Source organism: Mya arenaria, chromosome 11 (assembly GCF_026914265.1).
Source record: "Mya arenaria isolate MELC-2E11 chromosome 11, ASM2691426v1".
In the NCBI taxonomy this organism is placed as follows: domain Eukaryota; kingdom Metazoa; phylum Mollusca; class Bivalvia; order Myida; family Myidae; genus Mya; species Mya arenaria.
Genome location: NC_069132.1, coordinates 17,741,035 through 17,801,982, shown reverse-complemented (window position 1 = coordinate 17,801,982; position 60,948 = coordinate 17,741,035). Strand labels below are relative to the sequence as shown.

The window sequence follows — 60,948 nt, the reverse complement described above, 5'->3', positions numbered from 1 at the left end:
GTTGTTAAAAAAAATATTTGTGTTTCAATAAGTAGTTTAAAACCTTTAAACAGAAGATTACTTTACCACAATTGTCTTATGATGGTAATTCTTACATAGATCCTAATAGAAATTTAAAAGCCTACCTCCCCTGCCTGTTTTTGAAAAAGATGTAACCCTAACCAAACCATTTTTTTATTGGCCTAAAATATATTTTGTATTGAAATGATACACAATTAAGATGAACTCTGAAAAGCTTTCATAGCACAATCAAATATACAGTTTTAAATCTGCTGTATACATGTGATTTAGGACCATTTACCATACCTGGGCCCAAGATTAGTAACAGTCTCAAGTCGGTCTAGACTCTGACTCAGAAAAGCACTTCCATAAAATTGCAAAGAATAATTTTTTATTTTGGTTTTACAAGAAAAAATGTAAATAATTGTACAATTTCAAACAGTCAGTGTATTTCTACATCAATACTGAGCTGAACTGAAGATTTGCAGTTTTGCCATTTGAGTCTGAACTCGAGACAAGAACCTCTGTCCCAATGGCCAATGCACCAACTGCTTGGCTATTGATCATTGAATGTATCAGTTCCAATTTAAATTCCTGTACAAAGAACAGTCACCTGTTTCACATTATTGTACTGGCTTACTAGTATGTATTCATTACAGGAGCTTTGCACTGAGGCAAAACAGTCTCAACAGTGTATCGGTACTAAAAACCCCTACTGGACTGGTTCTAGTTTTAAAATGAATCATTGAAATTGACTCTTGAATAGGCAATCATCATCATAGTAGCTAATTAAGTTAAAAGGATTCAGTATCCGGTAAATTGTACCACAATTCTAGCTTGAAAAAAGTGTTCTCCATTTCATAAAAGTATTTTTTTCTATAACTAACACATAATTGCATAATATTCAAATAATATTTATTACTATAGAACAAATATCCAAAAGTTGAACACGTCATCTTTTTTACACACTCTCATACAAATTTTGTAGCAATTGACAAAATTTTAGTAAAGTCTCCTTCCTTTCCCCTAAGACATGACGGTATTGGCACTCTGATCCTTGTTCCTGTTGGTAAACCAGTGTCCTCCACAAGCACCACATTGTTTGTGTCAAACCTCGGAACATTAGCCTTCTGTTTTTGGACACAGCCAACAATGTAGCCCTTTTTCTTCTCCCCACAAACACTAACAAGCACCTTGTCCCCGAGCCGGCCCAACTGCGGCCCATTGTACACCTGGATGATTCGGGGTTGTCTTCCCTTCAGCAGAGAGTCTCGGCCAAGCACGCTGTTGTCCACAATTTTCACCCTCGCCATCTTGCGAAGCTCGTGCAGACAGCATGACGTCCTGAAATGTGGAGGTGAGATAGGTTAGTCAAAAATGAAATTATTTGCGGTATAACAAGCTTCATAAGAAATCTGCTTTTTGACTGGTAATAATTTGACTAAATAAGAATCAGTCACAACATTTGGCACAAAAACTGGCAAGCAATAGTAACTTCATCCACTATCAGAATCATTGAAAGTTTTAATTACATGGGCCGTTGGTCAGGTAATTGTTTTGTACCACATTGTCACTTTAATACTAGCAATAAGTACATGTAGAGTGTGAACATCTGAAAATGATTGAAATCCATTTGCACGCTATTTTTTTCACCTCTTAGTCTATACTAACCAATGTAATATTATAGATAATGCATAAACAATTTATTTATTTCATTTTGATAGTGAACAGGTATTCCAAAGTTTGAAAGAGATAGCTTCTATAGTTTGCATTTAAGTGACCCAAGCACAAATCTGACTAGCTAAAAATTACAAAGTCCAAAAAAACTCAAATATCGCCGATCCTCCACCTACCCTTCCAAATGAGTGACTCAAAAATCTGTTTCATATATTGAAGTGCATTTTCTATTTATTGGCTGTGAAAAAATTATAGAAGCCAAGTCCAATTCTCGAAATCCATCAAAATTATGTTTTTTACCCCAAAAAACAGGTGAGACTCAGCATCTTTATGGTAAGAAGGTTATTCAATAAACAAGTTCGCTAAGTTCCAAAGTAATAGCTTTGATAGTTTCCATGTAAGTGACCTAAACTCAAAACATTGCTCGTCATTTTTTTCAAAAATTAGATGAGTTAAAAGTTATGAAATCCCCATGAAATACATGAATGTTACAGTTTTAACAATCAGTGTCATGTTAATTGTGTATTTCACTAATTTTTATTTTTCTTTCCATGCATAGAATAAAAAAATATGTGGATAATCTGTTCCATCCAGTCTCTGTAAATATGAAAGAACTGTCCATACCGAAATGTTCTTGAATGCAAAGCAGACATCAAGGGAACAAGTTCTGAAGTCTGCCGAATTATCATCGTGGCCTGAGTCATCTGAAAGAGTTTAAACATGTGAAGGAAAAAAAGGAAGGAACTGGTTAAATATTGGTTAACAAAATAATGGTGATGAAGTTTGATGATGATTAATGCTTTTCATCCACCTAAATAGCAATTGATTTTGATGAGATACTATTAAAAAGATTATATTGTTTCAAGTCAAAGACATTTGCTGGTAAAATATTTGATATACAACTATAATTTGTTTAAACTGTTTCATTGATCTGATAAATAGAGATAAAGCGATGATCAAGTATTGTTGAAAAATCGAGTGATTGACCCAAAGTTCGGGATAATCAATTATGTATTGATATCATATATCAGAATCTTTATTGCAATTACTTAATAAAATTTACTTATGAGAATTATCAAAATAAAGTTTTTAACACATTAGAGCTTCCTCAATGATTTTGATTACCAATGACAGTCATTGACTTAATTGGCATTGTGCTAAATCTGTCAGTGCCTAAAAGTCGGACACTAACAAAAAAGTAAATACAGTAGAAATGTTTCACGGTTACGGTAGTATCATTACTATATATAAGTGAAAGTGATATTTCTGAATGGCTGGATGATATTTTCTAACACTGGTGAATATCAGCCAGGAAATTATTTAGTAACTGCTCATTCTCAAGCACGTCTTCAATTTTAATTTTATGAAATCAATGATTGATCATATTATTCACTCTGATTACTTCCAATTATTGATTTTGGCCACGACAAATTGATCATTTGATCTATGGAATTTGCAAAAAAAAAGTGGGAGCAAACAAGCAACAAAAAAATAAAAATACTTTTTTTTAAATTTAAGGCAAATCAGAGGTGAGCGCAAAGAGAAATTAAAAAAATAAATAAAAAAATGTATATTTCTTACCAAATTTATCATACAATTATGTCAAGACATGCTTTTTAATTGCAAAATAGGTTCACAGTTATAAATAAAGGTTTTCATTGTATCACATGAAAATCTGTCTCAATATTTAAAGGGACTGTACACCAGATTGGCACCAAAAAAAGTTTTTTTCTGTAACGAATCTCAGGACAATTATTTAATAGAATGTGTTACACTTTGATATCATTATTGTAAAAAAAGGACCAAAATGTAAAAAAAAATTGTGTCAGCGACCGGGTTCGAACCCGTGTCGCCAAAATTGCAGTCCAGCGTCGTAACCACTGAGCTCCGACGGCTTACTCTAATCGAGTGACATAGTAAGCTACATGTATACACCTAACTCGGTAATATCACGTGATAACACTGACTAGCCAAACACACATAAGGAATGAATTCTACTACCGGTAGGTAGACATACCCAGTAATCTTTTTTAATGGAAAAATATGAAATAACTGCTAAACTTAAATAAATTGTAAACTATGTGGTACTTCACTTAGTAAGTTTCAATGCATTGTACACATAAATACAAAGTTCATGACAGTTTTCGACAATTTTCTTATTTCTTGCAAATTGATCATCTGGTGCAGTTGCTTTAACAAATGGCAATAGGATCAAGTGCTTTACTAATCTATACTCTCATTGCATCAGCAATTTAAACATGGATATATTTTAACAACAGCATTCCAAAAGGTAACGTGCAATTATTCGAAGACCAAAACAAACAACAACTGTATTCATTCCATACTAATTTAACTTACTATCACATTTTTTTTTTTGACTAGTAAGGGTAATTCACCAATTGAGCATTTCCAAATATTGGGTCAGGTCTAAATTTGGACCTCCTGAAGCACATGATAAAAATTGTAGTGACTTTGACATGGTTGAAGATCGAAAACTGTAAATAACACAGAGAACATTTCTAAAATAAAGACACTGTGGATTGAATTGTGGGACAATATAATTGAAGCAGTATCAAAAAATCTACAAAAAATGTTGCACTGATCATTATATTAAGTGCAGGTGGTGGATTAAAGATGTTTCGGTTTCAATATTTCGCCTTGACCATGAACCTATGGTTTATAGGTCTGTGCCTTGAAAAAGAATAACAATTAACATGACAGCCTCCATGGCTTCAATGCCTGTAAGAAACAGACCACTTTTATAACAGGCCACTTTATTACTAATCGATCAAAGAAATTAAGTGCAATAAGAACAAAGAATTGAGAAATTTAAAACAGTCATTTTACTTTCAGTTTTATTTTCTGATTTTACTGATGTTATTATATACTGTATGATTGTGTAAATACAGACAACTTTTTCTAAAACATTTACAAGTCCTACAATTCTATCTGTTTAAAACACTTATTAGTCCACCTAAATGAGCGTCAACGAGTCTTTTGACGAATTTTTTTTACTATGGCAGACTTGAGCTGTTCACCATCCCAGCAAAAAGTAGCGAACGGTCCTTGCGCATAGAATCCTCGCGGCCACAATTTTGAAATTATCTCCGTTATAAATTCAAATTTCTACAAAAATATTATTGCCTACTAATACACACATATTTATTTATGTCATTTTGCCAAAAAAAAACATGTTTAGATATAACACTCTTACATGTGTCGATTGTTTATCAATTATCCCGATATCTGTAAAGGACTTAATCTGGAACAAATCTGACAGGTTTTGTACATGTATAAAATGGTATTCGTGACCCAGAATATATTTATGTGAAAATAACGACTCTAATGACAAATTCAATCCAGTTTAGATCACTGTCGTATACATATTGAACCATTTTGTCATTATTATTCAACATTGATGCATAATATTACTTTATATTTTTTCGCCCGGTGTTAAATGGTAGAGTCGTAGCGTTACAGGGATACATAAGAATGTCAAAATAATATAAAAAGTATCCCTGATCGCTCATTATCGCTAAACACTTATGACTCATGTGTAAGAAAACTGAGAAATGCATTTTAGAATTTAAAAAAATAACTCAAGAAAACATGTTCAATGGTTGTAAGTCAAGTGTCCATGAATTTGAATATAAGTTTTGCACTGAAAATCTGATCTAGTTATTTTTAGCACTAAATTTACAAAACGTACTAAACAATGAATTACTTAAAACACACATTTAATTGTTTCTTTTGATGCTGTGAAACTGCTGTTGTTTACTGAAGACTATAACATATTGACTATGACACTGATATTCACTAAAAACATGTATTTTACATTACGAAAACTAAAAGTCAACTGAAAATTAATACCGAAATAAATAACAATGGTGGGTCCTGCAAAATATTCTGGACAAAAACGACTGTCAACAAATATCAACTGTTTTGCAGTTACCCAGACCTGATTTGGTCCTAACACGAGGAACGTTTGCTCGCTAACAATATAAATCCTTCAAAAAAGTTGAAGTCGACGTGGCAGGTTTATATTCTAAGACAAAGAAATTCAGAAAATAGGGGAAATTCAGAAGTCAACAAAAAATAATCCGCCAGCCAAATTCGGCGGGCACAATTTTTTTTTTTTTTTCGTTTTTTGAATTTTAGGTGAGGCAAATGTGACGAACAAATGGTCAATTTGTTGTGGCCTTAAGGTTTTTTTGTTTGATTTTCAATCCGTACTGAAAGTATTTCTTGCACAGTTTTTCACTTGAATCTGAAGTGTCAGTTCCAAAGGTGCATCCTTCTCACAATGGTGTGAGGATTGATGTGCACTTTGAGGTCTGAATGGTGTAGTATGTGGGTTAGAACCAGCCGCCCGGTTAGCTCAGTTGGTTAGAGCGCCATGCTAGTGTTTCGGCAGTCGTGGGTTTGAGCCCCACACAGGGCGCACTTTTCCTCCTAGGTTAACTTTACTGGTGGCAGCGGTAAACAGAAGGAGTGCATCTGTCGGGCTTAAAGGTTAATGGGGGAGGAGTGAAGTGTGTGTGTGTTTGAACCAGCCGCCCGGTTAGCTCAGATGGTTAGAGCGCCGTGCTAGTGTTCTGGCAGTCGTGGATTCGAGCCCCACACAGGGCGCACTTTTCCTCCTAGGTTAACTTTAATGGTACCTTAGATGTGAACCTAAAACCCTATTTATTAATACAATACACATTGCATACGTGGGCCAGGTATTTCAATGATACAGGGCTTTTTCTGCCCAATTTGGGAAAAAGACCCTAGACATTTTGGGAAATTTTGCGTCGTGAAAATGCCGAAATTGGGAAATTTTACAGTTATAAGAAAAAGCTGTCTAGTCTACTGCAAATTAGGAAATGATTTTATATTAGTTTATTTCCCTTTAAAAGACCCAAAATGGCTGAAATATCAATCCTTGGGTGTAAATATCTATTGCAATAAATCGATCATGACAGATAATATTTCATACATATATCTGAATGTGATGAAAATCAATGATTTCCGAGTTCAATTACCAAAAAAACATCACTTTTTAAATAGGATTGTTGAAAATGAACCAGTACATGTGAAAAGACTTTCTAAAAAAAATTATTTTTGATTGGGATTTTTTTCTGAAGATTGGGAAAAATACCTTATATTTTGCTTTGGGAATGAGTCCAATAGTCAGACCAGTGGGTACTCACAGATCCTCGCCAGTAATTTTAACTATGCACACCGGCCAGACCCGGCATGCGCTTTTCAACTTTACGCGCGAACATGAACCGGGGATATGTTTACCTCACGACTGGTACCCTGGCCTCCTCCGACAAAGCTTTGAGATAAACCTCGTTGCATAATCGTAACAACTCGGCCATGGCCGAAATGTTCCGAGCAATTTAAAACTGTGCCCTGAAGCCTTGCAGGTGCCCTTCATGTATATATCGTTATGTTTTGACAGAATGAAATGAAGAAAAGCCGTCAAACTCATAATTATAAGTTGGATATTTATTTTTTGTGTACAGAACTAATATAAAATAACATTGTCTGGTAATATTTCTTGTTTTTATGATATTTTATAGACGCTATATGCTTTAACCCGGAATCCTGATCGGAACAACTACCCACTTTTGATACTAAACAATTTGTAAGTGAAGGATTTGCCATATCAAAAATTTAAAAAAATCCGTCTACGTACAATTATTTGGACTACATGCAAGAGTGCATTGCAATAATCACGGAGTGACATGATGAGAGAATTTACTAATGATTTTGAAGCATCTGTAAGATATTTCCTGATGTGGCCTATTTGACATAATTGTCCATATTCTAATATGCAAACTGAGTTAATATGATGTTCCATGCTCATTTTTTAGTCTAGAAAAGCATCAAGCTTCGTCACACATTCAGATGTTTAATGTCCGCTTAAAATACTTAAATAATATTGATAAAGTTTTTGTTAGTGACTTGTTATACAACCATTATTGTAACTTTTTCTATAGGAATCATTAAATTTAAAAGAAAACATTAAAATGTACAAACCCGTAACCTTACAATTATGAGCGAATCCTACGACAGAACATTTTATTGTAATACCGGTAAAATGTTACATGTTTAAAACGCGCATGATCCGGTAACCATCACAAACAAATGAATTGAACCAACACAGTGACCTCCCCTTTTGCTTAATACAAATCGATGTTTTTATTTGTTCAATTCTATATTGTGCTCACAGGCTGGGCATGAAGGATCGTAGAAAACATATACAGCGCAGACCTATAATTGTCAATTTCACTGAATTCTGCGATGTGGAAATCATTATGAAAAATGTGACGTTGCTGAAAAATACCGGGTTTTCGATTGACTATGATTTCCCGAAGGAAATACAAGAAGCCCGATCCCGTTTGTATCCCCGCATGAAAGATCTTAAAAGACAGAACCCCCAGGCTAAGATCGTAATGGTATACCCGGCTAAACTCCTCATGGACGGTAAACTTATGGGCGACGAGTTATCCGAGTGGAATTCCTACATCAGGGCCAATCGTCTGGACCCTGTGGGTGGTGCTTATGCTCAAAGTGCTATGTATGGTAATATTCCCATGCAGACTGGTGAACATGCGATGACGCAATCTGGAAACATGCAACATGCAGTGACAAACTTACTAGGCTACGGGGTACAGGCTCCTGTGGGTAACTCTCCCTCAAGTAATCCATACGGCACGGTTAATCCCCAGTATTATATCCAACAGAATCCAAACACTTGTATAGGATATACTAACTCCAGTCCGAATCCTGCACCTTCACACAACATATTAAATCCTATGTCCAATACGCAATCCCCGCTACCGTACCAGCACCCTACAATTGTTCCACCAAACTATGTCCCTGTGTGCGATGGCAATAACTCTGTTCAATCATACAGACAGACTGGGCCTGATTCCGAAATGTCCCCTCATCAACACACCCTTAGTACTGATACCACGGGCAACCCAGTAGTTCCTACACAACTACACCCTACAGTGCACCAATCCACTCATGTCATTCAGACTAACTCTATACAGTCAGAATCCATGCCGAATCCTAAGCCAACGAATATGCACGAGTCCCTTAGTTTGTCCTCTAACTCAAACCATTATTCCCAAAATATCCATGAAACCCATGTCAAATGCCTTCACAGTGAGTCTGTACATGAAACACTTCCAAAAACATTGAGTGTCAAGAAAGTGAACCAGGCATCTGAATCTATACAGACTGATTATACACAACGGCAGAGTCGTGGGCATGCACGTAATCCACGTGCTGCGTCTAAAGTAAGAGCGCATTCAGCTGTACCATATAGACGACAGAGTGATTAATGATTTTTCTAATATTATTGACGGGGTTGCGTCCCCTTTGTTTAAAAAGGATATTAAACATACATTAAACGCTGATAGCGATACTTCAGCCACTCATATTGTTGATTGTAAATGGTATACGCAAGAATGTTTTGAACTTAGAACTATTTTTCACAAAATGTTAAATGTCTATCGAAATAATAGATCTGATTTTAATAGACAAAATATGGTTCATGCACGTACGAAATATAAATCATGTATACGCAAATGTAAAATAGATTATGACCGCAATGAAACGGCAAAATTAACCGAAGCAAAACATAAAAACGTTAAGTTGTGTTGGAAAATGCTTAAAACTTGTGCTGGTGTTAAACAGTCTAATATTCAAATTGATGTATTTAAGAAATATTTTGAGTCTGTGAATAACCCAGACGATCACTTTTTTAGGCCTGATGAAGATGTTTTGTATTTTATAGAGAGGTATGAACAAAATGATTTTAATATAATGTTTCATGAATTGAATGTCCCTATTACTGAACAGTACTTACTAAAAGCAATTCGTCAACTACAGACAAATAGAAGTAGTGGTCCGGATAAATACCTTAACGTATTCTTTATTAATGGTAAACATGTTTTAATGCCATTTTTGTTAAACCTGTTTAACAAATTTTTTGAAGTAGGATACTTCCTAGAAAGTTGGTCTGAAGGATTTGTAATACCCCTACATAAAAAATGCAATATCAATGATGAAAACAATTATAGAGGAATTACATTATTGAGTACATTAGGTAAATTATTTTCACGTGTTTTAAATAATAGACTGGTAGAATGGGCAGAAAATTATGGTGTATATATTGAGGCCCAGTCAGGCTTCAGGCAAAAAATGGGCACGGTAGATAATATATTTGTTTTGCATGGTTTGATTTCTCATATGATTAATAACGGTAAAAAATTATATTGCGCTTTTATTGATTTTAGCAAAGCCTTTGATTATGTTGTTAGAGACAACTTGTGGACAATACACATTTATATACAAATTTGTTCCATTTTATTAGATAACTGCAGTCAATTATGTTAATAATTATATTGTAACTATGTCAATACATTGTTAAAGGTATAGTGCGGCGGATGTTACATAACTCGATATACAGGTCGAGTGATAAGACCATAGCAATTATCTCCCGTGCACAATCAAATCAAATTTGTTAAATAAATTCTTTAAATATTACTATTGTCGAAAATGGTGTATGCAGTATGTAAAAATGTATGTAAAATTCACACTTTCGTTATCAATGTAATTTAAATTCAATATTCAAATGAGAAAGGTTTTAATTTGTCAAATTATCTACAGCACTAGTGATAGGTCTAATCTAATACTAACAGTATGTAAAGTCAGTACAACTGGATTTTTGTCACACTTCTTTATTCTTTTAAGTCTTATGTTGCACATATACTTTTGACACATACGACGAAAATGTGAATTATTATAAACATGTACATCATATAAGTGTAAAAGGTGCTACCGTAATGCATGTATGAGATCATGTCAACTTAATATTGATGCACGTTTGCCATATCATATATTTTGCAAATTGTACCACATGGGTCTATGACCTTCTGGGAAAAGAGAAATAAACTTGTAATAAACTTGTATATTGTATTTGACATTATCCTTCACCAACCACTCTAGGCGTACGTAATGGGTCGGTATAAAACGCAGCGATTAACGCAATCAATATATAAACATACTGGTAGGGAAAACGCAGCGGTTACACAGCCAATATAGACATATTGAGAAAAGGTGTTAATGGCCCTATTACGGGGTTCAAGTGTCATTTATTAAACAAACAAACAAACCTTTGAATTCATTTATCAAATGTTATTCTTAACAAAAATAACATAATGACAGAGATTTTTGAGAAATGTAAACTATTTATTGTAAAAAAATATATAAACAAATGACGGAGGTATTTTTGAAGTTGCAAAATTAATTAAACAAACTAACTTTGGATTCTATTATGAAGTAACCCATAACAGAACACTTTTATTTAGAATCTAAATGGAAACGATCCAGATCTGTCTATCAATAAGAAGATACTTCGTTTACCCTTCGTTTTACTTGCGTTACTAGCTATTGTTTAGTAATAACTTACAGAAATTAGTATGAACATTGAAGAACGAGCATGTAATAACAATATATAACAGTATTAACAAAGTATGGTAAAAACATTATATTTCAAGAGTTTTATGTTTTAAATAACAAGTATAGTAACACAAATATCAAAACATATAAGTGTTATACAACTAGTTATATACCTGGTATATTAATATCTCACATATCGAAAAATTTGTTTGCCAAAAATGCAGATATATAAAGGTAATGCTACAAATTGACATTATATTTATAAACAGATGAAATAATGAATATGAAAAAAAATGTACTGAAAAATATGATACACAACAAAGTAAACTTTATTACCGTATATGAAAGGCGTGATACACATGGCGCAATTACGAAATAATCACGGTGGGATAAAGAATTCACTCGGGGATTTTATGTACCGTATAAATAATTATTGAAATAATAAATAACGTATATCAGTTTATATTTAATCAAGTCTATTTAACTCATTTCTGTTAAATTTATTTACAAAGACCAACATTTACTCGGCATTTGCTAGCGAAACGTCGAATGGTGCATTTACACAATATTTGTGGTACCATCTGTTGAAGTCGTCGCATTGGTTCATATTATCAAAAGGAAATTCGGCTACACATTCATTTTCTAAATATTATTAATTATTATAAGGTTATGCACCGAATAACCATGCAGTGCAGCACGAACAACAATGAATACGTCGAAATATACTGATTGCCGGTCTTGTATACAAAAACACTTATCTACAATATTTTGCGGATATTTTTCAAACTAACATAAAGTATTTTGAGTAATATGAGAAAGTCCATTTTCACTTATATTATCGGTTTACAAAGCCATACCTCGGTGCATTCTCTGTCATAGGTACCAGTCATTACAACCATCACCTGCAATTGAATCAAAATGTGGATTTCTGAATTATCGACACTACGTAAATTTGTACATGATTTTTTTTGTGAAACAGTCATTTTATTGATAACGTTGCCCTGTAAGTAATAATACATTGTTAAAAAAAACCTACAAAATATTTTATTATTTTCTTCAATATTCTTATTCTGTTTATGACAGGTGCACACCAATAAACTTTTATGACTGTTATTATACGGACGCGTGTCAGATATTAGCACCTGCCCTTCGTTAAGTACATGACAAACGGATTAGCACGATTATTGATACACACAGCTACTGTTGGTTCATGATTAACGTCATGCGGACAAGATTTAGGTCTATATTAAAGACGATTTGTGCAAGACTCTTTTGATTAAAAAACAACAACAACACATTTACTAACACACGTATGCTTACTCTAATAGGATGTTAGAACATTTTGACCATTTGCTTGAAAGTGTGTGTACTTTTTTATTTCTTGACCAAACTAAATGATAGATTATGATGATGTTAAAAGCCATTCCAAATAAATTTTCATAAATTAAGTAGAATGGAATAGATCGTATTCTGTTAAAGGTCTAATACTTAAAAAATCTTTAACAAAATACAACAAGAACAGAAGTTTATACACTACTTAACTCCTTTTAAGGAAAAATAGCTATCTTATATTTCCGAAAATAAACTTACTTAAAAAAGTAATTAGCAAACAATCCGAAATAAAATTGCGAAACTCTTATTCAAAATCAATACATACTCATGTATAACAAACATAAATGTTGAGTGATAAACCTTCAACTACTTACTAAATAATGCAATTATGGAAAATATTAATTACTGAAAACAAGATTGTAACCGTGTATTTAACAGCTGAAAGCGTTAAAATATTAAATGATTGGTGAATGCTAAAAGATTTACTGTGATCTACTTTACATTTTTAAGGTAGAATTACCGTGTATTATTCACATCTATTTCAAATTAAATTAGGTATCCTTCATAAAAACCATTGTTTTCGACATTTATTCATCCTTAAGGACTGTTAGAACAATATTATTAATTGTGGTAAATCTTATTTGGGAGTAAGAGTGCATCTTTAAGTTAAAAAGAATAGTTCGAGTTTGAGTTTAAAATAGATCGTATTCTGTTTAGGGTCTTATACTACAAGCATTCTTAAAAAAAAAAAACACATCAAGAACATATATAAGTGTATAACCTACTTACCTTCTTTAATGAACAATGAGCTTTCTGACATTTCCGAAATAAAATTTATTAGTGTAGTATTAGTTTATTATAGCCTGTTATTTCGTGAACTATCTTCCATACTTAAAATACCCTACTCGAAGAAAAAATACCCGAACCGACCCGTCAAAAACTCTTCGACCCATTGCAGCTATAGCATTTGATGAAAACATAAATTGAATGAAATATATATATATGAAATAAAGGTATACTATTTTATCGTAAGAAGGAGAGTATGAAGCACAATTCAACATTCATAACGCATTTAACACATTTCCTCTCTCCTTAGTTTCTATATCCTATTTCTTCAATATTTAGGTTATGTGCAAAACATCTGAATCTAGTAAGAAATATACTGAACTTATTGCTATTGATACAAAATAAATATTTTACAATCGCAAAAATGTTATTTAAAATTAATATAACACTTCTGCTGCTTTGAATTTCTAACATGTTTATGTCAGGGTTGTAAGTACTTTTAATATGTCTGTAAATTCGTTACATTTTCGCAAGTTAATAAAGTAATAAAACGATATAAATAAAAAATAAACAATTCCATGCTCGTTCAACAACTGCTTAAATTACCATGTATTTATATATTCGCTATTAACATATTTAATACCTTATACATATGAGACTCGGATATCGTTTAACCTTTAACTAGTATTTAATAATTCGTATTTACAGGAACAAACTTAATGTTTGCTGTCGCCGTGCACATAGAGTTTGTTTGAAGAATTTTAAATACTTCTGCCATATTTACACGGCCGTCTTGGACTGCATTATGGCAGTTTAGATTAATATTTATCGTCATTCTTATATTTTAAATAAAAAAAATCTTAGACCAACAAAAAATAACGACAAAATACGATTAAATTTCTTGTTTCTTGTAAGTTGAACTACTTGACCTATTCAAAGAGGTAAACTTTCATCAACATTATAACAGGAGAAAATGATCAATATTGAAAGGCAAATCTCCTAGGAGTTTGTATTTATATTTTTGTTTAAAAAATTACAGAAAAAAAATAATGACCCCTATAGATTAATGACCCTCGGTATAGAAAAAAGACCCCTACTCGAAGAAAACTGACACCCAAAGAATCTTGGCCAGGGCGTCTTAATTGTGTATAGAAAATTCCCCTCTCACAGGAATAACTATCTTACCAAAATAAACTACTAATAACAAATATTACTGACTTTTATTAACACTAAAATTGCTTTAAAGGGGCTGTCTCACAGATGATAAAATAGCGAAAAAAAATAAAATTGTCAAAAAATGACATAAACTCGATAAAATCGATGTGTACAATGCATTGAAAGTTACTAACTGAAGTATCACATATATAGTTTAAATTATATTTAAGTTTAGCAGTTATTTCGTATTTTCCCATTAAAAAAGATTACTGGGTATGTCAACCAGGTAGAATTCATTCCTTATGCGTGATTGGCTAGTCGGTGTTATCACGTGATATTACCGAGGTAGGTGTATAGCTTAATACAATAGAATAAGCTGTTGTAGCGCAGTGAGTAAAACGCTGGACTACAATTTTGGCGACGCTGGTTCGAACCCGGTCTCCGAGACAATTTTTTTTTTACATTTTGGTACTTTTTTTACAATTATGATATCAAAGCGTAACACATTCTATTAGATAATTGTCCTGAGATTCGTTACAGAAAAAAACTTTTTTGGTGCCAATCTGTGACACAGTCCCTTTAAGATGTTATCACCTTCCAAACTTCCGGAACTTGTACATGCCTAAAATAACGAACCAACACGTTATTGTAACGTTGTGTCTTCTATGCTGTGCTGCTATTTATTAAATGTTTATGATACTTTTATGCATTCATTCTCATTAAATATTTATATGAAAAACTACAGAAACAAGCTTAGTAGCTAAAGTTCAAACATAAACCTAATTTAATGGCACAGGGTAAACGCCAAAGACATAGAACAAATCAGATTAAAAATAAATGAATATAAACAAAAGCAAAATTTAATATAGTGGTTCGTTTTCTAGAAAGTCTCTTTATTTCTGCAATTTCTGCTAGTTGGCCTCCCATTATGTATAACTTGCTGCTTGCAAGTACATTAAGTTAAATTTTTTAAAGTTCTGTATGCAATTATACATTATACCAAGTACAATGTAATTAAGATTGTGTTCTGTAATAGCGGGATGCTTTCAAACACTTCATCATATTACTTTCTAGAAAGTATCTCAATTTCTGCAATTTCTGCTAGTTGGGTCCCATTATGTATAACGTACGTGATTGTAAATACATTAAGTTAAATCTTCTATTTTCTATGTGCATTCATTCATTATACCAAGTAGTTAAGAGTGTGTTCTATAATAGTGGGATGCTTTCAAACACTTCATCATATAAATCGTATGAAAAGACGATTTATCACATCAAAACTAGTTAGTGCATTGTAGGTGAAAACTTTTCACTTAATTTTGCTACAGCAATAGTGCCAAACATCAGCGATATATTCATGTTCATTATTCAAAGGTCATTTATTGGGTATATTAGTATACCATAACTTTTCCCCATCAACATCTATCTCGAAGTCCCGGCTGTGATGGTACCGGCACATATCACTTTATCGGTCCCATCCCGAGACCAATGTCAACAGTCACTGATACCGATGTTCCCGTCATATAGCACTTTAATTGTTCCCTGCCCGGGATCGATATTGATAGTCCCGTCTTTTCCTAAAATAGGTCTCGGGTCCCGGCTTATATTGGGGCGATACTATTTCCCGGTCTCTCCTCGTAAAATCCGGTCTCATCCGGTCTCATAATTCCCGTATCATAACTTATGGCCTCGGGCAGCGGATTGTGTTGCCGATGTATGTTAAACTAATTTGACAATTTTATTTGCTTTTATATGTAACAAAATGGAATAAAATATATGAACATTATGTTTTAATTCATGCAATTTGTTATAGGTGTAAACTGTTTATGCAATTTGTTATAGGTGTAAACTGTTTATGCAATTTGTTATAGGTGTAAACTATTACGTGTCCATTTTTCGTGCTATTCGCTAACATTGAATAAATACGAATGCCTTCGTCATTATAACACACCTTAAGCAAAATATATTTTATTTGTCTACTGGAACTTTGCAATGATCTCTACTGTTTAAGAAATATGATGCTGATTGTATTATTTATTTTCAAATTTGGCTATATGTTAAAATCATATTATTTTTAAACTTCATTAGAGCCTTTGCATAACCATCATTTATTCTATATCATTGCCTTTATAATAAACAACAATATTTCTATACTAAATATGAATTCGAGAAAATATAGGTATAGGCATAACTAAATATATGAACCGAACAGTAGCCGTGCGTGTGTAATAAAACTGGCTTATCCGTTTATCATGTCCTTAACTAGGGACAGGCGCTAATCCCTGACACGCGTTGTTTAATGCATTGACACCTTTTATGGTATGAAATTATTGTGTATTGTAATAAACCTGTTATGAGGAGTTCCTTGAGAAAATATAATAAGTATAGTAATAATTAATTACCTACTGAAATATTCGGGAGGCTATTTTATAAATGATAGAGATACAAGATACATGAATCTTTATTTAAAGTCGAGTACTTTTTATCAAGAAACATTAGCTAAATGAGCTAATTTTTCCGACATGAATGACCTGGAAACAACAACCATCCTCAGTTCAAATTCTCTTTGATGGCACGAATCACTTGACAACTAGCATACAGACGACCAAAGAAAGCAGTTATTACTTTTACAATTGAGGTGAAAACATAAAATTACACAAGAACCCAAGAACAATATTCAAATACAACTAACAGAATTTTTTTTAAGTAACAAATCTCAGCAAATGAGGTTCTGCGAGTTCAACAACAACCAAATGTACATGACTGTGGTGTCTTTGCAACTGCTGTTGAATTTTGTTTTAAGAATGGCTATGTAAATACAAATGTCAAGTTCGTTGTTAGTGTCTATCTGTTTCCTAAAAAGATGAGAAGTCGCGATCGGCAGCGTTTTCTGGTATCCCTAAGACTTTCAAAATAAAAACATTATGTTCATTTGAAATGCTAGATTTCGTCGTTTGTTTAGTTATTTGCGATAATTGAAAATGCAAAAAAAGAGTCCACATGAAATACGTCGGGATAAAAATTAAAAATAGACAATCAGGCAGAAATACATTAGACAACTGGTCGTGGCAGTTCATCTCCTGCAACAAAATCATTAGTTAAAGATGCACTATTACTCCCAAATGATTTATACTACAATTCATGTTGTTGTTTTTGAACTTACCAAACATGATAAATACATATCTCATAATTGGCACCGTGTTGAATTTGAAAGAAAAGTGAAAAAAACACGATATTCCTACCTTATGTTATGATAGTTGACCACTTTAAATCTTTAAGCATTCACCAGTCTTTTAATAGTTTTGCGTACTCAGCTACACGGTTACAATCTTGTTATCAGTTATTTATATTTTGCATAAATATATTATTTAGTAAAAAGTTAAAGGTTTATTACTCAAAATTTATGTTTGTTATGAATGTGTTTGTATCGGTTACAAATACGAGTGTCACTTCAACAAAAAATGTTAGAATTTCTGAAGTACTGAGTTGACTTGCAAAATTGATTTACTTGTATTCATGCATTGTTTACATTTGTATTACTTTTATCATTAGTATACTTATAACTGAATTTAATATAGAAAAATAAAACAACAACAACAACAAAAAAACAATGTGTTTGTTATTGATGACATTAATTTTAGTACATGTGTATATTTTATGGGTTTTATTATCTTTGCCTTAATTTATTATTTGTTTTATTGATATAAAAAATGAAATAATTATCATCAAATATCTAATGTTTGTTTTCTTAACAACGTTAATCAACTGTAATCTTTTGCAATCCTATTACCTCCCGCGGTCATTCACACCTTCACGATCACGCCCGATACCTACTATAAAATTTTGAAAACAGAGACCGGATGAGACCGGGACCGGGAAATAGTATCGCCCCTTATTGGCTGCGCTCATTTCTATTTATAGCTGGCCGTGGAAATCCAACTTGAAAACGAAAATAGAGAATATGATGTCAGCTTGAAAACTTCTTTTTAATTCAATGTTTTTATTTTTTTAAATTTTATTATAGGTAAGTCACATAGTGAAATACTGTTAATGTAAAATGTTGCGTATTATACCAGTTGATTAAACTGTCCCACTTGATAAATCATCAGCAGGTGGCCACAATAGTCCAAATAATTGTACGTTGACGGATTTTTTTTAGATTTTGATATGGCAAATCCTTTACGGATTGGAGGAATCCCGTATAACACGTCTATTATTTTAGACTAGTAGCCACAATAATGTGCGTACTGGGTATAGTGAACATTTTTAACATTTGGCTATTCATTTTGTTCCCTAAACGCCACAAGTCGACTGATTCATCCCAATGTAAAATATATTCTTCAACTGTAAATCCACCATATTTAACACTACATTGTTAAATGGAACCACCTAAGTTAAACATAAATTATTTTTAGCCAATACCTTGGGCTTTCTCATAAATACACTTGAGTGTTTCATTTGGGACCAATAATACAGTAATCTTACTCCCAGGTTTCATGAAACTCAAATTTAGATTGATCTGTCAACGAAGCATCGCCAATTTTTTAACCATCTGGCAGGTACCTGTTATCTTTCCGCTCAATATACTTAGCCCTGTGATCTGTCATTCTTGGCTAGGAAACCAACAAGTGGGATATGGACGCGTAGTTGTCAAAACAAAAATCGTCAAAGACTTTGAAGCGGCTGTTTATATGACTAATCAGTTGATCACCATGTTGGCTGTCAGATTTAACATATATTATTACAACCCCAAGACTTTTCAACTCCATACTCATTTGTGAAATCAAGTTCAATTCCTTTGTCATTTCAACCCCTAAAAGCGCTAGGACTTTTCAGCCCCCCCCCCCCCCCCTTCAAAATCAAGATAGAAGCATACAGTTCAAAGAAAATACACAACAAATATACATACTTGAAACAAATGATAATAAAAGAATTCATAAAATATATACTGTACATGGAAAAAAAAAAAACTGTTTATTTACTTAGCTGTTTCGTTAAAAGCTTAGCCATAGATCTACCCTATCCCTGAGGAAATAATTGCACAAAATATCCTGTGCCTCGTTCTGCTCCCACAACTCTTGTACACGTGTGTCTGTGTCTGATGATGAAGGTCGAATTCATCATGCCATCATCCCCACCAGGGCTTCTAAAAACCTGGATCGGTCAAAATGACTAAGTCAGTACAAGTTGTAGAAACTCATGGGTTATTCACACATTCAAAACTACCCCCAATAGGTCATAAAAGTGTCTTAGTTACCATCAGACCAATGCAACCAGCTGCTTTTTCTGCTACGCAGACGCTTGCGATCGGTCCAATCACGTGTATCAGTAGGTCCCAGAAGACACAATTAAACAAACTATGTGTTAATTATGTGCTTGCAGCTATCCTGATTAAGTGTTAAAATCGGTCCATATTTTCATATGGCAATATGCTATGTCGTCGTCGGTCATTACACGATATATCCGTTTGTTGAGTACCAAACTGTTAAATTGAAATTGTAATAAAGAACCATTGCTGGTTAAAAACGGTTTTAAAGATAAATGCATTTGTCATTGTTAATCCGCGAAAGCATTAAAAATCTGAATTAATAAACCTAGTCATATAAAGGATATAAACAGCGACACACTTGATTAACTTCATAGTCTGAAAGCAGAGTGGGCCGCTTACGTCACTTTAATTCGCAGTAATGAAAAAATCGTTGTTGATATCACACTTAAAGCATGAAGCCCCTATTATAAATCTAGATATATATTATTATTCAAGAGTATCAGTTGAACGTTGACCACTGTAGAAGCATTTAGCAAATAAATCATAATAGTGTTTCATTTTTTGTCGTCTGACTGCTTCCGACCGGCCACAGTTAATTACGATCGCAGTCGTTCTTGTTAGAAACGCCACAGAACTCAATGATAATCTCATTTGAATTAAGCTTTTATCAATGACTATCTGAATCGGCTTTGCTGGCTCTAGAGCCCTCTTACAAATTGCAACATTGCAAAAACTTATTGACAGAAAAGACATCGCAAAAATGTGTGACATTCCTATATAATCAGACTTTTGAACAGGTCTTTCTTTTTTTGATGGAGGGGGATGGGGGGGTGCTGAATTTAAGGTTGATTGTCGTCGCCTCTACGGTAACCCTTGGTAGTGACAGAATACAAATTCTTGCAAAAAGAAAGTAACCGTTTTGTTCGAGTGGTTGGAGCACGGGCCGGTTACGACCACCCTACAGTTATCATTTCAACTGACCCCTGAAAGAGCCTGTATTGAAACAACAATAAAACAATATCTTAACATTCTGAGTACATGACCTAATCAAAACGATTATTGATGTTACAACTTGGAAACTGACTAAACCGGATCTCCACAAAACCGGAATCCTCGGTATACTGGACATTTTTCAGAGTCCCGGTTTTTCCCTTCTATTTTCAATGTGAAAAAATCCCTACAAAACCGGAACCCCGGAATTCCGGATAACGGACAAAAAATCGAGAAAATTTGTTAGTTGTCAACGTAATTTTACCTCACAAAACCGGACATTTATTTGTTCAAACATGTCAAAATAATTTTGTGTATTAGGAATTCGCAAATAACGTGTCACTTTGTTTTGACAGCCGGTGCGTCGTTAAATATAACACCTGTGGTGTTGTGTTTACTCGATAATCGATAATGATGATTGCGCTGTGGATTAACTGTCGCGCGATAATCAAACTTGTGAAAAGAAAATTGATTGAAACATTAATTTGTTTGTTGCAGAAAATAAAGAACTAGAAACGGTTATTTAGTGATCATTTTGGAGGGTTGTTTTATCTAAAGATTGCTATGATTGAATCAAATTAGATCGGTGCATTAATTAAACTATTAAACATACTAAACAAGCATTAAATTACGCGAGTTGTTTTATTTCAAGACTTGGAGAAAAGAAAAACGCAGAAATGTTTAATTATGCTTATCACTTTTGCAAGTGCATTAATCACGTCTCAACCACAGTCTAAACGTCGGAGAATTGAACTGTCCCTGGAGGACAAAAGCCTTTAAAGGTTAACTCAGTTAATATTTTGAGTAAACTTACTCCGTACATCAAATCCTCACTAAACCGGAATCCTCACTAAACCGGAAATTTTGCCCAGTCAGGACCTTGTTAGTGAGTTTCCACTGTATATATTATTGCATTCAACCCCATGTTACTTGTGGAGGAATATAAACAAACACACCAAAAAATAAAACACTCTGAAAATCATGAATAACACATAGTGTTTCAAATGCTTTCAAATTACAACTTTCACAAATCTTTTAACACCTAGTGCTGAATGGTTTTAAAATGTGTTGATAGTGCCTGAATTCATTTTCATTTGTAGAGGAATCAGGAATTCAGCATAACATTGTATTGTTTTATGCAATGATTAAAGAACGGAATGAAGGGAGCTTTTCAACACTGGCACTCGCACACCAATCAATGGGCAACACGTGTGACACGTGTCATAAATTCCTAAGGGATTAAGGGGCTTCATAAAACCTTTTGATTTAGGTTATAGATACTTGAAAAAAAACAGTTAATTAATGTTGTAATATTATTTCAAACTATGAACAGTTTGATAAATTCTGTGTATGATTTTCTTCAAAACCAAACAAAAAAATAAATTTATTTCAAACTTATTACCCTACTCCCATTTCAGAAATATTACCATAAATGACTGGTTATAAGACACACTTTTTCCCCTCAGATTTCAATGTAAAAAAATGCCTGCATCTTACAAACAGTAACAAGCTTTTGACATTTTAGCTGAAATTGGCTCTTCAGAGAAATAAATGGTAAAAAAACTAGTTTGGTTAGATTTATGTAGAAAAGGATGTCACTCATATCATCTCAATTGAGTTTATACAGGTTAAAACGGCAGTTTAAGATCCGTATACGGTGCCATCCAGTTACAAATTGTTAAAAACGTTTTATAACATGAATTTTTTTACAAAGAAACATATTTTGCTTTGTATTAGTATTGCATGGTTTAAAATTACGGGGTACCCAGGCACTAAAATCTTACATTACTGCATTAAGAAGTGAATAATATTAGATGCCAGGGTTTTCACTTTTTTAGTACAACAATGACAGATGCCGTTTAGGGTTACTCTCTTTTGGCTTTTCTCTCCATCTTTGCATTTCACAAAGGCTCGCTTTACCCTGGGCATATTCCGAGAATTGTCATATCCTTAAAGGAACTCTTATCACCTTTTTCTTTTGCTTGGCTACATCTTTAAAACGTCCAATTTTCTCAATTTGGATGCTTTTTGTATTAACCTTCACCGTGGTGTTTCTGCCCATACCGGTTTTCGCACCAATTCTACTTAGTATTCTGTATTTTTTAACTAATAAGTTTTGCAGATTTTTTTTTGTCTTGATTGGAGCTTTACGTGATGATAAACTGATCTCTTCACAGATAGCAATCGCAAACAGCTTTTGATCAAGGGGTACTGTGATTTTTTGTCTTGGAAAGAGCAAATTTTTGTGTTTATATCTGCAAACCAATGATAAAAGATTGCTGATAAAAGATCCGATCGCAGATTTGAATTTTTCCGTTCAAAAATTAATGTTTTATTGCTTAAAGTTAAACTGTTACTAACAGTTTAAGAAAAATGCATAAAAATTATTTTTTGAAGTTGAATATAAAAATCTGTGATCTTATTTTTGTCAGCAGTCTTATATAGCTGGTTTCAATGGTTTATCGCGAAAATTGGCTCGTTCCAATCCAAAAAATAACAAAGTTGTAAAATGTTCAATCTGTGAGAGTGCAGCTTTAAGGCCTTCATATTATTCTTGGTTTTGTTCAGCTCTTTTGAGATTCACATTCTTGGGCCATTTGCTCTTTGTGGAAAGTTCTTCTTACCAATATTCACTTATGGTTGTAAACTGCCTGCAACCATCTATTGTGTTGTATGGATTGTAAAAGATTCTTGACTTGAGCTGACTCTGTTTCAGGAGTCCAAATCTATTGAATTACTTGTCATAAGTGACACTCTATAGATAGTTGTAATAATAATTTAAATGAGCAGTGTATATTTGTTGCATTTCAAACTGACTGTGACTGATTTGAACCAGGGCGCAACACTTACGGTAACCCGATGACCCAAGACACCCAATTTTCTGACAAGATTACCACAGCCAATTTGCTAGGGAACCCGCCGGGTCACTAGATAAAAACAATTCTTTGCGATGTGAATTATGTCATTAATATTTCATGATGTGGCAATTTGTAAGCGGTGCTCCAGAGCCATTTCCCACATAGAAATAAAAGCTTGGTGAGGAAAGGCTTTAAAAAGACTGAAAGACTATAGACAGATTCTTAGTTTATTTTAAAACAATAAATTATTTAGTTGTTTTTTTGCCAAATTTATTTTAAAACAATAAATTATTTAGTTGTTTTTTGCCAAATTTTGCAGGATACCCTGTTTTTTTAACGGGTCACCAATTTTTGGGAGTTGTGGGTCACCTGATAAAAATATTAGTGTCCCGCCCTGTGGAAGTAATAGTTAAGGTGAAAGAATCTAAGTGATGTATGTAGTCCATTGCAGGATCATACTTTGACACTTGTTTCTAAATCAGTTTGTCAGGAGGTGTATTAAAAGAAAAATAATGATTCAGTTCATAATGCATTTTTCAGAACATTCATAAATAGCTGCCTGTGGACGTGGAAGAGGTCTCCTACTGTTCATTACAATGAGTGGGGACAGTATAGCTAGGTGCCTAGAGATGGTGATAGGAGGAGCTGGTGATGACCAACTCACCAGTAGCTGTATTTGCTCAATTACTCCGAGGTAAAACCAACATATTCACTGTATCATAACAATTATGTTATATATATATTTAGGATCTGTTATAAGTAGACATATAATACATTTTAATTCAGGAAATCTGTTTGTAAGCGAGACTATGGTGAGCTTACTAACATATTTCCTGGACATGTTAAATAAAATTGTGTATAACACATATATTATGATGAATAACAGATTGTTTTCATCACAGACTTTTTTGCTTTTAAAAAAACAAAACAAGAAAGACTTACCTGTTTCACCCGTGCTGATGATGATTGAAAGCCACAAACTGACAAAGCAATGCCATTTCCCCTGCTACATGCATTGCAGAAATGGAGTACTCAAAAAAACTTAAGACAAAATATGTATATCTGACCTTTTAATTCCATTAAGAATGAATACTGAGATGATATCTGGTGGAATCAAAACATGAACAAAATAATTTTAATGAAACTTGCTTTCTTTTTATTCGCCTGATCATACAACGTGGCATATTATAGTTTTATCTCTGGCGTAAAGGCAGGCAGACAGGGGGGCTTGCATGCGGCGTCCAGTATGTTGTCAGATCAATAACTTAAGAAGGCTTTATCACTCCAGAGTTATGACCCATGAATTGACGAAAACTTTATTAACAGTGTCTGCTTTCAAATTTGGCTTAACCTACAAGTACTTATCACCAAACTTGGTGTCCGAAAAAGAGGACACATCACATGTTTGATGACATCATATTTATGTGATATGTTTATGACGTCTTTTCCTGTTTGAGCAATAGTAAGTAGATATTAAGCAAAATCTTATTTCATTAAGAAAGGGCTGAGCGCGTGGAGAATCAACTTAGAATGTAACCTATTTTTTTATTGGCCAATACGCATTGAATTCAAAATATTGATTCAGTGTGTAACCATACTGTGAAAGTAATTCTTGAACAGGATGGCAAAAAAGATATTGAGTTTAATTTAATTATTTTAACAACAGTTCAACTTTGAAGGATTGATATCTTCCACATCCTTCCAGTATATATTTTGTTTATAGTGATTCTAATATGAAAAAATAATGTTCATGCAATGCTCACTAAGACTGCAGTATACAAAATGTTTGATCATTTCCTTATTGGTACTATACTGTTTGACAATTAATTATCATGTATTTGAAATAACAAATCATCAGTTGCTATTATTTTTCCAGTTTGTTGTTATACTGTAGATTCATTTTTTAATGAAAACTAAAAACCAATGCCATCAACATTTGCAAATGTATATTAAGAAACAAATGTATTATTTAAACAAAACAAAACAATTTTAATATTTTTAATGTATTATTTTGTTTTCAAGGGCTAAAAGAGAACTCACAAATAAATTTATTTTGAAAGAATGTAAACATGAAACTGCACATCATGTTTTGAAAGGGAAGTAACTATATAATGGACAGGAATAATACATTTCCAAATATGGTAACACTTTTGAATAGGCTGAGCTCAAAAAGCCGGCTGAAGGCTGATGAGCTGTTTCATTTGCTGAAAATGAAATTGTAATTTAAATACGGGCAAAACTCATTGGCTCGATATCGCTTAAGTCTGGATATCCTCTTTGGCCTGGACAGGTTTAAAAGGGCTGATTTTTTTATGCCCCCCTTCAAAGAAAAGTAGATGACCCCTATTGATTTTGGGGTTCATCTGGCCAAAGGTCAAGGTCACATGACTTTGAATGATGAAAAGTTGTCCAAGTGATAACTCGACAATGCCTTCACCCATGGCCCTCAAACTTGACTTGGAGGTTCGGCCTGACCAGTAGATGACCCCTTTTAATTTAAGGGGTGATCAGTTCAAGGTCACAGTGACCTTGAACGCAATAAGCTTGTCTGTGTGATAACTTGACACTGCCTGCACCCATGGCCCTAAAACTTGACGTGGAGGTCCATGCATATTTCGATCAGTTGTCCAAACAATCCTGACAACATGGCGCTCAAGGGGGGCATAATGTTTGACCAACAACTCTTGTTATTATCAAATTTAAACAGTTTGGGCAAACATGGCATCACTTTAATTTTTGTCTTTAAAATTGGCACGAGTATAAATTTAATTTTTTTTATAACATGTATAAATCATATAAAATTCAATCAGACGGCTCGATATCTTGAGGGTCAATATTTCTCCAAGCTCGATGTCATCTTTGCGGTCCCTAGTAAGAATTTTACACCTTGATTTGTTTGCTTGGCATCATTTAACACAAGGGGCTAATCGATTAGATTTGCTTGACTGGTATCATAATTATTATCAAATTTACACAGTTTTGGCAAACATGGCATCACTTTAATTTTTGTCTTTAATATTGGCACGAGTACAAAATTTTAATGTTTAATTTTTTTATAACATGTATGAATCATAATGCATTTTGATAAGGCATCATTCACATAAAAAAATTGCTCTGAATGTTTCTCCAATACATAAAAATGTAAAATACTGAGCAATTTAGAAAAGGACCCGGTACAACATAAGCTATGCATATGTGTTCCTCACTGTATAAAGATAGCTTGTTTATTGTTTTTGCATAGATGTTTTTATATTGTTATTTCTATTGCATAAATAAAAATAAATAAAAAATCAAATGATATTTTCATAGTATAGAATGCGTAATGTTGCAAAACTGTACGATGTGTATATGGTAAATGTCCAATAAATGCTCTCTCTTGCAGAGCTAACATAGCAAATAACAAACAAGGTCAACAATACTTTAACATATCAAAGAAAAGTACACATTCAGTAAGAAATCCCACTTGGCTCGATATTCTCAAGGCTCAAAGTATTTTGGCTGGTCCCTGGAATATTGAGCGGGTTTCGACTGTACAGGAAGTGAGGAAGAATGTGTTACATGAAATCAAGGAAATCACATTTCACTTGTATGATTTAAATGGAAAATGAACTACTTTACCACGTGATAAATTGCTTCATAAATGCTACCTGGGAAGGCAGTATTTTGCTTTGAAAGAAGGCTTTAAACAAAGTTAACTTCACTATCTCTCCATCATTTTAAATGAAACATAGCGCTGACTACGCCCCTTACGGAGCCCTGTCTTTGGTCTTTTACCCGCAGTTTTATTGAGAGTTTAGTTTCTTAAAACACTTCGACAAACCTGGCGTGGCACTGTCAAAACATTTTGGTTTGTCGAAGTGTTTGATGAAACTAATCACCTTATCAAACTTAGACTGCCCTTTGTTTGATTGAAAATGGTTTAGTAAAAGAATAGTTATCTTTGATTTTAGTCTGTATTTTAAGCAAAATGTCACCTTCCGACGCATATATGACGTAATTTATCTTGTGGTATACACACTGCTATTACTTGCTGGTATCGCCATATAATACATGTGTAAAACAGAAAAATATATATATATTTATCTATTAATGATCTGGGTATCTTTATACACATTGCAGAACACTGTTGTAAGCGGATTTTACTGAACACAGATTGTCCATCCATTCGTCTGTCTATAGACACAATCCTTTGCGAGCTTCATCTGCAAAATCCATGGCCGAATTAAATGAAACTTTAGAAGTGTTTGGTACCAAGCAAAGGGGTGTATGCTGTATTTTTTTAAAGAGTTACGGGCCTTTCCTGTTTTTTTTGTTCAATATCTGACTCATGCTGGATTTTTTTTACGGGCGTTTGTCACTTTGTTCTTTTTTTCTTTTTACATTTTTAGCTCGGCTATTCGAAAAATAGGGAGGCTTTTCTACGTGCCCCAGTGTCTGTGTCAGTGTTAGCTGTAGTAAAAGTTTTAGGGCAAGTTGGCACTTATAACTCCAATACCTTATTTTTTCAATTCACTTAAACCTTTACACGACTGTTCAGGACCATCACACTATGAGGGTAAATAACTCCATATTATACTAAATACAAATTATGGCGTTATGATTGGCTTAGGAACTTATGTGAAAGTCTTAGGGCACATTGTGTCAGGTTAAAACTTAGGGTAAGTTGGCATTTTTACTAATTACTTCTGTACCCTTCATTTAGTGGACTTCATACTTCATACAATTTTTGACAGGCATCTTACAGTTAGTTTAGAAAACACCATGTTATCTTAAATATAAATTATGACCCTTGATTGTCTTAGAAATTAAGGCAAAAATTTTAGGGCACATTGTGTCCTGTTTAAGTTTTATGGCAAGTTGAGATTTTCACTAATTACTTCTTTGCCCTTCATTCAATTGGCTTAATACTTCACACAGTTGTATATAGCCATTACACAATCAAGTTACATAGCTCCATATTATCCTAAACAAAATATGGCCCTTGATCAACTTAAAAAGTTTGGGTTAAAGTTTTTGGGCAACTGCTCAATTAATGGCCTTCAAACATAACACAGGAGCCATCACACAAATTAGGTAACATAACTCCATATTAACCCTGAATACAAATGATGGCCCTTGACAGGCACATTTTTTGCTAGACTATTCGAAGAATAAGGAGAGCTATATTACTCACCCTGTTGTTGGCGTCAGCGGCGTCGGCGTCACACCTTGGTTAAGGTTTTGCATGTAAGCCCTAGATAACTGTTTGGTACTGAATAACTTTGGTTAGGGTGGACATATTGTGGAAGAGCTTATGGAGGATTTCCGTGGGCATTGGGGCCCCTAGGGTCAAGGTCAAGGTCACTGTTACTACAAATAGAAAACCCCCCAGTTAAAACAAAATCTCACAACAAAGGCTGAGGTTCTTCTGTGAATCATTAAAAACCTGTATTCATATATAAGACTAAGCAGCATATAGTCGCTTGTATTTGGGTCAGTTTATCCCAAATTTATTGGGAATCCAGCTGATTTTAAGAGTCTATTATACGTTTAAATATATAACTGTATGGATCTTTATATTTCAAATTCACATTTTCGTAAAATTGATTAATTACAGAGTTTGAAAGCTGAAAAGCGTCGCTTATATCATTTTAAGGAAATCGTTGTCGATATCAAACTTATAGAAGACCTGATTTAGATTAATTAAAGATTTACAGTTGAATGTTGATCCACTGTAGTAGCATTATGCAAATAAATTATAACACTGTTTCACTTTTTGTCGTCTGACCACTTTTCGCCGGTCGCAATTAACTACGATCGCAGTGTTCCTTGATAGGACTGCCGCAGAATTTGATGAGATCTCATTCAGGAATAATTTTGTATCAATTACCATATAAATCAGTTATGATAGCTCTAAAGCAATGCTTACAAATTGCACTTCGCGAAAATGTGTGAAATAATTTTTCGGACATTTCTAGGATTTTTTGAGGATAGCGGTGGGGGGAGGGGGATTTTTTTTTTTGGGGGGGGGGTCGATGTCCTCGGGTCTGGACCGGTTGAGTCTCCAAACTTTTAGAAGCCCTGCGAAAGGGATTGCAATGAAACTTAAAATATAGATAGATGGCAATGAGAGGAAGTGTAGTTCACAAAAACCATAATCCTGTCCTGCATAATTTTGGATATATTTTTGCTTTACCTGATATTTTAGAGAATGTGTTCTTGTCTAGGCCGTTTCTTGGAAAATTCTACAGAGATTGAAATGAAAATTGAAATGCAGATATATGGCAACAAGAGAAAGTGCAGAACCTAAGAATGATAATCATGCTCTGCATGTTTTAGTTATCTCCCCTGAAACTCTCTTAATCTGATAGTTTTTGAAAGAGAGATTGTCCAGGCCATATTTTGGAAGGTACTAAGGGGATTGAAATGAAACTTATTGAATTATAGATAGATGGCAATGAGAGGAAGTGCAGTGCATAACAACCATAATCCTGTCCTGCATTGTTTGAGTTTTTCTCCCCTTTGCCATCTCTTACCCTGATATTTTTCAATAAGGGGTGCTTGTCTGACAAGTACTCAGATATTGAAATGAAACTTGCAAAGTAAATACAGTCGAAATCCACTATGTCAAAGTCGGGACAAATGGCAATTACTCTGTAAATGGCTTAAATAAGCGTTATGGTTCTTGTTTGAGTTATGCTCCTGATTATAAAAAGTAACAAAGGGCAATAACTGTAACAAACTAAAAGTTATGGTTCTTAAATAGAGAGTATAATTTTTCTAGTGTTGTTTTTCTTGAATGTCTTTAAGTTTAAAAGCTGCTTAAATTACATATTTGATAAATCACCATTTTCATGACCACGCCTGTTGTTGTTTCAGAAATTGCTCATGCAGATATAATCAAGATCTCAACTCCATGTACAGAGGATTAGATGTACATATTGCCGGGTCCAAGACTCTAGTTTGCCATCTTAGAACTTCATCTCATCCACCATTGAAATCCAAGATTTCTGAAAAGACTAGGTAACTTACATTAATGTTAATGCTATAACTTTTTATGTTTCCCTTGACTGGCTTTAGTTGGTTTTGAAATATAGTCGGATCTTGCATGCAGTTTAATATTAAATTCTGAATTGAGTATTTTACAGCCAAACATGCCCTTTTTACTTCTGGCCCCTCTTGTCAGCATTTTACCTGTAGACGGACAATTTTGCAAGATTTGATGGGGAAAAAAAGTAAAAAAAGCAGAATAAATAGCATTTCAGCTCTAGATTACATAATTGTTATACAAAAGTCCAACATTTAACATGATTGCAAAATTTTATATAAAATTAACTGGAAATATGCTGTATAAGGTCAAACTATACAGGAAAGTCATATTTGGGGGTATTTTTTGAAGTGGTCAATGTTTTATGCAATTTGATGTAATTTATAAGAGGAATAATATCATGGCAACTGTGATCCTTATTCTGTTCATAGAAATTGCCATATTCAAACATAACATTTATAATAAATTAGCAATTTATGGCAGCCATTTAATTCTTGAATGCCATCTTTAATTTCTTTGTTTGCGCGCAATTTATGCTGCCAGTTCCATGAACTACAGACTCTGCCTTGTTATTCTTTTAATCACCTCCTTATATAAGCCACATTGGGCTGATATGTCACTTCAATAATAAGTTGTTTACCTGAAGACTATGATGTATTTTAGCATACGCTAACTGCGCGAATGGAACATTTCGGAGTCTGCTTGTATGTAAAGGTGTTGTTATTTATATTAATTCACCCTTGCTAGTTTTGTTGTGGCGGTTTATATTTATTCATTGAAAGGTGCATGTATATCTAATTATTTACTTATAAGTTATTTTAATACCCTGTTGTTTGCCTTTAGAAACATATTCATATCCTGACAAAGGCACATAAATGTTCACGTCACATTTTTAGTTTGATTTTGTTATTAGTTGTAACGTTTATGTGTTTGTTTTCGTACCATGTATATATATATGTCAGTTTGGTTCAAGTTCTTGTGCATGTCTTACGTTGGCTAAGGTTAATTATATTAATGGTATAAGTTCTTGCAATGTTACATTTAGAACCAATATAAACTATATACTCCCCAGGTTGAGTGCTGTATACACAGTTTTGATTGAATCATAAATGTCTTTTGTGAACATTTTCAGATATTTCCGCGAATCATTGGTCGGATAGGTATTAATCATTGTTACATGGTTGTCGTAGCCTCTCACGAAATGCTGCATGAAAAGTTGATGTTGATTTGTTCACTTTGCTTCTTTTCTTCGATATTCTGATACAATATGTTTGAAATATTATTTACATATTTATTATGTATTTCTTATTGAACACCACTGGTCTTACTGTATTTGTATCCATAACTTCATGTCCAATTAAATTCTAATTAAATCCTGTTTGTATGTACTGATCATTTTTCACACAGAATTGCTATAAATATGCGAAATGCATGTTGAAGATACACTCCATGCCTGCATGTGAAATGCCAACATCTTCTGTGGCTGATTTGTTTCATCAATAGTATTTGGTATCCTAAGCATATTGTTGGGTTGCAAATAATAACTTTTTTCATGTTAGGTACTACTGTTTTTTGGTTTAAATTTTGAAAAGTGTTAAATATTCTGAATTTCTTGTTTGTGTTTTAATGTCTTTTTTATCGCTTTTTACAGGCACATAATACATCATTATTGTATTCATTTCAATGACAAAGCCGGCTATAGCCGAGCGCGCTGTCCTACGACAGCTCTTGTTTCTATTTCATTGTGCCAAAAACATTACGTAGAGCAGACTTCCCTGACTACTTTAGACAGAGTAACTAGTAAGACTTAAAATAGCCTTTCAGTACAGCAGGGTTCTCAGTAAGATTCGGGTGAACGTCTCAAATAGTAAAGTAACCGAAGAGTTACTACTTATTTTACTTAAAATTTATTGATTTTTCCAAATTTAAACCGGCCCAATTGCCATTTGACGTCCTTTTGGCCGGCAGCTGGTTCTTATTGAGAACACTAGTTCAGGGTCATGTATGATTGGGTTATAGCAAAGCTATTTGGTGTATCTGTTGTGGTTTATATGCTTTAACTTTATAGCAAAACATTTTGAATGGTCCTTGTAGTACCACTGTGGACCCAGTAGTTTTGTATCTAAAGATTAATATCTTCTGCATGTACTCATAAGTTTTAGCAGTCAGCCATTTTCTCCTTAATATGCCTGGACTGTAACATCTGGTTTTCTATTATGTGTTGCATATTTCTTTACAGGAATTGTTTTAGATGATAACTTTAGCCTTAGGCTCATTGTTAAATTATAATGACATACATTTAAACACTGTTAATCCGAAGTCGTCAAGACCCAGATAAAAACTTCAAAATAACGATATTTCGGATGAACAATTATTAGAAAATTACATGACAATGACAGCGTTCATGAATTATTGGTGACGTAAAATACTGAGTTGTGAAGATTGCAATGTTGGCTACATGTTACCAACATGTTGCATCGTTTAATATACATGCAGTTATTTTTTTAGTTAAGATGTTATTTCTCGCTGGACTTTGTTTTCATACTTCTCCTGATAAGTTTTTGAATTGTGGCACTGCCTAACACTAGTGATGGACTATAATCGAAAAATGGTTGGTTGGGCCTGAAATCAGCAACAATCGATTGTATTTGATCATAATTGATCACCAATTCAACAGGCAAGTTCTTATTATTCTTTTCTTTTTTTCTTTTTCATTTGTGTTTGCTTAATTTCTACCAAGTGTTCAGATGTTATTGCTAACAATATGGCCCAAAGCAACAACAACACTTAATAACTTAAAACATACACATAACATAAGCATTGTTTGGGATCATAAGTTATTGTACAAGATTAAAACTTCAATGATAGGGTACTGTCAGAAACCGATTGTACTATTGATAACCGTTTACTTGAGTGGAACCGATCATCGATGGTCAAACCAGAACCGATTTCCAACACTACTTAAGACCCTTCCCTTTCACTTCTGATCCAGTTATCCTCCTGGTTGGGTTACCGGGCCCTACTCCAGATTGGTCGGCGAGCTTTGAGACAGTTCAAATGCTGTTCAGATTGAGTAAATCTGAGCCATTATATACACTCTACACCCCCCAAAATAAATTGCTTATTATCTCACATCGATGTTTGTTACATAAGCATGCTCAATGTTTTCTTTTAACAACCCTTAAATGTGCTTCATTATCACCTCAAATTGATGCCTGCGTGCTATTGCTGTATGTTGTGAAAACTATGAGATCAAGAGTATAAAACAATGATTGATAAATAGGTATGAAATACTGATTCAGGACCTTAACTTCATAATAGCGATAATTTCCAAATAGCGATTTGGGATTATTGATGAACATCTTAATTTAATACAAAAGAAGTAATATCGAGAACGAAAAATAAATTCTAAATATCGATGATTTCGGAAAAACGTATTCAGATTAACGGTGTTAAAATGTATTGACCAATATTTGTAATTGTTATTTTCAGTACGTTCTTATTTCAATGCCGAATACTTCACATTTGTTCATATTTAGTGTTGTAGCTTTATTATAGAATATTAAATATTCCTGACTCTTTATCTTGTGGAATACATGACTGTACATGCACATGTTACCGAGGACCTCAATGCCATAAGGTGATACGCCATTATTTTTACAAAGTAATCTGGGGTTCAGAAACCTTTATTTTTCAACTGAGAAAGACATTGGGTTTCATAAGTTGTGGTTATAGTTACTCAGACCTTGAAGAGATGATGTAGTCATGAGGAGAGGAAAATAAAACAATTGTTAACTTGTAACAGTTTACCTTTAGATTTGTTAAAGTTCAAAATGAAAGTATCTTTTATATACATGTATTAACAGTAATGGTGAAACAATCAGCATTCTTTTTTTCTTTTTTAGCTTGACTTTCAGAAGAATTAAAGAAGAGCTATACCACTCACTGTGGTATCAATGTCGCCGTCAGCTTCAGCATCACACCTTTGTTATGGTTTTGAATGGGTGGACACAGCTATTTTTAGAGAATCAGTTTAGTGAGACCCTTTGTCCAGAACAAGTCATTGTGGAAGACATGTTCAAGTCATTATCTCAGCAAATGCATCATATATTGCATTAAAACTTTTGATATGTGTTCCCAACTATCTAACCTTCTTAGTTAGTGAAGTTCAATATCTCAGCAACCACTTCATGTATTGCATTTTAGACTAAACACAATGGTAGGCAACCATCCAACTTGCTTGAATATCTAAGTTAGATAACTCTATTTCTCATAAAATGCATACTATGCCCCTTTATTTTAAAATTTGATTTAAAAATTTGGTTTTAAGTTTTGCATGTAATCTAATTTAGGTAATATCTCAGAAAAAAAACATCATATTTTGCATTAAAGCTTTAAAGACATGTGTTCCCTGACTTTCGAACTTACAAAATAACTAAATTTCAATTCATCTACCTAAATTATTGCCCTTTGTTATTTGACTTATAAATTTTGGTTAAGGTTTTGCATATAACCACATTTAAGTCAATATCTCAGCAAAAACATCATATATTGCATAGAGATTTTACACAACAGCACTCAACCAACCAACCTATTTGAATAACCAAGTTACATTTATTTTGCATTTAATGCTAAATATGTTTCTTTATATTCAACTTAGAAATTCATGTAAAGGTTTTGTATGTACCCACATGTAAGTCAATATCTCAGCAAATACATCATGTATTGCATTTAAATTTTGTAGAGGGGCTTTGAACTATCCAACCTACTAAAGTTAAATCTTAAGTAATTAAGTTACATTATAAGAATCTTCCATGGCCGAGAGTCTAAGTTCATCCCGACCCTACAAGCGTAGGGTGTTTTGCGGAAATGAGGTTTACCAAAAACATCGAATATTCGAATACCAATTTTGACATTTGAATACCAAACGTTTGATCGAATATTCGTTTGCATCCCTAGTGTTAACTGATCAATCAGCGGTGTTCCATTTAGTTTGAGTGTTAATCGATTAGTTAGCGCAAAATGTAACATCAAATATCTTCAAACTGAGAAAACAGTATGTGTGATATTGAAATTGAAGGTGAAATATTTGTATTAATTTAAATCAAAGAATGTATATTTAATAAGTTTGCCGACTGATCTTTTAATTAATTTATTATTTTCACCTTCAATGAAGAAAATCTTGTAAGAAAACAAAAGCTGAGCAACAGTTGATGTTCCCAAAGACTGGCCATTCGTCTTTAAAATATTGAAACGAAAAGCTGAAGATTAAGGTCCTTTAGCTTCTTATTTCTCAAACAAGATATGTACAGAAGTCAGCAACCTTCAACGGATGTCGGCTCCAACATTTCCGTTGACGCCATCCAAGCAAGGGACAACTGGGGCAGACAACAGCTGAAAGCAGAAATTATCTAATTTACTCCCTGAACACTTTCCTAATGATTTCCATGGAAGGTCCTCACATAGAGCAATATGATACATAAATAAAATTGCACCATCGGTGAGTGAAATACTAAAAAAAACACCCGTTCAGTCCGACCTCCCTTAAAGAAATCCTGGGGGAAAAACTACTTGCATATGATGCCAGTTTTGGTCCTTTATTATTTGACTTAAAAATTCTGGTTAAGGTTTTGCATGTAAGCAGATTTAAGTCAATTACTCAGCAACTACTTACTGTATTGCATTGAAACTTTATACAATCAAGTATGATAATTCTTTCTCGCAAATGATTCATATTTTTCCCCATTATTATTATAATTCTGGTTAGGGTTTTGCATGTAAGCAGATTTAAGTCAATAACTCAGGAAGAACTTGATGTATTGCATTGAAACTTCATACAATCAAGTATGATAATCTGTCTCACAAATTAAAAAAAAAATATTAGTTAAATTCAGCTTAATGTTTTGCATGTAATCAAATTTTACATTGATGGATGTATGTTTCACAAAAGCTTAAAAGCGGCGGAATAGTCGTATAAGTGCCCTCTGTCTCTCGAGACAGCTCTTGTTTCAAATTAATGTCCAATTTTATAAGATGATTATTTGTTAGTGAAAAAAATGTACAAATGCACTTTGCCAGTGAAGACAATGGAATGAGACTGATTGTAAACTCTATTGAGCACAAATAGATGACAATTGTTGGACCTTAATGTAAATGATGTTGGCTTCCTTGTACCATAAATGACTGGTTATTAGACGATAGTGGTTATAAGAAGCAGGCCAAAATCTGTGAAAAATTGAGAAAAAAACTTTAAATCTATGTTATGGGTAATAGGACGCATTGAAAAAATGTTAAAATTATCTGCCACCATGGGGCAACCATATTTGTTGACAGTGACAATGGCAATGGTTATTTTAAACCATGCAATACTAATACAAAGCAAAATATTCTTTCTGATGGTGTATCGTAAACAAACTGTCAAGAATGAAAAGTTTTGTAAAGCAAAAACCTTATGCACCAGTCTTTTGTAACCACGCCCCCCCACCCCCCAGGTCCGGGGAATAGCGGGGACTTTGACTTTCGGTTCAGCCAAGCCCGGCAAAATCTCCGCCCTGCAGGGAGGAATGTGCTGGTAAAACCCCCGCCAAATGCCCCGGCACCCAAGGGACCCTAGATAATGCCAATTACCCGCTATATTTGGCGTGAAGACAAAACCACCGCAGTCACCCGGCACTGCAGGGCCACCTGGAAGGTAAAAACACGGCCCATTTCCCAGCTATCCCCGGTATACCCCAGAACCTGGGGGGGCCGTGGTTACAATTAACTGGTGCATTATATTGTATGTGTTTATTCTCAAAATGTCAATACCTGTGGCAAATTGTGAATTATCGCAACAGTTTATACTATTGGTATGTTAACTGCTTAAAGGCAATGCAAGTTTTTCACACCTTATCATACCACTTACAAAAATATTTCGACAGTGCACAGCTATGCTTTTTTATATGCATGTTAAATTGTTGTTTTATACAAAATAAAATGGAATAATTTTATTCATACAATAATGAAAAATTAAACAAATAACATTTTACGATACATCGTATCCCGATATTCAACTGCCATTTTTTTCATCATTTATATCTCTGAAGAGCACTTTTGGCCTGAAATCGACCTCAGAAAAAAAAGCTTGTTACTGTTTGTAAGACGCAGTCAATTTTGCATCGAAATCTGAGGGAAAATAGTGCGTCTTATAACCAGTCATTTACGGTAATAGTGTTTACTTATGATTATAGTATTTTAAGTTTGTTTTCGAAATAGTTTTTAAATGATCAATTTAAGAGTGTCATTGCATAATAATCAATCATGATGAGTTTATTATAATTATTTCCATTTTTCAGCAGTAAATCCAAGACAAATGGCTGTGATAATAAAACCTGTGATAGAGACAAGCCAGTATTCCAAGAAGGTCTAACAGTAAGTAAATGATAATGTTAAGGGGTGAAAGTAAAAATGTTGTTGAAGGGTACATAGTAATTTACAGAATGAAAAAGTGAATTTTTAACATTGTTGTGAGATTAAGAAACATATTTTCTATTTTGTCTTTATAGTACAAGTCTTACCTGATTGTGTCATGAGGAATTGACCTTCACTAAATGTCTTGTACACCTTAATATTAACCATGTGGACTGTAGCTTTTGAAAAAAAAATTGGGAATTAGCCATTGAGAATTAAATCAACACACATACAGCCATTAAGACTGTAGCTATTGATGAAATGACCATGACTCATAAGCAATATTGACTTTAGTCATTGAGGAATCAATTACAACTCATAGGCCAATATTGACTGTAGCCATTTGAAGTATCAACTATGACTCGTAGGCCAATATTGACTGTAGCCATTGAAGAATCAGTTATGACTCGTAGGCCAATATTGACTGTAGCCATTGAGGAATCAATTATGACTCATAGGCCAAATTGACTGTAGCCATTGAGGAATCAATTATGACTCATAGGCCAATATTGACTGTAGCCATTGAGGAATCAATTATGACTCATAGGGCAATATTGACTGTAGCCATTGAAGAATCAACCATGACTCATAAGCAAATATTGACTGTAGCCATTGAGGAATTGGTCATGTGTCAGAGAAATTATTCATGACTCATAAGCAAATATTGACTATAGCCATTGAAGAACTGACAACGACTCATAAGTCATGCAGGCTTTTGCCCATTAGGAAGGGGCCATTGAGTCATGTACCATATTGACTGTAGCCATGGAATTATCCAGGAGTCATACGCCTTTATGGACAATAGCCATTGACAAATTGACAATGACAGCCATGTTGAATCTAGCCATTGAGGAAATGGCCATGAGTCATAAGCCATATTGTAATCATTGAGGTATTGACCAGGAGTCATAAGCCATATTGTAATCATTGAGGTATTGACCATGATTCATAAGCCATATTGTAATCATTGAGGTATTGACCATGACTTATAAGCCATATGTAATCATTGAGGTATTGACCATGACTTATAAGCCATATTGTAATCATTGAGGTATTGACCATGATTCATAAGCCATATTGTAATCATTGAGGTATTGACCATGACTCATAAGCCATATTGTAATCATTGAGGAAATGGCCATGAGTCATAAGCCATATTGTAATCATTGAGGTATTGACCATGATTCATAAGCCATATTGTAATCATTGAGGTATTGACCATGACTTATAAGCCATATGTAATCATTGAGGTATTGACCATGACTTATAAGCCATATTGTAATCATTGAGGTATTGACCATGACTTATAAGCCATATGTAATCATTGAGGTATTGACCATGACTTATAAGCCATATTGTAATCATTGAGGTATTGACCATGACTCATAAGCCATATGTAATCATTGAGGTATTGACCATGACTTATAAGCCATATGTAATCATTGAGGTATTGACCATGACTTATAAGCCATATTGTAATCATTGAGGTATTGACCATGACTTATAAGCTATATGTAATCATTGAGGTATTGACCATGACTTATAAGCAATATTGTAATCATTGAGGTATTGACCATGATTCATAAGCCATATTGTAATCATTGAGGTATTGACCATGACTCATAAGCCATATGTAATCATTGAGGTATTGACCATGACTTATAAGCCATATTGTAATCATTGAGGTATTGACCATGACTCATAAGCCATATTGTAATCATTGAGGTATTGACCATGATTCATAAGCCATATTGTGATCATTGAGGTATTGACCATGACTCATAAACCATGTTGTAATCATTGAGGTATTGACCATGATTCATAAACCATGTGGACTTTGGCTTTTGAGGCAATGACCATGACTCATTAGCAATATTATTTGTAGCAAGTGATAAATTGAGTGATCTCATTAGCTATGTAGTCTGGAGCTATTAAGGTATTGACTATCGCTTGTAAGCAATATTTATTGTAGCCATTCAATAACTGACTATGCCTCATAAACTTATATTGACTGGAGCCATTAAGGACACCATGACTTGTAGGCCATATTGACTGTAGCCATTGAGGAAGTGATCTTGACTTGTGCACCGTGAGGAATGTAGCTATTAAGGAATTGATCATGGCTCATAAGCCATATTGACTGGAGCCATTGAGGATATGATCTTGTCTCAAAAGCCATAATGAATGTAGCCATTGAGGCAGTGACCATGACTCATTAGCCATATTGATTAATGCTATTGAGGGTATGATCTTGTCTAATAGGCCATATTGACTGAAGCCATGAAGGAATTGATCATGTCTCATAAGCCATAAAGACTGAAGCCATGGAGAAATTGATTTTGTCTCTTTAGCCATTTTGACTGTAGCAATTGAGGAAGTGACCATGACTCATTAGCAATATTGACTAGAGCCATGGAAGGGTTGACCATGACTCATAAGCCATGTGGATTGTAGCCATTGAGGAATTGACCATGACTCATAAGCCACATGGTTTGTATTAATTGAGGATGACCATGACTCATATTAGCTGTCTCATAAGCCATAAGACTGGAGCCGTTGAGGACTCTTCACAAGATTCCGTTAACTAAAACTAAAATTGTCATTGATGGAAATGATATTTGAGCTTCTAGGTTAATTGTTTTCTAGCAGCTATTATATGAATTAATATGATTTAAATAATAAATACATGTTTAAGGAGAGTACTTAGTTCAGACAATTTACTCAATTGAGATATGTTGTTTTTCTTCAACACCAAATCAAGAAAGCAGTTTTCCTAGAATAGGATTGGTGTTTTTATCATGTGATAAACTATGATGACCAAAGTTAGCTGTTAACATGTGCATGTTAATCTATGTTAACTTTTGTTTTTGGTTTTCATTCAGGATGGAGGCAGCAGTAGATGCAACCTTTCTACACTGAACTTAGTGATGTTATATTTTCTCATCTCAAGTCTGATTTTCGATGTAAGTACCAGTAATGTGGTATGCTATGCAACTGCATAAAACATCAGTAAAACATAGCTTATGAACAACTCATGACCTCTGATAACCTGTGGTTGCTAGGAGTCTTTAAAAGGATGCTGATTTTTTTCTTCAAAAGTGCCATTGGTGCCAAGGATCCCAGACTGGTTTCTGATAGTGGCTTAATAGTTTTTTGATCAGCAACTTAACGACAACCAATCGTCAAAATGTAACCAACAGCCAGATATCATTCTTCAACAAATGCAGATCAAATTTATAGAAGGGAGAGGGCATTGACAACGGCCCTTGCCTTGGAATAAATGTAAGTTTGTTGAATATTGCGAGATTTGTCCAGGTTGTTGAGCAGGTTGATGACCATTGTACGGTCATTGGCAAGCACTCGCCAACCAGTCTTTGATTGTCATTTAATAATCGCCAATCAGTAGCCTACAAGTTGCCGATATTGCTAGAACAGCTGCTGATGGTCAGACACCATTTACAAATTGATCAGAGGACCAGCCCGTGCAGAAATTTATCCTGGTCTTCCCAAAATCCTGGGAATTTCCTGAGAATCGCATGATTCCTGGAGCCAGTATCCTGGTATTCCAGGCACACCAGGATTTTTTAGCTCTACTGGCCAAAGGCCAGAAGAGCTTATGCAATGGTAATGTGTACGTAGTATGTGCATCCGTGCGGTCTTGCGTCCGTGCGGTCGTGCGTCCGTGCGGTCGTGCGTCTGTAAACAATTGCTTGTGAACACGATACAGTCTTCAGTTTTGATTGTATCTCGATGAAACTTGTACAGTATATAGATATCCATTAGAGCTTGGTTCCTTTCGAAAACCAGCCAGATCCGTCCATAAATGCCTAGATTATGGGCCATGAAAGTTTTAAAGAAATGCTTTCTATTTTTAGCCAGGTCTGCATGAGCGAATTCTATTTACATGTAAATTCAGGTCTAGAGTTAAGGGAGACAATTTGCAAGTCTAGGATTTTGAGAGACAATTTGCTTTTTGCTTCTGCAGTTGATTTTGTGAATTACTCTGCCTTGTTCTTGTTGAAAGCCCAAAGGCCATTTTTAGCTTTAAGTTCTGTAGTTTGCACATCCATCTTAACAAAATTGGTTGTGAATGTTTAAGTTATGCACCTTGTGTCATTACTGGCCACACCCAGAGTTCACAGGTTTGGTAAACATAAATCTGGAAAGGTTTGAAAATCTTTTTGTGTGTTCGTGCATCCATCTCAGCACAATTGATTGTGAATGTTTGTTCAAATTGATCAATGTTGTCCTAGGATGCCCTTGACTTTGACCTTTTGACCAACTTTTTTAACTTTTAAAACTACAGAAATTTTTACTATGAGTACAGTTTTGAAAGCTTTTTTTTTGTCAGATGACTTTTACTTGGCACATATTAAAATAGTTCATGCAACTAATCTGCTTACAATACTTTCTGGGCTCAGATGTTGAACGTGCTACGTTTTCAGGTAACCCAAACACAAAACATAAAGTATATGTCTGTTGCCTTTTACCCATGCATACATGCTCTGGATTGATATGACCACAAAAGCCATGCCAGTAGAGCATAGGCCCTTTTGGGCCTCTTGTTAGTTACCCAGCCACAAGGACCAGGACAATTCCAAGATATTCCAGGACTTTTCTTTTAGAAAATAAGATAACCAGGAATTAATCAGTCAACACCAGGAATTTTACATTTAAACTATCCTGAAGTCAGGAATTTAGTTAAATTGTCAAAAATTCAGCAACAAAACAAAATTCCTAGTTTATCCTGGTAGCTAGGAAACATTCAAAAGTAAAATTCCTGTTTTCGTGCAATAGCAGGTATAATTCAAAAAGAAGGTTTTGTTCAGAATTACTCAAATGAATACAATTAATATTAATATATAACTAATAACTAATTAAGAACACTGCCCAAATCATTTCAAACTATAATATATATATATTTATAAAAATATAATACATGTAACTGTTTTTTATTGTATTATTCCTAAATAAAATCATGATACATTTTGTTCCATCATACATTTATGGCAATTCACATTTATATTTAAATTAACAGAAAGTATACTGCTGAAAGGTTTATTATTGCTGTGTTCAAGAATTTTTTCACCCTTCATGAGCCCAGGTGTTTCACATCCTGGGCTTATCAGCCCATTGAAAGGTCAGGCAGAAAGCTTCAGGCAGAGATTTATCTTAGCCAATCAGCATCAGGTTAACATTCATTAAGAATGAACATAAAACATGGTATTTCTGCCTTGTGATACTATAGTAGACCACAGTAAATCTTTTAGCAATCACCAATCTATTTTGTGTAGGAAATTCAAATATATGGAGAAGAAAGTAAACATGGTGGTTTCTGAAGCTTTTCATATTTTGGATGGATAAAACTTTTTCCTAATCATTTAAAAGGTAAGAACAGTTTCAACATGTAACTTTAATACTATTACACTGTAAAAAGAGCATAAATACAATATGGTTAGTGATTAAGTTAATGTTTTTGCAATTCTTTATCTGATAGCATTTAAACAGTACGTGTTATGCTCTGTTTTACTTCCATTAACACAATGTTGTGATGTTTTGAAGTCTTGTGTGTAAATATATGAATATATGCACAAGTGCTATAACATGAAAGTATAAGCTGCATGTAACTTAATATTCTCTTCTTTAAATTAGTTTTACAATTGAGCTATCATTCAATTATTACTAATGATCATGTTGGTGGGTATATATGCATTATATTAATATTATAGATGACCAATGTTATGTCTGTGGCAAAGATGAGGATCCAGTGATCAAACAAGATATGATGGGAAAGTTTGAAAGCTAAAGAACATTAATGGCAATCCCTGCTCAACCACATGGTAGGTTGCTGAATATCTGTTATTTAATTTAGTTTTTAGTTTTCAAACTAGAATGTGAAGCAGTAGATCTATTAATCATATAATAACAATTACATTCCTGATATAATTAGCTATAGATCATGGCAATAAGCATATTGGGACAATTCTTTAATGCAATTGCAAATTGAAAGTTTAAAATTTTTGTGCATGTAAAATGCAGTTTAGCACTACCAAAGTTTGAGCATGAATATGTTAATATCGAATTATAGGAACCCTTTTTATGTAAATATGTAGTTTAAACCTTTGTTTTAAGTCATTACCTTTTATTTATCTGCATAAATTGAATTGGATATAACACAAATGAAATTTAACGTAGAATCTAACAATGACCTTTGACCAATTTCTCTAATCTGATGTGGCCTATTTTAAGAAATTATAAAATATGCAAATTTTCATATTTTTTTCAGATGTGGAGCACAAAAGGTTCGGTGTGAACACAAGTCAGTCATCTAAATTGAGACTGGCTTATGCCTTGAGATCATATGCCAAAGGAACTTACCCAGCAAATAACAAAATTGAAATCATCGTTTGTTTGTAAATATTAATCAATAAGAAGTTGAATGAAATTGAAGTTGTGGTTTACTTTTAATGAAACTATAGATAAAATATGGACAAGAAAAAAACTACCCTCTCAAAAGAAATTCCTGGTCCTCAAGAATTTCCCATGAATTTCCTGGTCCCAAGAAATTCTCAGGAATTTCCTGGTCCCAAGAAATTCTCAGGAAATTCCTGGTTCCAGGAATTTCCTGAGATCCAGGGTAAATCTTGAGAAAATCCTGGACCCAGGATTTTTTTGAAGAAATTTCAATAACTCGTGTCCGGGCTGTAACTTTCTCTTGTATGGAATAATTTTTGAATAACTTGCCACATGTTTTCAACATATCATGACGACATGTGGCATACAAGACCCTTGTCCCTACCTCTAAGGTCAAGGTCACACTTAGTGGTATTCACAATGAAATGCTGCATATATAAGGACATAGAGTATAAATTGTCATGTCCGGGCTGTAACCTTCTCTTGTATGGACCGATTTTAAAATAACTTGCCACATGTGTTTAACATATCATGACGACGTGTTGTGTGCAAGACCCATGTCCCAACCTCTAAGGTCAAGGTCACACTTAGTGTTATTCACAATGGAATGCTGCATATATAAGGACATAGAGTATAGGTTGTCATGTCCGGGCTGTTACTTTCTCATGAATGGACAGATTTTAAAATGACTTGCCACATGTGTTCAACATACCAAGACAATGTAAGAAAACTGCATTTACTTGTACCAAGTCAGCTACTTATTCACACCATTTACTACAAGCCCTTACGTGTCAACTTGTTATGACATCAAAGGACACAATTTATGTGATAGCAGTGTACAACTCGCCCTCATCAGGAAATACAAATGTGCACATGGAAACTGTCCTGTTAGTTAAAATAAACCAGATACAGATCAAAGAAAGTCAACCATCAATTGTTATAACTGGTGATTTTAACCAAAATGCAATAGCCCGTCCAATGCCTCGAATATGCCAGATGCTCATAGAATAAGGATTTCGCCAGTATTCTCACACACCGACCCATGTATTAGGTTCTTGTCTTGACCATATCTATATCTCTGGGTTAGTTGGCATAAGACCAACAACAACACTGACATATAACAGTGACCATGCATGGGTCTCATGTGGTGTTTCAAAACATCAATTACAGGTAATTAGTGTTTTTAGCTCACCAGACCACGAAGTACTCAAGGTGAGCTATTGTGATGGGTCTTTATCCGGCGTATGTCAGTCCGTCCGTCAGTCCGTCTGTCAACAATTGCTTAAAAAACATCTCTGAAACTACCTGGCAAAATTCAATGAAACTTCACAGGAAGCTTCCTTGGGTGACCCTCTACAAAAAAAACAACAAAGGGTCACGATTGATCAGCAATAACAACAACAGCAACAACAACAACAAAATGGCTGACTTCCTGTTTTGCTTTATAAAAACATCTCTGAAACTACCAGTCCAAATTCAATGAAACTTGACAGGAAGCTTCCTTGGGTGACCTTCTACAAAAATTCAATGAGGGGTTAAGATTGATCAACAACAACAACAACAAAATGGCCAACTTCCTGTTTTGCTTTAAAATCATCTCTAAAACAACCAGTCCAAATTCAATGAAACTTTACAGGAAGCTTCCTTGGGTGACCCTCTACAAAAATACAACAAGGGGTCACAATTGGTCAACAACAACATCAACAATAACAAAATGGCCAAATTCCTGTTTTGCTTTAAAAAAAACATCTCGGAAACTACCACTCCAAATTCAATGAAACTTTACAGGAAGCTTTCTTGGGTGACTATCTACAAAAATACAATAAAGGGTCACGATTGATCAAAAACAACAACAACAAAATGGCCGACTTCCTGTTTTTCTTCAAAAAAACATCTCCTGTGAAGCTACCACTCCAAATTCAATGGCACTTTACAGGAAGCTTCCTTGGGTGACCCTCCACAAAATTACAACAAGGGGTCATGATTGATCAACAACAACAGCGAAAAAAATGGCCAACTTCCTGTTTTGCTTTAAAAAAACATCTCCTCTGAAACTACTAGTCCAAATTGAATGAAATTTGACAGGAAGCTTTCTTTGGTGACCCTCTACAAAAATACAACAAGGGCTCACAATTGATCAACAACAACAACAACAGCAGCAACAACAAAATGTCTGACTTCCTGTTTTGCTTTAAATTCATCTCCTCTGAGACTACCACTCCAAATTCACTGAAAATTTACAGGAAGTTTCCTTAGGTAACCTTCTACAAAAATATCACAAGGGGTCACGATTGATCAACAACAACAACAATCTGGCAAACTTCCTGTTTTGCTTTAAAAAAACATCTCCTCTGAAACTACAAGGCCAAATTCACTGAAACTTTACAGGAATCTTCATTGCATGACCCTGTACAAAAATACAACAAGGCATTGAGATTGATCAACAACAACAAAATGGACGTCTTACTGTTTTGCTTTTAAAAAAATCTCTGAAACTACAAGGCCAAATTCAATGAAAATTTCTAGGTAGCTTCATTACATGACCCTTTACAAAAATAAAATAAGGCATCATCATTTGCAAAGGTAAAATTAAATCATTTTTATGCCCCCGAAGGTGGGCATATTAAAATCGCACCGTCCATCCGTCTGTATGTCCGTCCGGCTCTGTAACTTTCCCTTGTATGGACAGATTTTAAAATAACTTGCCACATGTGTTCCACATACCAAGACGACGTGTAGCGTGCAAGACCCGTGTCCCTACCTCAAAGGTCAAGGTCACACTTAGTGTTTATTCACAATGGAGTACTGCATATAAGGACATAGAGTATAGGTTGTCGTGTCCAGGCTGTATCTTTCTCTTGTATGGACAGATTTTAAAATAACTTGCCACATGTGTTCCACATACCAAAACGATGTGTTGCGTGCAAGACCCGTGTCCCTACCTCTAAAGTCAAGGTCACACTTAGTGTTTATTCACAATGGAGTGCTGCATATAAGGACATAGAGTATAGGTTGTCGTGTCCGGGCTGTAACTTTCCCTTGTATGGACAGATTTTAAAATAACTTGCCAAATGTGTTCCACATACCAGGACGACGTGTCGCGTGCAAGACCGGTGTCCCTGCCTCAAAGGTCAAGGTCACACATAGTGTTTATTCACAATGGAGTGCTGCATATAAGGACATAGAGTATAGGTTGTCGTGTCCGGGCTGTAACTTTCCCTTGTATGGACAGATTTGAAAATAACTTGCCACATGTGTTCCACATACCAAGACGACGTGTCACGTGCAAGACCCGTGTCCCTACCTCAAAGGTCAAGGTCACACTTAGTGTTTATTCTCAATGGAGTGGTGCATATAAGGACATAGAGTATAGGTTGTCGTGTCAGGGCTGTTACTTTCCCTTGTATGGACAGATTTTAAAATCACTTGCTACATGTGTTCCACATACCAAGACGATGTGTTGTGTGCAAGACCCGTGTCCCTACCTCTAAGGTGAAAGATACACTAAGTGTTTATTCACAAGGGAATTCTGAATATAAGGACATAACAGTGTAGGTTGTCAAGTATGGGTGGTATTTTTTTATGTTAAGAGGCAATTTAAAATAACTTGCCATATGTATTTGACACGTAAAGGCAAGATCAACTTTTCATGTACTGACCTTGTTCGTAGGTCAATGTCACATTTGGGGGCATTCGTCACATACTGTGACAGCTCTTGTTTATTAATGCTTTATCACAGAGTTGTGACCATTTTAGGTGAGTGTTTTAGGGCCATCATGGCCCTCTTGTTATAATTATTCCACTTGTTCATAAGCATTCCTTGCTTTATGTTATTATGAAATGCTGCACATATGCACATAGATGTCATAACCAGGCTGTAATTTTGTGATGTATATGACAGATTTACAACAAAAACTTGGCACATGTGTTTTGCATATAAAGATTGTGTGTCGTATGCAAGATCCACATGCATTCAGCAAAGGTCAGTGTTTGATCTTTATTTTTTCATGTACTGACCTTGTTCATAGGTCAATGTCACATTTGGGGGCATTCGTCTGATACTGTGACAGCTTTTGTTTGTTATATAATTGTGTATTGAAATAAATTTTTAATACAATTAAATTTCATTGTAATTTGAAAATTATAATCATTCTCATTTAAAGTTTTAAAATGTTGAATCATATTGACAGCATTTTTACATAATTTCAAATATTGATTATTGTTGAAATCTATTTTTATTTGATTGATAAAACAGACTAAGGCTATGTATTTTAATTCAATATAAATCTTAGTTGGGGAAGGTGTTTTATATGATACAAAAAAGACAAACAATTACACAAGTATGTCGGAATTTGCTCAAAATTTAAGTTCAAGTCGGGATATTGACTCATAATCTAAATCAGATCTTGAATACATATTGTGACCCTTTATTGACTTGTAAATATTAACAAACTTTATGGGAGGGTAGGGTAGGTCACCATGAAAATATGTTAGATAATGAAGGCTTTGTACAGTCAGGTCAAAATACTAATGGCTATCTGTCCAATAAGGCCATCTGGGGGCAATTGCCATGTTTCTGTGACATCTTTTGTTTTTTAATCCTAATTTCAGAAGGCCCACTCACAAGGAGTGTTCATAGAAGTTGATGACATCTGTATTGGTACCTGTGTTGCCCAGAAAGATTGGAAGTTTAATGGAAATTGCCCACAAACCCACTGTGACTATCAATGCGCCGCCCAACGCCTTGCCCACCAAGTTGGTCTTCGTGACAGAACGAAGTACCACTGTGCTCTCAATTACCATAACCGCACCGAGAATAGGCAAACTTGGGCTGAGGTTCAAAATTGCAAAAAAGGTTTGTTCTCCTCCTTAGATATTTTGTATTTATTCATAGAGCAGTAAATATGTTAGACAAATGTCATTCCCAGGGCAGTAGAATGTTAGATGAAGGTCATCCCCAGAGAAGTAGTATGTTAGACAAGGGCTATCCCAAGAGCAGTAGTATGTAAGCCAAAGGCCATCCAAGAGCAGTAGTATGATAGACAAAGGTCATCCCAGAGCAGTAGTATTTTAGACAAATGTCATCCCAATAGCAGTAGTATGTTAGACAAAGGTCATCCCAATAGCAGTAGTATGTTAGACAAAGGTCATCCCAGGGTAGTAGTATGATAGACAAATGTCATCCCAATAGCAGTAGTATGTTAGACAAAGGTTATCCCCAGAGCAGTAGTATGTTAAACAAAGGTCATCCCAAGAGCAGTAGTATGTTAGACAAAGGTCATCCCAAGAGCAGTAGTATGTTAGACAAAGGTCATCCCAAGAGCAGTAGTATGATAGACAAAGGTCATCCCAAGAGCAGTAGTATGTTAGACAAAGGTCATCCAAGAGCAGTAGTATGTTAGACAAAGGTCATCCCCAGAGCAGTAGTATGTTAGACAAAGGTCATCCCAAGAGCAGTAGTATGATAGACAAAGGTCTCCCAAGAGCAGTAGTATGTTAGACAAAGGTTATCCCAAGAGCACTTGTATGTAAGACAAAGGTCCCATCAGCAGTAGAATGTAAGACAAAGGTTATCCCAAGAGCAGTAGTATGATAGACTAATGTCATCCCCAGAGCAGTAGTATGTTAGACAAATGTCATCCCAATAGCAGTAGTATGTTAGAGAAAGGTTATCCCCAGAGCAGTTGTATGTTAGACAAATGTCATCCCAATAGCAGTAGTATGTTAGACAAAGGTCATCCCCAGAGCAGTAGTATGTTAGACAAATGTCATCCCAATAGCAGTAGTATGTTAGACAAAGGTTATCCTAATAGCAGTAGTATGTAAGACAAGGGTCACCCCCAGAGCAGTAGAATGTTAGACAAAGGTCATCCCAAGAGCAGTAGTATGTTAGACAAATGTCATCCCTTAAGCAGTAGTAAATTAGACAAAGGTCATCCCAAGAGCAGTAGTATGTTAGACAAAGGTTATCCCCAGAGCAGTAGTATGTTAGACAAATGTCATCCCAATAGCAGTAGTATGTTAGACAAAGGTCATCCCCAGAGCAATAGTATGTTAGACAAATGTCATCCCAATAGCAGTAGTATGTTAGACAAAGGTCATCCCCAGAGCAGTAGTATGTTAGACAAATGTCATCCCAATAGCAGTAGTATGTTAGACGAAGGTTATCCCAATAGCAGTAGTATGTAAGACAAAGGTCACCCCCAGAGCAGTAGAATGTTAGACAAAGGTCATCCAAGAGCAGTAGTATGTTAGACAAAGGTCATCCCAATAGCAGTAGTATGTTAGACAAAGGTCATCCCAGGGTAGTAGTATGATAGACAAATGTCATCCCAATAGCAGTAGTATGTTAGAAAAAGGTCATCCCAGAGCAGTAGTATTTTAGACAAATGTCATCCCAATAGCAGTTGTATTTTAGACAAAGGCCATCCCAGAGCAGTAGTATGTTAGACAAATGTCATCCCAATAGCAGTAGTATGTTAGACAAAGGTCATCCCAAAAGCAGTAGTATGTAAGGCAAAGGTTATCCCAAGAGCAGTAGTATGTTAGACAAAGGCCATCCCAGAGCAGTAGTATTTTAGACAAATGCAATCCCAATAGCAGTAGTATGTTAGACAAAGGTTATCCCAATAGCAGTAGTATGTTAAACAAAGGTCACCCCCAGAGCAGTAGTATGTTAAACAAAGGTCATCCCAGAGCAGTAGTATGTTAGACAAAGGTCATCCCAATAGCAGTTGTATGTTAGACAAAGGTCATCCCCAGAGCAGTAGTATGTTAAACAAAGGTCATCCCCAGAGCAGTAGTATGTTAAACAAAGGTCATCCCCAGAGCAGTAGTATGTTAAACAAAGGTCATCCCCAGAGCAGTAGTATGTTAGACAAAGGTCATCCCAAGAGCAGTAGTATGTTAGACAAAGGTCATCCCAAGAGCAGTAGTATGTTAAACAAAGGTCATCCCCAGAGCAGTAGTATGTTAAACAAAGGTCATCCCCAGAGCAGTAGTATGTTAGACAAAGGTCATCCCCAGAGCAGTAGTATGTTAAACAAAGGTCATCCCCAGAGCAGTAGTATGTTAGACAAAGGTCATCCCAAGAGCAGTAGTATGTTAGACAAAGGTCATCCCAAGAGCAGTAGTATGTTAGACAAAGGTCATCCCAAGAGCAGTAGTATGTTAGACAAAGGTCATCCCCAGAGCAGTAGTATGTTAGACAAAGGTCATCCCAAGAGCAGTAGTATGTTAGACAAAGGTCATCCACAGAGCAGTAGTATGTTAGACAAAGGTCATCCCAAGAGCAGTAGTATGTTAGACAAAGGTCATCCCATCAGCAGTAGTATGTTAGACAAAGGTCATCCCATGAGCAATAGTTTGTTAGACAAAGGTCATCCCAAGAGGAGTATTATATATGTTAGAAAAAGGTCACCCCAAGAACATTAGTATGTTAGACAAACTAAAAAACATGGTCTTTCATCATTTTCAATGTTTTGCCCTGGGTAGTGGACAGTGGTTACATGCAGCACTTGATTCCCGAGAACCATGATTGTAACACAGCTGTTGAGATATCTTGTTATTGATGGCTTTTGTATATCTTGAACATTCCAACCCTGAGTTTAAAAGGCTGCTTTGCTTAATTGATTGGATATGTATAAAGTTGTTAAATTGTAAATAAGTTGACTGTCTGCATGAAATCTTGAGCAAGTGTAATGAAAACTGTAAACTTGCTTAAAAAATCGTGTGAACATTGCGTAAATGTCTCTCTTCCGTTGTCAACATTTTCCTCCAAAAACCTTTTCCTCCTAAACAATTTGACCAATTTCAACCAAACTTCATTGGAATGATCCTTGGATGGTCCTCATCCAGATTCCTTCAATAAAAGTTGATTCATTCAGAACTCTGGTTGCCATGCCAACCAAAAGTAAAAAACAACTTTGAAAATCTTTTTCTCAGAAACCTCCTGCCTGATTTGAAAATAATTTAACAATACCTAAAATGACTGGGTATAAGACGATCAAAATTGTCTGCTGCGATTGGCCACCATGTTTGTTGACAGTGACGATTTTTTTTTCATGAAAATGGCAAGGTTATTTTTAAAACCATATAATAATAATACAAAGCAAAATATGTTTCATTGTTTATTTGTTTCATGTTAAATAAAACATAACAAATTATTTAAAATTTGTAGCTGGATGTCACTGAAAAGTACCTTTTATCTGGGACCAATAAAATCTTATTACCAGCTTTTCTGACAATTTGTAACAATAACCTGTCGAGAATGAAAAGTAATGCAAAAACCTCATATTGTACGGGTTTGTTCTCAAAATGTCAACATCTACAGAAAAGTATACAGAACGTGGCAAAGTGTGAAAAAACAAGACCATTATTGCAACAGTTTGTAGTATTGGTATGTTAAACAGCTTTAAAGGCAATGCAAGTTTTTCACACCTTATCGTACAACTGACAAAAATGTTTTGACAGTGCACAGCTTTGCTTCTTTACATGCATGTTTAATTATTGTTATATTCAAAATAATATTGAATAATTTTAATCGTACAATATGTTTTTTTTTAATTATAAACGTCTTACGATATACCGTAACACGATCTTCAACAGCTGTTTCAACCGGTATATACTTGATCGATATGACACGAGTAACATCCCTTTTTACATAAGTCTAAACAAACGCTTGGCCTGAAAAAAGTTTAAAATTTTGTTACTCGTTATAAGATTTAGATAAAAAAAATTTGCATCGAAATCTGAGGGAAAAAAGTGTGTCTAATACCCAGTCATTTACGGTAATGCCCCTTAGGAGACCCTGTATCAAATTCCTTCACCCAATGTTGATTCCTGATGGAACGTGGCTGCAAATGGGCCGGGCTTCTTTTCACCGTTCCCGTCTTTATAGAAATCTTTGAAAATGTCCTCCTCAAAATCCACTGGCTTGATTTTAAAATAATTGTGGTAAATCTTATTTGGGAGTAAGAGTGCATCTTTAAAACCCTTATACATCCAAACTTCCCATACTTGCTCAGTAATAATAAGCTTCCTGTGATAAGTTATGTAATTCATGCTTAAATATTGTCAGATTTATGGCCCATGGCACACTTGGAAATCTGAACTGTTGGAGACAATTGACAGATAGATTCTTGGTTATTAACTCTATTACATGCCTTCAAATTGCTTCCCATTTCAAATATGCTATCATTCAGGATCCTTCACAGTACACAATTCATATTTGTTTATCTTTGATAGGGGAGCAGCCATATGTAATGTTGTATGGTAACACAATAGAATTGCCAACAAGCAAGTGGATGATAGTATGCGACAAGTGTAATGACAATATGTACTACAACAGCGATGAAAGTACCAGTTCAAATACATACAATACCTGTACATTTGAGAAAAGGAATCGATGCACTCCTGAGAACCATAAAATCAATTGTGGAATACCATGGGAGGAGAGAACAGAGTCGGATGGATACTGTAGGTGTGACTATGAACAGGGCTATGCCCCTTTTAATGGGGACATTAATGTTCCTATGTGCTTTTACTCAGAGGAAGAGTGTGTGATAAAGAAATGTCCACCAGGAAAGGAGTTGGTATCAAGTAAGTTTCCCTTAATCCAATTAAAAAAGTTTATAATGGCACTTAAGTTTGTGCTCTGTTTGGTTACTACATGTATGTTAAGTTGCTTTATATCAAAATGCAAGTTCCCTATTCTCTTCTTATAACAATGCAAATGAAATAATATTATTGTGGTGAACTTCAGTTGATGTTTAGAGAAATGTGTTTCTTGCATACTGGACAGGCATTTCTAGTGAATTTAGCTGTGCTGGAAGATTACTTAATTCACCAGAAATGTGTGCTAGATTTATTTTTAGCATACCGGATAGACATTTATGGTAAATTTGGCTTTGCTGGAAGATTACTAAATTGACCAGAAATGACATTTCCAGTAGCACATCGAATGGACATTTCCAGTGAATTTGGTCGTGCTAGAAGATTTCTTCTAGCGCACCAGATAGACAATTCTGGTTAAATTGGGCATGCTGGAAATACCATCTAGCAACCCCTTGCCAGAGTCTCGCTCAACAAAGCGCCAATTCCTATATTATTTTATGGTTTATGAAGATAACATTATGACATTTCAATAAAGCGCAGTTAAATGCATAATTCTACAATAAAAGTGAACAGTAAAAATCGCTCAAACACAATTGTTAGAGGATATTTGACTTCAACATTGATATCAAATATGTATCATGATGCCAGTTGACAATGTCACACGAGCTATTTGGCGAAAATGTATAAAAAATGTGTTTTCTATGTCAATTTTTACTCACATATATATAATTTAAGGTATACAAGAAAAAAGATCCATCATGTGTTTTTGGTCAGGATAAAAAATCTGACCATAGGCTAGCGTGTATCTGGTAACTCAGCAAGCCTTGATTCTGGCTTACTCGCATGCCCTTGGGTTTGACTAATTTATCCACACCAGAAACACATGATAGATTGTTATTCTGGCACACCATGCCAAAGGAGCCACACGCAGCATTCACCACTTCTTTTAGTGATTAGTTTAAGAAAGATGAGAGTATGTGTTTTCATAAGAGCACAATCAAATACAGTGGAAACTTGATGGCTCGATATTCTAGGGACCGGCCAAAATACTTCGAGCATCGAGAATATAGAGCCAAATGGGATTGTTTACAGAATGTTATTTTTTTATTCGTTACAAAAAGTCTTGTTTACATTGTTTGTTATTGGCTACGCTATTTCCACGAGAGAAGAGAAGAGTGGATGTAGTTACACATCGTAAAGTTTGTAACATGACTTCTTCGATACTTATCATTTTATTTTATTTATTATAAAAATACATTTATGCGAAAACAACAAACAAGCAATTTTAAACAGTGGGTAACACAAACATAGCTTATAAGTTATATCAAAATGCATAGAAATTTAAAGATGGATAAAAATTAGAACTTAAAGTGATGCCATGTTTATTCAAACTATTAAACTATTCAAATTTGATAATAATTATAATACCAGTCAAGCAATTTTAATCGATTAGCGCCGTGTGCTTAATGATGCCAAGGAAACAAATCAAGGTGTGGGATTCTTAACTGAACCCGCAAAAAATGACATCGGCCCAAGCAAACAAAACAAAGTGTGAAATGCTTACTTGGGACCGCGAAAATGACTTCGAGCATGGAGAAATATCGACCCTCAAGTTATCGAGCCATCCGATCGAATTTTATATGAACAAAGTAAAAACAAATCAGTCCTTTTAATCTAGTTCGAGCCAACGAGGATATCGAGCCATGAGATATCGAGCCAACAAGTTTCGACTGTATATATTTCCTCAAGAAATCTCATTAAAAAAATGAGATTTAAAAGGCAATGTATGATGTCAACATTAAAATAAAATTAAACTGATGAAGTCAGAAAATGTGGCACATGCTTAGTGGAAATGTACAGAAGTATAAATTGAGGGATGCAAGAAAAAAGATCAATCATGTATTGCAAGTGCAGATAAATAATAATCGCTTTATAAGGCAATAATAATGTAATAATAATAAATAAAATAAATAATAATAATATATAATAATAATATGAATAATACAATGATAATTGCGAGTAAGAATAATAATAATAATAATAAGAAGAAGAGAAGAAAAAGAAGAAGAAGAAGAAGAACGAAGAAGAACAACAACAACAACACACAACAACACACAACAACACATATTCTTACAAACTACGCCTTATACAAAAACACTCAAACATATTCTTACAACAACAATAACAACAACAATTCTTAAAACTAAAATGTTCTCTATATTTATCTTGGTCGGATTGTGTCCCCCAGGGTGAATTGTTACACTATCGTCTCGACTAATGCTCGACTATATCAGGCAAGCTCGGAAGCAACTATCTTTAAACCAAAGCTCTTCTAGCACTGTGTTATTCACGCTTGCCCGAAATTTAGCCGTTGAAAGCTTTGGAAATACTTTTTCTGGTACATCTGTATATGCCAACACAACTCGCGACAACAAACACAATGCCATCTACCTTTACTAGGCATACACTAACTATTACGGTGTCAACAAGAACCAATACTATTCTCTACTTAAACATCTAATACCCGTACAGCAACAACATATAAAAATAAAAATAAAATAAAACAACTAATCTCTCAACAACCGCCAAAGCGCCTACAACTGCAGCCAACTTACAGCAACAACAACAACAGAAACGACAACAACATAATCAACGATTCTTTATGACTAGAATATATACGCATACATATATCAACATAATATATACTGCAATACTGGAAATAGCAATCTGTGACATATGTGACTCAGTTGTAAAATTTAATATTTTGTTGAAAAAAATGATGCAAATTTTTTACCTGCGAAAAAACGTGATTTCATGGTACATAAAAAACCGCTTCGCATCACAAACTTTCCCAGGAGCTGTGACATATATGTTTCGAAATGTGTGACAAATGAGATCTTATTTTTCCCAGGTGGGAAGAATATGATCTGGGATAAACATAAGTCTTACATACCTTTTCCGTTCTGTCCACTAGTTTATATGGGTGTTACATCTTTACACTTTTCTATTTTTAAAGTTCTTTTTGGACATACGGCAATTGATTAGCATCGAAAAATAGATGCGTCTGAAGGTGTTCAGGTTTTTTAAAAGTACCGCATCCATCACTGTTTATATTCTCGGATTGTTACAATGTATCTTTTCCTGCAGATATCCTCACTCTCAAATGCTTAAGTCGTCGTGTTTTTTTTTCTGTTACGTCTTTTAATGATTTCCAAAATTGCATTACTATCCCTTCGGCTGAAAGTCAAGTGACTAAGCATTGTAGAGAAACAGTGTTGTTTACTACACCGTGTTCACTACATACTGTCAACATGTGTAATGAGTTCCTCTGAAGCACATGGTATCTGGTAGAGGCCGACTATATATGCTGTACGCATTGGCTACACCGTCGACACACGGTGCATTAGCAATCTGATCAATCACATAATCATGTTTAAGATATTTTTGAATCAAATATAGCATTATAATGATACAATAATAACATATAACACATATATTAAACGCTTAAAACACTCAGTAGGATTCGGAACCGTTTTTATCAAAAAGCCTCGGATGAACCATAAGGTACCACCCGCTCACAAATGACTGGACCTTTAAAGTCCTGCATTATATGTGTTAGATTTTACAACCTAATGTTGCTTATCTTTTTGGCCATATACGGGGAGGTTTATTTTAGAATGGACGTTGGCAATAACATATTCAAAAAATTAGCAAAACTCGCAAAATCGGAACTTGTTAAGGAAAACAAGTCTAAATATTGTATCCTGCCACTCCAGAATAAGTTGCATCAAGTGAACGTAGTAGCCCAAGTTTATATAACAAGAGCACAGGTGAGTGACCGATAACGCTGGTCTGTTTTCTTCAGTCGAAGAAGGGGCTCACACTTGTCAAAGCCAGAGTAATGGGGCTTCTGATAGGTTCTACAATTGTGAGTATTCTCTCTGGTAATATGTTTTCATTTAAAAACATTAAAACATATTTAGGATAAGCCGACTACGATTAGAGTGTTTTATTTAGCAATAATGTTTTACTGATTCTACCAAACAATTTCTACCTCAGTCTTAAACATCATCGGATTAATTTAAAATGGTGTGTGGTTATCATGTATTAGGATTGCCAGATATTCTTGACACTTCAAAATGATCATTTTAGTTTAACTTAAGCACCTACTATATGTAAAGTTGCTGGAAAAGAGCACTCCAAAATTAGTTGGAATTACCACAGAGCAATGACCTTACCCTCAACCAACAGTTCAAGCAATTATTTGTTATTTTTGATCTAGGAAACATTTTCCCCAAAATTTTCCCTTGGGTCATTCAAATGGCTCTGATCCAAAAACAACTCAATTTGCGAATAAAAAACACTAGTATCGCCAACAACGAATAATGTCCAGTGTTTAAATATCCTTATAAGAGTTGCTCAAATCGTTCCACTGACCGTTTCCCCAAGTCAAGTCATGTGAAGTCAAGTGAAGTTATCACCGTTTTTGCTCTATTAAAGCCCTGTGAGAGAAACAACAACTTTTCAACAGAACATCTCCTGCTGTAGTTCACCTGAGATTTACTAAGTACGTTTCCGCTTGTACCTATAGCAGGACTTAAGCTTAAGAGTCATGGTATGGCGCTGCTACCTCTTCTGTTTGGAAGCACCTGTTTGCCCTCATGGAGATTAGCATGGGCTAAAGGGTAACATATGAATGACATTTAGGTATGACCCTTTGTTCATGTCTGTTAAAATTCATAAATCAAAATTATAATATGTATTTATGTATATCCAATTAGTTGTCGACATTTTATTACATAAAGATACAATCAATTAAAAGGATGAAACTGAAGAGCTTCCTGTAAACATCAATACTGTACACTATGAAACAGTTCAGATGTTCTATACATTCAGAATACGCAAGTCAATTTTGTAAATGGTCGAACTGAAGGACTGACACTTTTTGCTGGTAATGATTTCTGTAAAATAATATAGGCAGCGGAGCGCCCTAATTGAAGTCCACTCAATGCCGAGGACTGGCACAAAGGATGGCCGACACTGGGGAGATTGATTCGAAATACAACACAAGGTTCGCTATTACGGTCGATCATTCACTATGGCTTTATTCTAAATTGGTTTTGCTTGAACATCATATTAATCTGTGCCTGCAATTATAACTTTACGAGACATCATGTTTGAATTACATTCGATGTGCCATTGAAAAAATGCTATTTCTGTCAACATAATCTCGTTAACTGTCAATTGGAAATCTGTATGTCGAAGAACCGATGCCTAATAGTTCGTTCAGTTGGTTTTGCGGTGATGGATCAATTCCTTTGACAGATTATCCCAATATAATTCATCTTTTCAATAATGTGTGATGATGGCGAAGTATTTCTTGTTCTGTCTTATACAATTACACTGCGTTTTAACTCAATACCAGAGTTGGTTCTGGAAGAGACATGAAAAGTATGTATTTTCTGGGCTGCAAACATTTTCAGACAATAATGGTTAAATTCAATTTCCATGTTCATTACAAATAATTGAATTACAATTCAAACACTAAAGTGTTATTCTCATATCATGCTTTATATAAAAACAACTTCTTTGAATAATAAAATCTATGGAATATTAAGCAAATACACATATAAAAATATTTTCTAGAACTATCAAAGTTGGATTTCTACATACAAATCGCTTTGATAAAAAAATGCATGATGTTTTTTTATCTTATCGTCGTGGCTCAAGCATAAGCACAATAATCGCCTTCATTGTCATAACGTTTTAGCAACTGGCCAAGACACCAGAACAATCCCACTTTAACTAATTCATTCCACGAAGCCCCTATCGATAATACAATGAAACTACAGGGAGAATCAGGGAGCCAAACATTGACCACTACCCTGCTGAAGGCACAGGCCTGTATTAAAATTACGTCCAGAGCAAATACCTCGCAGATAAACTGGCTGTGTTATGCCAACTATGCTAGACACTATTCGTCATGCTAACGTTTTAAAGGTATCACAATAACTGACCGTGCTATTTATAATGACCAAACTTGTTCAGTGGTGCAAGCATCAAAGTCAAATCAAATTAACAACAACCGTACATATTAAAGTTAATTTATAAACTATATTTAGTGTATTAATGCATATATAGTAGTGTGGTTCTATTAATCTCAAACATGCCTTCATGAAATAATAAGGCCGCGTTATTTTCTATTCATTCATGTAATATTACTTGAATGTCAATAACAATAACGGACCAAACACCACGTGACCAAAACTGTTAATATTTACAATTCATTATTCCCTCATGTAATGGAATCTGAATAATTCAGCTCTAATAGCACGAGACTGTATCACCTTATATATTTAGCATATATACATATGCTAAACAAAACCCAGATTTGGTGAAACAGGTCATTGGCTACTGCGAATGACGTTATATTGAATTCTCATTTAAAACTAAAAAGAAAAATAAGAATAAGAAACATATTCATTAATTCTTTTGAAGACGCTGTTAATCCTGATACACTAGTGACATTTTTTAATTCAACTTTTTTGCGCTTTGTAGATCGCATAAAGCTCACTCATGCCGCATAAAGCTCACGGGGCTTTATGTGGTCTTTAAGTGTTTTTTCCTCTTTTAATATTAACTTGTTGACCGATCCCCTGTCTACTGTAATTGTGCCGGCCTAGGCACTCGAGAGTGGTTTATATAATAATTAACTGTCAAAAATGAAAATTATCACTTATGTGATTTTGTTTGAAAATGATATCAGCATGGATCAAACTGTCAATTCACTGGAGACGCACAGTGAAACCTAAGACCGTCCAATATTATAAAGTATATTTTAGAATGCATGCAATGTGTGTCTCATATTATTGTGTCTTTCGAGCTTTTTCGATATGCTTTTCGTTTCCATTGAC

General features: G+C 34.5%; 2 protein-coding genes across 4 annotated transcripts; one reads left to right on the top strand and one right to left on the bottom strand.

The window, feature by feature from the left end:
- Positions 1 to 371: 371 nt before the first annotated feature.
- LOC128207405 (39S ribosomal protein L14, mitochondrial-like) lies at positions 372 to 12,044 on the bottom strand. Of its 3 annotated transcripts, none has more exons than XM_052910293.1 (3): positions 11,997 to 12,044; positions 2,302 to 2,381; positions 372 to 1,344 (listed from the first exon to the last, which is right to left on the bottom strand). In XM_052910293.1, the coding sequence occupies exons 1-3, from the start codon at positions 12,036 to 12,038 to the stop codon at positions 972 to 974; spliced, it is 495 nt and encodes a 164-aa protein (XP_052766253.1). In that variant the 5' UTR covers positions 12,039 to 12,044; the 3' UTR covers positions 372 to 971. The 3 variants fall into 3 exon arrangements, with proteins under 3 accessions (XP_052766253.1, XP_052766256.1, XP_052766254.1); XM_052910296.1 differs by lacking the exon at positions 11,997 to 12,044 and adding an exon at positions 7,717 to 7,752; XM_052910294.1 differs by lacking the exon at positions 11,997 to 12,044 and adding an exon at positions 7,705 to 7,742.
- A 6,296-nt stretch (positions 12,045 to 18,340) lies between these two features.
- On the top strand, positions 18,341 to 53,939 carry LOC128207648 (uncharacterized; the record flags this gene model as incomplete). Its single annotated transcript, XM_052910704.1, is given in 7 exon segments — positions 18,341 to 18,436; positions 24,070 to 24,223; positions 30,388 to 30,531; positions 37,891 to 37,966; positions 40,888 to 40,968; positions 49,031 to 49,274; positions 53,666 to 53,939. Coding segments are annotated over 6 exon segments (917 nt in total), but the record flags the coding sequence as incomplete, so codon positions are not given.
- Between the last annotated feature and the right edge of the window lie 7,009 nt (positions 53,940 to 60,948).

Bases quoted from the DNA above. Each gene is read 5' to 3' on its own strand.
- LOC128207405 (XM_052910293.1), bottom strand. From the start codon at position 12,038: ATGGTTGTAATGACTGGTACCTATGACAGAGAATGCACCGAG. The intron at 2,382-11,996 runs GTATGGCTTTGT...AAACTCTTTCAG, and splicing joins ATGACAGAGAATGCACCGAG to ATGACTCAGGCCACGATGAT. The intron at 1,345-2,301 runs GTATGGACAGTT...TCCACATTTCAG, and splicing joins TTGCATTCAAGAACATTTCG to GACGTCATGCTGTCTGCACG.